The 72,089-nt window shown below is 47.8% G+C and overlaps 1 protein-coding gene across 1 annotated transcript; it reads left to right on the top strand.

Moving 5' to 3' along the window:
- Window positions 1-23,213: 23,213 nt before the first annotated feature.
- On the top strand, window positions 23,214-57,693 carry LOC147113331 (spondin-2-like). The gene is made up of 4 exons (XM_085994268.1): window positions 23,214-23,400; window positions 37,981-38,494; window positions 49,186-49,602; window positions 57,477-57,693. The coding sequence occupies exons 1-4, from the start codon at window positions 23,230-23,232 to the stop codon at window positions 57,653-57,655; spliced, it is 1,281 nt and encodes a 426-aa protein (XP_085850394.1). The 5' UTR covers window positions 23,214-23,229; the 3' UTR covers window positions 57,656-57,693.
- The last annotated feature ends 14,396 nt before the right edge of the window (window positions 57,694-72,089 follow it).

Below are 72,089 nucleotides of genomic sequence, written 5' to 3'. Positions count from 1 at the left end.
TGGAGATCTAGTTGTGTCCTTCACAAGTTCCTGTTAAAGAATGTCCCTGAGCAAGCTGGGCCCATGCCCGCATATTTATACTCTCCCTGGACAGCGCCACCAGCAGGCCGCCCAGTATTATTTCACAAGTCATTTCCACATGAATGACAAGATTCATGTCAGGGCGGTAATTGGCTGGATTGGATTTGTCCTGTTTAATGTGGACAGGACATACCTGGGCAATTTTTCACATTGTCGGGTAGATGCCAGTGTTGTAACTGTACTGGAACAGCTTGGCTAGAGGCGCGGCTAGTTCTGGAGCACAAGTCTTCAGCACTGCAGCCAGGATGTTGTCAGGGCCCACAGCCTTTGCTGTATCCAGTGCGCTCAGCCATTTCTTGATATCACGTGGAGTGAATCGAATTGGCTGAAGACTGGCTTCTGTGGTGGTGGTGGGGACCTCAGGAGTAGGCCGATATGAATCATCCACTCGGCACTTCTGGCTGAAGATGGTTGCAAACGCTTCACCTTTGTCTTTTGCACTCACATGCTGGGCTCCACTATCATTGAGGATGGGGATGTTCATGGAGCCTCCTCCTCCCGTTAGTTGTTTAATAGTCCACCACCATTCACCATTAGATCAGCGTGAAAACGTTACCAAACAACAGGAAGTACAGATCTACAAACCAATAGAGTGAATGGCGGGCAACCGCCCTGAATAGGGATAGAAAATGATTAAGGAAGAATCATTTTAGCTGTGGCCTCATCCGGAAGACCGGGTATTTAAAAAAAAAAGTGGTGCTTTAATGCAAGATCAGCATTAAACTCAAATTAATTCAGATAATATCGAACAAATTACTGGTATAAATGGTCATTGATAGAAGTAGTTCCCATTGGCCTGGTGCTCAACAAGCTCCCTGGTGTAGTAGCAAGTCATACAGACCAGAACATAAGAACATTAGGAACAGGAGGAGGCCATTCAGCCCCTCGAGCCTGCTCCGCCATTCAATTAGATCAGGGCTGATCTGTACCTCAACTCTGTGTTCCCGCCTTTACTCCATGTCCCTCGATACCCTTACTCAACAAAAATCTAGTGATCTCAGTCTTGAACGCTCCAATTGTCCCAGCATCCACAGCCTTTTGAGGAAGAGAGCTGCAGATTTCTACCACCCTTTGTGTGAAAAAGTGCTTCCCGATTTCACTCCTGAACGGCCTGGATCTAATTTTAAGTTTCTGTCCCCTACTTCTTGATCCCCCCCACCAGGGGAAATAGTTTCTCTCTATCTACCCTATTGAATCCTTTTAACATTTTAAACACCGCGATCAGATCACCCCATAAAAATCTATACAAGCCAAGTCTATACAACCTGTCCTCATACTTTATTCGGCTAAGCCCGGGTATCATTCTGGTGAATCTGTGCTGTATCCGCTCCAAGGCCAATATACCCTTCATAGAAACATAGAAGATAGGAGCAGGAGTAGGCCATTCGGCCCCTCGAGCCTGCTCCGCCATTCAATGAGATCATGGCTGATCATCCAATCTCAGTACCCTGTCCCTGCCTTCTCCCCATATCCCTTGATCCCTTTAGCCTCAAGAAATATATCCAACTCCTCCTTGAATATATTTAATGAATTGGCCTCAACTGCCTTGTGTGGTAGAGAATTCCACAGGTTCACCACTCTCTGGGTGAAGAAATTCCTCCTCATCTCAGTCCTAAATGGCTTACCCCTTATCCTTAGACTGTGACCCCTGGTTCTGGACTCCCCCGCCATCGGGAACATCCTTCCTGCATCTAATCTGTCTAGTCCTGTTAGAATTTTATTAGTTTCAATGAGATCCCCTCTCATTCTTCTAAACTCTAGCGAATATAAGCCTAATCGACCCAGAGGTATGGTGCCCAGAACTGAACGCAGTGCTCCAGGCGGGGTCTGATTTGGTCCCTGGTCCGTCCTGAGTCAGCAGAGCTCTAAAAGGGAGCATTCATTACACTGTAGAAGGCCTCAGGATTCCTACCACTTGGGAAAGGCAAAGAAACCAGGCACTTTACAGCCTTTCGGACTCGACACCGAGTTCAACAATTTCAGATCATAACCGCTGCTCCCATTTTTTTGGATAGCAGGTGCTGGTAATGATTCTACTGTTGCCATTTACACCCTCCTGCAGACCCATCTTTTGTTTTTTTACTTGTCCAATTACATAAGAACATAAGAATTAGGTGCAGGAATAGGCCATACAGCCCCTCGCGCCTGATCCGCCATTCAATAAAGTCCTCAATAAAAACCTCAACTCCACTTTCCCGCCCAATCCCCATATCCCTTAATTCCATTCCCTTTTGCTCAGTCCACCACTCCTTTTGTTCTTTCCTCCCCTCCCCCCTTTCCCTGCCTCTGTATTTGTTTAATGCTAACTTTTTCCAGTTCTGACGAAAGGTCATCGACCTGAAACGTTAACTCTGTTTCTCTCTCCACAGATGCTGCCTGATCTGCTGAGTATTTCCAGCATTTTTTGTTTTGAAATCAGGCAGGGTTCTCACTCTTGACCTCTTCTTCTTCTTCTTAGGCAGCCCCTCGGAACCGAGGATGACTTGCTTCCACATTAAAAATGAGTTCCCAGGTGACTGATGAGTCCAATGCGGGACCTACAGTCTCTGTCACAGGGGGGGCAGACGGTGGTTGAAGGGGCGGGTGGGTGGGGTGCTTGCGCTTGTCTTCTGCTTGCTCCCGGCGAAGAGGCTCGAGGTGTTCGGAGCCTTCCCGGATGCTTCTCCTCCACTTTGTGCGGTCTTGGGCCAGAGATTCCCAGGTGTCGGTGGGGATGTTGCACTTTTTCAAGGAGGGTTTGAGGGTGTCCTTGAAGCGTTTCCTCTGCCCACCTGGGGCTCTCTTGCCATGCCGGAGCTCCGAGTAGAGCACTTGTTTTGGGAGTCTCGTATCGGGCATGCAGACAATGTGACCCGTCCATCGGAGCTGATTGAGCTCTAGTGACACCTACTCAACTGTGTGCAGAGGTCAGATGAGGAGAGGATTGGCTCCCTCCTCAGCCTGCTAACCTTAAGCTTTCAGATAAAGAATGGCCGAACGGGCAAGATGCCAAAGGGCTGCTTAACACCTGTGGAATTCTACCTCACCAAGGGTAAGGTCGTTGATCCCATGCTCCCAATCGGGAGCTGCGCTCAAGGGGAGCTCGGGTCGGAATAATGGCATCCTGATATTATAACCCTATCTCGGACCTGCACTCCCATCAAACACAACTCCCCACTGGCAGCATGGGATTGGGTGAATTTAGCAGGGATAACTCCCCTGCTCTTCTTCAGAATAGTGCCGTGGGATCTTTTACGTCCACCTGAGAGAGCAGATGGGGCCTCGGTTCAACATCTCATCCAAAAGAAGGCACCTCCGACAGTGCGGCGCTCCCTCCGCGCTGCACTGGAGTGTCAGCCTAGCTTTATGTGCTCAAGTCCCTGGAGTGGGACTATGAACCCACAACCTTCTGACTCAGAGGTGAAGGTGCCACCCACTGAGCCACTGCCTGACATACAAATATAGAAGCATCTTTCTAAGAACCAAAGAAAGATTGCAGCTGTCTCTATATACAGTATTGTCAGTAAATATATTACATACATGGAAGGAATAGCCAAGAAGTCAGTCTCCGTTAGACTTGATGGGACATAAATTTGGCATGGGCGGTAGCACAAAAATGGGTGATAGCGAATTGGCAGCCCATTTTGCGCTCCACCTGATTTTGATTTCCATTCACTTCAATCCCCAAATCCCAGCATACTCCCAGATAATCCGGGAGGTTTGGCAACTTGGCAACCCTATTTCCCACCAACTCCCCACCTCGAACTGGGTGCAAAGTCGGCCGGAGGGAGTTAAAATACCCCAGGCCCAGTATTTGCTGCTGCGGGTGAGTTTTTTAATGAACTGAAATCTGGGTCGTTGCTAGTCTATGTAGGTCAGGGTTCACACAGCTGAATTGAACTGGAGTGGTAGTGGTGGGGTGGCGAGGGGGGATAATGCTGAAGTGGTTTTCTGGCTGTTATTAAATGTGTGTGGTCTCCTAGGAGATTGTGTGATAGTGGGGGCGGGGGGCGGAGGGGGCGGTGAGGTAGAAGAGGTAGCAAAAGCACTGGCTTGGCAATCCTCTCAGTGAGGCCTAGTCGGTCAGTGAGCCTGAGCGGGCTCAACTTGAGCAGGCAGCTGCTGAGCGACAAGGCTGCTTCCATTCTGCGGAGCAGCCAAAGTTGGTGACTCGGAGTGCAATATAATATAATGTTTGTAGCGCAAGTATGTATTTTATCTTGTTTGGTTTAACAAGGAGTGGGAAAGTGATAATTATATCCCACTCAGTTAGCGGAATCAGTCCTTTTAATGGTTCTGTTGTGGGATGTAACTTTAGAAAGATGTTTGCAAGCCCAAACACGGCCAGTGTTTTAATCCGCAAATATTGACACAAACGCACATTGTGGAGCTTTAGAGGATAGGAGGAGACATTTACTGTTTCAATACAGAAATGCAACAACCGGTAGTTTTTGAAATATGATAAAATGAAACACAAAGAAAACTGAAATATTTTCAAGGTCCAAGTAAAGGATTAGTGCTCACTTTTTGTAACCGTAGAGTAAATTTGTGTCGAGTTGCATGCTGACCTACTGCGGAATTTTTGTAACACTGTTGGACGCCCTCAGTCAGTGGGACCTAGAAGAACCTCCACCAGTGCCTGGAGCACCGCCCGCCGGAGGCTTGATAGAGATGTCTTGCTAAACGCCTGATTGCATGGGATGTCTGCGTGAACAAGAGGAAAGGAAGAAGTGCCAATCATTCTGTAATTTAGCTCTTCAAATGACATACTCCACTAACACCCACACTACTCAACATTTTTTTAAGTGCATACTGTAATTTAATATCATTTTGATTGTACCATTACACTGAGAGATTTAGATGAGGAAAGACGGGAGGAGGCTCGAGTGGAGCATAAACGCCGGCATGGACTGGTTGGGCCGAAGGGCCTGCTTCTGTGCCGTACATCCTCTGTAATCCTATGTACTCACGTATAAGGTGAGACATTTGTGGAAGGAAAGCAGGAAGAAGTTGCATCTTTCATGTCCTCAGGACGTCCCAAAGTGCTTGAAGCGCACGGCAAGATCCCACAAACAGCACGTGAGATAAACAACCAGTTAATCTGATTTTGGTAATATATTCAGGGATGAATGCTGGGCAGGACACCGGGAGGCTGCCCTGCTCTTTGAGCAGTGCCATGAGATCTTTTCTGTACAGACAGGCAGGATCTCAGTTTAATTTCTCATCCAAAAAGATGGCACCTTTGAAAATGCAGCACTCCCTCTGTACTGCAATGAAAAGACAGCACTGGAATGGGGCTTGAAGCTACAACCTTCTGACAGAGAGTCTAGAGTGCTGCCAACTGAGCCAAGCAGACACTATTTATGCCATTATTTGGGCAGTAGAATGGGAGGGAGTCATCGTACACGGGCATATAGAATGGCACAGATCAGCCACAGCATCGTAAGTGCAATTGGCAAACCCATACTCAACCTCCATTCACTGCAGTGCTCCACTTTATCCAGCACCATTTTTATTTGCTATGATGGTAGAGGGATTGTCTTATGTATGGGTCACCTTGATTAGATACTCATTAAGTATCTGTGATTAATTCATTGGGTCATTTAATGAACCATTTCATAATCTTTATTTTTCCACTATTCTTCCTCCCTCTCCTAAAGGGACTGATTCGTGTTGCGATATAGTTCCACTGGTGCTAGGAACCCTTCCCATAATTCACTCAAATGGCTAGTCTGCGCTATTCTACATATGCATGCCTAGGCGTGAGAGTCAAGAAGCTGCTTGACATTGTGATGGAGCATCACAGCCAAGCATGATTGTGTCTACAGATGCACATGCACTCACGCACACATACGGGCACAAATGCACAATCACGCGCACGCACACGCGCATGCACACAAACACACACACGCATACACACATGCATGTGCGCACACACGATGCACCCACATGCGCATGCACACACACGGACGCACACGGACGCACACGCGTACACACGACGCACACACAGAGTAGGAGAGCAGGAACATTGGCACGTTTTTCTCTTCCTTAACCAAGAGGTGCTGAAGCCAATTTAATGCCCTAACTGTGTAGCGCTAACACAGCATATAGCAGGGATCAAAACTGGGACCTCCCTGCTCTGTATGGCTCAGAAACCACACCAAGCATTGCGACTAATTTACATGCAGCACAGTCTCAGGTGAAGCAACTAATTCACATAGACCATAGTTTAAGTGGAACTTTTTCATTAAGCAATGTTACAATCTAAATGTTCACGTTTTTAGAGAGTCAGCTCATGTCTCTGGAGTGGAGCATGAACTCTCTAGATGTTGGCTCCCTTTTTTTAAACCCTTTCTTGTCCCCTGTGCCTCTCCGTCATCAAGAAGGTGGACTGCCCAAGCCTGGCTACGTACCACCAGTAAGCTGCACACGAGGAGGTCACGGGAGATGCCTAGTGACAACTCTTTCCCTTATTTCCTTGTTCCATGTGGGAAGATGCCAGGCTTCCACTCTGCACCTCACACAGACGCACAATGTCATTAAAAAAAAATCACTTATCTTTGCCCCTCTTGAAGGCTATTGCCTTTGCCTCAATTAAAAGTCGAACTTCCTAAGATGGGGTGCAAACAAAGTTCATTAGATTGATTCCCAGGATGAGAGGTTTGTCCTATGAGGAGAGATTGAGTGGAATGGAGTTTAGAAGAATGAGAGATGATCTCAGTGAAACGTATAAAATTCTTAGAGGGCTTGACAGGGTAGATGCCGAGAGGTTGTTTCCCCCTGGCTGGGGAGTCTAGAACTAGGGGGCATCGTCTCAGGATAAGGGATTGACGATTTAGGACTGAGATGAGGAGGAATTTCTTCACTCAGAGGGTTGTGATCTTTGGAATTCTCTACCCCAGAGGGCTGTGGATGCTCAGTCGTTGAGTATATTCAAGGCTGAGATCGCTAGATTTTTAGACACTAAGGTAATCAAGGGATATGGGGACAGGGCGCGAAAATAGAGTTGAGGTAGAAGATCAGCCATGACCTTATTGAATGGTGGAGCAGGCTCGAGGGGCCTTATGGCCTACTCCTGCTCCTATTTCTTTTGTTCTTACGCATATCCTGCTACTCTTTAGAGCTTCCTGGTCAATCGCCATTGGTTGATCAAGTGAACAGATGAACAGCCCTCAAGCCTTGCCCAAGGCTTCAGACTGAGGACTCAGCATTCCAAGGAATCACAGGCACAATTCATGTCCTACGCCTCAACAGTCCTGCGCCTTGCAGTGCCAGCTTGGCTTAGTTGGTAGCACTTTCATCGCTTAGTCAGAAGGTTGTGGGTTCAAGCTTCAGTCTGGACTTGAGAGCACATAACTGGGCTAATGCTTTAGTGCTAGATTGATGGCAGTGTTGCCCTTTGGGTAAGATGTTAAACTGAGGCCCCATCTAGCTGTTGCCAGTGTTTCAAATGCATGTAAACCATCTCATGGTATTGTTTGAAGAGCAGGAAGATCTCTTCACATCACAGAATCACAGAAACCCCACAGTGCAGATAGAGGCCATTTCGGCCCATCGAGTCTACACCAACACATATCCCACCCGATCCCCGTAACCCCTACACCAACACATATCCCACCCTATCCCCGTAACCCCACGTATTTAATCCCCCTAACACTAAGGGTCAATTTATCATAGCCAATCAACCTAACCCGCACATCTTTGGACTGTGGGAGGAAACCGGAGCACCCAGAGGAAACCCACGCAAACACGGGGAGAATGTGCAAACTCCACGCAGACAGTCACCCGAGGCCGGATTCGAACCTGGGTCCCTGGCGCTGTGAGGCAACAGTGCTAACCACTATGCCACCGTGCTGCTCTTGGTTAACATTGCTCGCTCAACCAAAAGCTGATCAAAATGAAGTCATCCCATTAGTATGGCTCTCTACCTCAGGGTATTATTATCAAAAGAAAGACTTATTTGTACAGCTCAAATCTCATGGCTCACAGAAAGGTCTCAAAGCATTTCACAGACAATGAGCTACTTTGAAATGCAGTGAGTGTTGTAATGTAAGCAAGTGTGGCAGCCATTTGCACACAGCAGGATCCCACAAACCAGCAGCCTCCCAGTACATTGTCCAAATAACTGTTCTTCATGTGCAATAAAAAGAACTTTCATCACGTCCAAAAACGCTTTACAGCCAATGAAGTACTTTTTGAAGTGTAGTCACTGTTGTAATGTAGGCAAACACGGCGGGCAATTTGCGCACAGCAAGCTCCCACCAATAGTAACTGTGACAGATGAGCAGATAATCTGCTTTTGGTGCTGTTGGTGGAGGGATAAATGTTGGGCAGGACTTGGGAGAACACCCTGTGATTTTTCAAATTAGCAGCACGGGACCTGATTCATCTAAGAGGGCAGATGGGGACCTCAGTTTAACATCTCATCTGGAAGAGCAAGCCTTCAGCGCTCCCTCGGTATTGCGCTGAAGGGAGAGCATAGTTTTCCAGTCACGTCTCTGGAGTGGGACTTGATCCCTGAACCTTCTGTCAGTGCTACCAATGAGCCAAAGGCTGACATCCAAGGTAGTTTTGGCGAGCTGTTTGACTACGGGAGGGCATCATCAACATCGCAACACCAGATTCTGATGTCCTCCAACTTCACTGGATCACTGGAAAACAATTAGGAACCTGAGCTAATTATTTCCTCTCCCAGGTCTGAGGATACTACTGTCCCAACTGAAGTCAGTTCACTCAGCACACACCATGGGATGAGAAATACTCTGGCCACTATCCTTAGCAACATCATCAGCGTGTTTGTGAAGATTACAACAACAACAGCTACTTGCATTTATATAGCGTCCCAAAGCGCATCATTGGAGCGATGATCAAACAAAATTTGACACCAAATCACAGAAGGAGATATTAGGGCATGTGACCAAACGCTTGGTCAAAGAGGTAGGTTTAATGGAGCATCTTAAAGTTGGAGAGAGAGGTAGAGAGGCAGAGAGGTTTAGGGAGGGAATTCCAGAGCTTAGGGCCTAGACAGCTGAAGGCACGGCCGCCAATGGTGGAGGGAAGAAAATCGGGGATGCGCAAGAGGCCAGAATTGGAAGAGTTTCTTGCTGGAACTACTGAACAGAATAAATCTTCACAAACAATGTTGCAACACATAGTGACCTGAGAAATTCTTGTCCCCAAGTGTTATAACTGGTCTGTATAGAACAGTTTATAAGAAAAGACTTGCATTTATATATTACCTTATCGCACCTCACAGAAACCTCTCAATACCCTTCACATACAATAAAATATGCAACAGCCATTTTGCACAATGCAAGATCCCACTAAAAGCAAACAAGATAAATGACTGGTTAATCTGCTTGAGCTGGTATTGTTTAAGAGAGGAATGGTGACGAAAATAATAGGAGAACTCCCTGCTCTCCTTCGAATAGCACCATAGGATCTGCAAGACCCACCTCTATCACTGGAACAGGTAGTTGGAGCTTTAGGTTAGCACCTCTGACAAGCATTGCCCTGGTGTCTGGTGTCTGTGCAGCTCCTTTTTGTTTCCTACATTATAATAGTAACTACACTTCAAAAGTACTTCACTGGCAGTAAAGCGCTTTTGGACATCCTGAGGTGGTGAAGGGTGTCAGCTGTGGCTCAGTGGGCAGCACCCTCGCCTCTGAGTCAGAAGGTTGTGGGTTCAAATCCCATTCCAGTGATGTGAACACAAACTCTAAGCTGACGCTCCCAGTGCAGTACCGAGGGAATGCTGCACTGTCGGAGTAGCCGTCTTTCAGATGAGATGTTAAACCGAGGCCCTATCTGCTCTCTCAGGTGGACGTAAATGATCCCATGGGCACTATTTTGAAGAAAAGCAGGTGGAGTTATCCCTGGTGTCCTGGACAATATTTATTCCTCAACCAACATCACTAAAACAGATTATCTGGTCATTATCACATTGCTGTTTGTGGGAGCTTGCTGTACGCAAATTGGCTGCCGTGTTTCCTACATTACAACAGTGACTGCTCTTCAAAAAAAAGTACTTCTTTGGCTGTAAAGAGCTTTGGGTCGTCCTGAGGTCGTGAAAGGTGCTACGTAAATGCAAGTCTTTCTGTATAAGATGGGATCACGTGGGCCATGGGCAGCCAATCGGAGCAGGGAAAAGCCCATTCATAAGTCTTGACAGGAAGACCTGTCAAGACTTATAAATACTACGGCCCCAAAATAGCAGTAAACCTTCAAATAATTTTTTTTTTAAATCACACTTTTTAAATAAACTATAAATTACATTAAATAACTATTTTAAACAATAATTTAAATTTTTGAAAAAAATAATTTTATATTCTAACGGGGCTAAAAATAAAGTTACCTTGCTTTAAAGTATTTAAAAACAATAAACCTGTGGAAAAAATGTTTTAATTTTAATTAATTGACCACTTACCTTGTAAAAAGCAGGCCTTACGCCTGCTTTTTACATTTCTAAATTCTAAAGACTTACCCTCGTGTGAAAACCTGTAAAAAAAACGTATGTTCAAAGCGCACACGCAGACTCCCCCGCGCACGCGTTCGACCTCTGAACCCCTGCTTTCAGAGGAACGGAAGTGCTGGTTTCCCGCGCATGCGCAGTGCATGCAGGAAACCGGCACTTCCATTGGGCCCACGGGTGAGTACCCCGTGTGTACTCACCCGTGGAGACCTGAATTTCTGGGCCAATCTGTTTTTGTTATGTTGATTGAAGGATAAATATTGGCCCAGGACACCGGGGAAAACTCGCCTGCTCTTCTTCGAAATAATGCCATGGGATCTTTTATGTTCACCTGAGAGAGCAGACAGGGCCTCGGTTTAACATCCCATCTGAGAGACGGCACCTGCGACAGGTGCAGCACTCCCTCAGTACTGCACCGGAGTGTCAGCCTAGATTTATGTGCTCTTGAACCCACAACCTTCATGACTCAGAGGCAAGTGTGCTACCAACTGAGCACAGCTGTCACTGGGGCTTAAACCCATAACTTTCTGGCATCAGAAGTGAGGTGGTCATTTTCTCACTGAGCAGCAGCCTGTTCAATTTTCATTGGATAAAAAACACAGCAAGGGAGTCATTCAATTTTTTTCTAATCAGGGGCAGACTTGCAATACCAGATATTCCACCGTTAACACGGCCCGTCGAAGTCACACAATGCCCCTTTCAAAACAAAACTACCCGTGCAGAATATTCACTGAGGTGATAATTTTGGGACTGACTGTTTTCCCTCTCTTTTTCATTTTCATTTTACTGTAGGCGCACATGCAGTCACACCGCCTTCAAAGAGTGAAATTGTAAACCTTTACTGTCTCTGCATCGATTATGACATTCTTGCACCGACCTGCCCAGTCAGGCTGCAATTATAACGTATTCACGCTGGTAAGCACCATTTAAGGAGCCAACTTGTTCTCCTGCCCTGCTGCATTAATCCCTGTAATCCCCTTTTGAAAAGCTTTTGAAGAGTTCTTGAAATTATATTTCTGTAATCTCTTCACGTGCTTTTTGTTAAAAAAAATCTATAACTATATACACACACACATATAATGATGTGTTAATTCACAGGAATCAGCTGTTGCTCACTGCTCGATGATGATCACATCAACTGCAGTGAGGTCAGAGTAGCTTCCTCTGGCCTAATCAAAAAGTTGAGATGCTGGTAGAGTTTAACTTTACTTTCAATTATCTCCCCATCTCCACTAAAGGTGCTGACTTTTGCAGGGGTCTAAAAGTCCCTTTTGGCATCTCACCCAAAGTTGCCATCCTCCATCTGTGAGCCTAGTCCAGTGAGTGCCGGCAGGCTATTTGACTGCAGGGGGCATCACAGTCATGCCTAATCCTGTCCTCACCTGACATCCAGCAGTCGATTGAGGTGTGAATTAACACAATCATGATCTGTATAAATTTGCCCATCCCTTTCACGAGATTGAATTGGTTTGTGGGAACCCCCGATTTTAACTCCAGGTGGATTCCCCGCTCAGGCCTGAGTTAAAATTTCATTCGGGTCTCAATGATGTCATCGGGCCGCAACATGCAAATGTAAAGAAGGGCCCCTGTTGGCTCCGGGCGTGTGTCCTTGCTGCCTGCTCAGGAGAGCAGGTTAAAGTTGCAGATCTTGCGATCATGGCGGCTTTCGGACAGGTAAGAGCCAGGGGCGATTTTAACTGCCCACCCGACAGGTTTCTGCTGAGCGAGTAGGGTTAAAATCATCCCCCATGTGACCACTAAATCTGAGCTTTCATGAATTGCAGGACCCTCTTCTGATTGGTTGCTGCTACCAATGTGGCAGCCTCACACACGTCCCAAGAACAAATTTTAAAAAAGGACAATTGTGTTGAGTTGGCTCTGGCAGAGAGGCTGAGGAGACGTTAAACTGAGGCCCCGTTTGCTCTCTCAGGTGGACGTAAAAGATTCCATGGCACTATTTCGAAGAAGATCAGGGGAGTTCGCTCTGGTGTCCTGGCCAATATTTATCCCTCAATCAACATCACTAAAACAGAAGGGATGGGAAAATGTTTTACATTTATACAGATCATGATTGTGTTAATTCACACCTCAATCGACTGCTGGATGTCAGGTGAGGACAGGATTAGGCATGACTGTGATGCCCCCTGCAGTCAAATAGCCTGCCGGCACTCCTAGGCTAGGCTCACAGATGAAGGATGGCAACTTGGGAGAGGTGCCAAAAGGGACTTTAAGACCCCTGCAAAGGTGCTGTTTGTGGGAGCTTGCTGTGCGCAAACTGGCTGCCGCGTTTCCTATATTACAACAGTGACTACACTTCAAAAGTACTTCATTGGCTGTAAAGTGCTTTTGGTCGTCCTGAGGTCGTGGAAGGCGCTGTATAAATGCAAGTTTGAAATAGTGCTATGGGATTATTTTACCCCCACCTGAGAGGGTAGATGGGGCCTCAGTTTAACATCTCCGATCCGAAGCTGACTGGAAAAAAATGTCAATCAGGGTTCCCGGCAACATTCCCTTTAAGGTGTGTGGCCCTGTGGCCGTGCAGCAATGAACCAATTGTACTGGTCCACTGCTTCCCCGGCTGAGATTCACAAACTCAATCCAGACCAGGACCTACTGGTCTAGATTTCTTAGCATCACATCACGTGATGCATTCACCTGCTAAGCCCGTTGAAGAGCTTTGAATCGCTCTTCTGAGTCCTGTTGGAAAGTGCGGATGTTGGGCAAAGACAAGGTAGAGGATTCCATGGTCAAATACCGCTTAGGTTCACACGTGAAGAGTGGACTTCTTTTTTAATTCTTTCATGGGATGTAGGTGCCGCTGGCAAGACCAGCATTTATTGCCCATCCCTAGTTACCCTTGAGAAGGTGGTGGTGAGCCGCCTTCTTGAACCGCTGTAGTCCGTGTGGTGAAGGTGCTCCCACAGTGCTGTTAGGGAGGGAGTTCCAGGATTTTGACCCAGCGACGATGAAGGATCGGCCGAGTCAGGATGGTGTGTGACTTGGAGGGGAACTTGGAGGTGGTGGTGTTCCCGTGCGCCTGCTGCCTTTGTCCTTCTAGGTGGAAGAGGTTGCGGGTTTGGGAGGTGCTGCCAAAGAAGCCTTGGTGAGTTGCTGCAGTGCATCTTGTAGATGGTACACACTGCAGCCACGGTGCGCCGGTGGTGGAGGGAGCGAATGTTTAAGGTGGTGGACGGGGTGCCAATCAAGCGGGCAGCTTTGTCCTGAATGGTGTCGAGTTTGGACAGGGTGCCAATCAGTCAGGCTGCTTTGTCCTGAATGGTGTCGAGTTTCTTGAATGTTGTTGGAGCTGCACTCATCCAGGCAAGTGGAGAGTATTCCATCACACTCCTTATTTGTGCCTTGTAGATGGTGGAGAGGCTTTGGGGAGTCAGGAGATGAGACAAAGTACAGGGAGAGGAGCTGCCAGGAGCTCTGGGAAAATACCTCAGGAACAGTATCTTCAACTGAGGAGAGAAGAGGAAAAAAGGACTGATTCACAGTGATGGTTTTACACGGCCCTTTTATTGGTGGAACAGATTCCATGTGCAACAGTTAGCTGTGGAGAACCCTCCATTTTCATGTCTATTATCCAGGAACTTGGCAATGCTTTTTGCAGCAATTCGCAAACAAACATTTAACACAGTGCTCTCCTTTGTTGGAGGATTATCTGGAAGCTCGATATAAAACTAATCTTTTGTTTGGAACTAAACCATGACCGATAGAGATACATCGTGCCAACTGTTACAATGTTGACTTTCAACGAGATGCAGTATTTAAGAGAATCTAGAATTAAGGGCTCTACGATGCATTTAATAATCACGTTTAGATTACACCAGCATTTGCACAAATATCGCAACTTGTTAAGAAACAAGATTGCCTGCACAGGCCCTGTTTCAAAACAAGAAGTCATTTAATAAGGTACTTTTATCAGGTATATCTTGTTGAAACTTGATAGAAAAGAAACAAAGGTTGAACAAGAATTACATAAGGTGTTGAGGTTGAAAGAAGCCTTGAGTCTAAGGCTCCAGTTGTATTGCAGACCCCGATGCTATCACCACACCGTGGTTGTACCCTCACCTCTGTTTTACACAATGGACCCTTTGCATCAACATCTTCCTTCAAAAGAAGTTACTTTTGATCCACTCCTGTAAAGGGACAAAGAAAGAACTTGCATTCACTTTGTGCCTTTCACAACCTCAGGGCGTCACAAAGCGCTTTACAGCCAATGAAGTACTTTTTGAAGTGTGGTCGCTGTTGTGATGTAGGAAATGCAACAGCCAATTTGTGCACAGCAAGCTCCCACAAACAGCAACGTGATAATGACCAGATCGTCTGTTTTTTTTAGTTATGTTGGTTGAGGGATAAATATTGTCCAAGACACGAGGGAGGAACCCCCCCCCTCCCACCTGCTTTTCTTCAAAATAGTGCCATGTGATCTTTTGCGCTCACCTGAGGGGGCAGATGGGGCCTCGGTTTAATGTCTCATCTGAAAAACGGCACCTCCGACAATGCAGCACTCCCTCAGTACTGCGCTGGACTGTCAGCCTAGATTTTGTGCTCAAGAAAGAAAAGAAAGACTTGCATTTATATAGCGCCTTTCACGACCACTGTCCCAAAGCGCTTTACAGCCAATTAAGTACTTTTGGAGTGCAGTCACTGTTGTAATGTGGGAAACGTGACAGCCAATTTGCGCACAGCAAGCTCCAACAAACAGCGATGTGATAATGACCAGATAATCTGTTTTTGTGATATTGGTTGAGGGATAAATATTGGCCCCAGGACACCAGGGAGAACTCCCCTGCTCTTCTTCGAAATAGTGCCATGGGATCGTTTACATCCACCTGAGAGAGCAGACGGGGCCTCGGTTTAATGTCTCATCCGAAAGATGGTACCTCCAACAATGAGGTACTCCCTCAGTACTGCACTGGAGTGTCAGCCTAGATTTATGTGCCCAAGTCTCTGGAGCGGGACTGGAACCGCACAAACCTTCTGACTCAGAGGGGAGAGTGCTACCAACTGAGCCATGGCTGACAGAGAGATACTTCATTTCACCCTTAGCAACACTGGTCACGAGGGACCCAGAGCAATCGGCTGCACTGCCAAAACTAACACAGCATTTAAAATATATTGATTGGCCTTCTAGACCCGTCTTCGAGCCCACTAACGCTGCGGTAAGGTGCCACGGCAAAATTCCTCCCTCCTGCCACTAGGAAAGGGGGTAGGGAGGAGGCCCTGCTTGTGTCGGAACGGCCCAAAGTATTTAACCAACCCTGATGCCATTACAGGTGGTGCAACGGTCGTAGGTAGAGTTGTCAACCCACCAGGATTCTGCTGGAGTCTCCTGGGATTAACAATCAGTTTCCAGGACATTGCTGCAAGCAACCTGGGAAAAAAATCATAGGGGCATTTAAAAAAAAAATTATGTGTGATTTTTTTCATTTTCTTTGAACATTTATTAGTTATAAAAATATAGGAGTCAGGATAAAAAGGCTGTTTGACTGACAGTCAAGTATCATCCAATCATATAAGGGAGAGTCTGTTTGCTATCCAATCGGCTGTGGGCAGGCGGTGGACATGTCGGGCGACCAATGGCGGGAGTGTGAGGGGGCGGGGCAGTTGGAGGTCATGTGATGAAGCCTCCAGGAATACGTCCAACCAGAGTTGGTGACCCTAGTCGTAGGCAAGGAGCGGACAGAGGTTCCTCTCTGTCTCAGAGCCGTTCCACGCCCACCCTCCCAGGGCCTTTCCAGGAACTCTGAAGTTTAAGGGAAACAATCGGAAAAGCACTGGCCCTGAAACCCAGTCAGGATAAAGAAAGTGGCATCAGTATCACAGCCTGAATAATGTCCCGAACAAAACACCAGCAGCTGAAATATTTTGCCCCATTACTCAGTGAGGAACTTTAGGTCTGTCCTACTCAACCATATAAGAGGTTTATATACAGGGGTCTTAATTCATAGAATCATACAGCACAGACGGAGGCCATTCGGCCCATCGTGTCTGTGCCGGCTCTTTGAAAGAGCTATCCAATTATTCCCACTCCCCTGTTCTTTCCCCATAGCCCTGAAAAGTTTTCCCCTTCAAGTATACATTCAAATCCCCCTTTGAAAGTTACTATTGAACCTGCTTCCACTGCCCTTTCAGGCAGGGAATTCCAGATCGTAACAACTCGCTGTGTTAAAAAAATTCTCTTCATCCTCCCCCTGGATTTTTTGACAATTATCTTAAATCTGTGTCCTCTGGTTACTGACCCTGGACCCTGGAAACAGTTTCTCCTTATTTACTCTATCAAAACCCTTCATGATTTTGAACACCTCTGTCAAATCACCTCTTAACCTTCTCCATCCTAAGGAGAACAATCCCAGCTTCTCCAGTCTCTCCACATAACTGAATTCCCTCATCCCTGGTAGCATTCTAGTAAATCTCCCTTGCACCCTCTCCAAGGCCTTGACATCCTTCATAAAGTGTGGCGCCCAGAATTGGATACAATACTCCAGCCAAGGCCTAACTGAAGTCCCTCATTCCAGAGATAATTTCTGACTTGCATCTTCCAAAGTGCAGACGATTGGCGGTAGGGGAGGATTTATTTTGCAAGAGATCGATTTAAATATTAACCGGAGCAGAGATTTCCACGTCCTCCCCAGGAGGTCGAAGTGTTTGTTTACTCAGAGATCTGCAGGTTCCAGGCTTCATCCCGCTATGTGGAATTCACTCTGCACCGATCTCCTTTAACTTCCAAAACTCGAGCAATTTATTATTATGAATCCTCTTCTTCTCGTCTGGCCCTTCCTCGTCTCCCAGGTCGTCGCCGGCAACGGGACCCTCTGCCAAGCCAGGAAACCGGCAGGCTATTCCCTCAGCTTCCTGGCAGAGTGGAACAGCCTTTCCTTTCCGAAGCAATACCCGACACACAGACCTCCGGCCCAGTGGTCTATGCTTTTTGGTAAGTCTCATGGCGTTTGGTTGTATTCGTGATCTAGATGGCTCACAATCTGCGTGGATAAAGCTTATTGCAAAAACAAGCAGGTTGAGTCAATCCAGTAAATGATAAATGAACAGAAATTCAAAGATAGAGCCAGTTTCTCTCTGAATCCATTGGCCTAGACATTCGATGGCACCGTGCCCGTTTCTCAGGCGCAAAACAGGTGCTGAAGCCTCCACTATAGCGGGCGGGGCGTGCATTCTCATTACATGGCGTAAGTGCGCTGCCTGCCATATTGGTAAAGGCCGATAAAGAGACGTCCAGGGCCCTGCCCCGAAACAGGCGTTAGGTTCATTGCCTACCTCCGACGCCGATCAGAGGCGCCTTTGCAAAATTGGGTTTCCCTGAATGCAGCCAGTGATGGCTGCATTCAGGAAAACATGGTCGGCATGCATCCTAACCAGCCATCCTTAAAGGGACCGCTGGAGGCTGTCACCAGAACGGTAAGTATTAAAACAAATTCTTACCTGAATATGGAGCTGGGAAGCTCCTCCCAGGTTCACTGCAGTGCCGAAGACTGTTGTTGACCTCCCGATCACTTCCCCCCTCTCCCCATCACCCGCCTACCTCCCAATCACTTCCCCCCCTCCCAATCACCCGCCTACCGCCCGATCACTTCCCCCCTCTCCCCATCACCCGCCTACCTCCCGATCACTTCCCCCCTCTCCCCATCACCCGCCTACCTCCCGATCACTTCCCTCCTCTCCCCATCACCCGCCTACCTCCCGATCGCTTCCCCCTCTCCCCATCACCCGCCTACCTCCCGATCACTTCCCCCTCTCCCCATCACCCGCCTACCTCCCGATCGCTTCCCCCTCTCCCCATCACCCCCCTCGTACCTCCTGATCACTTGCCCCCTCTCCCCATCACCCGCCTACCTCCCGATCACTTCCCCCCTCTCCCCATCACCCGCCTACCTCCCGATCACTTCCCCCCTCTCCCCATCATCCCCCTACCTCCCGATCACTTCCCCCCTCTCCCCATCACCCGCCTACCTCCCGATCGCTTCCCCCTCTCCCCATCACCCGCCTACCTCCCGATCACTTCCCCCCTCTCCCCATCACCCGCCTACCTCCCGATCGCTTCCCCCTCTCCCCATCACCCGCCTACCACCCGATCGCTTCCCCCTCTCCCCATCACCCGCCTACCTCCCGATCGCTTCCCCCTCTCCCCATCACCCGCCTACCTCCCGATCACTTCCCCCCTCTCCCCATCACCCGCCTACCTCCCGATCGCTTCCCCCTCTCCCCATCACCCCCCTCCTACCTCCTGATCACTTCCCCCCTCTCCCCATCACCCGCCTACCTCCCGATCACTTCCCCCCTCTCCCCATCACCCGCCTACCTCCCGATCACTTCCCCCCTCTCCCCATCACCCCCCTACCTCCCGATCACTTCCCCCCTCTCCCCATCACCCGCCTACCTCCCGATCACTTCCCCCCTCTCCCCATAAACCCCACACCTCCCGATCACTTCCCCCCTCTCCCCATCACCCGCCTACCTCCCGATCACTTCCCCCCTCTCCCCATCACCCCCCTACTTCTTGATCTCTTCCCAGAAGAACTTGGTGTCCCAGCAGGTGTCTGCAGCTCGCTAGCCTCACATAATCTAGGCCCGAGGTCCAATATCGGGTGTGCCTCTGGTCTACCTGTTTCGCTGCCGGATATCAGCAAATGTTAAAGAACTGCAGCGATACCAACAGAAAACGCTGGAAAAACTCAGCAGGCCAGGCAACATCCGTGCAGAGAGAAATAGAGTCAACGTTTCGGGTCGAAACCCTTCTACAGAACAGCGATACCAGCTTGTTTGCGCTGTTTCACCTCATGACGAGACAGTATAAATACAGAGTCAGGTCCAGATCTGATGTTGGAGTGGAGCAATGTTCAGGGAGGGCAGCTCACACTGCTTTGGTTTGACTCTGCATGGGGCTGAACTCTCAACCAACCTTCAAAGTGCTCAGGGGGGCCCCAGGAGCTTTTGGGCATCGTATAAACTGCAGCCAAGTTTCTGTTGTTGCTGCTGTGTTTAAAGAAAGCAGGTAGTCAATCCGTACTCTCAAAACATTTTTTTACCAGCGGGGTATGGATCTCTCCACATGCGTATTAGTACCCACACACTGAGCTGTCTCCGAGCTCTGAGAGTTCAATTCAGAGCCAGGCGGTGTAACTTGGGTCCTGACAGGCTGCGACCAATTCTTTAACTGCTCGTTTCAGGCTAGTAAATACGGTAGAAAGCCAGCACTGATAAAATGCCTTGCAAGTCAAGCCACGGGTACGATAGTGTTTTAAAAAAATCTGTACCTGGGATGTGGGCATCGCTGGCAAGGCCAGCATTTATTGCCCATCCCTATTTGCTCTTCAGAAGTTGGTGGTGAGCTGCCTTATTAATCTGCCGCAGTCCGTGTGGTGAAGGTGCTCCCACAGTGCTGTTAGGGAGGGAGTTCCAGGATTTTGACCCAGCGACGATGAAGGATCGGCCGATATATTTCCAAGTCAGGATGGCGTGTGACTTGGAGGGGAACTTGGAGGTGGTGGTGTTCCCATGCGCCTGCTGCCCTTGTCCTTCTAGGTGGAAGAGGTCGCAGGTTTGGGAGGTGCTGTCGAAGAAGCCTTGGTGAGTTGCTGCAGTGAATCTTGTAGATGGTACACACTGCAGCCACGGTACGCCGGTGGTGGAGGGAGTGAATGTTTAAGGTGGTGGATGGGGTGCCAATCAAGCAAGCTGCTTTGTCCTGGATGGTGTCGAGCTTCTTGAGTGTTGTTGGAGCTGCACTCATCCAGGCAAGTGGAGAGTATTCCATCACACTCCTGACTTGTGCCTTGTAGATGGTGGAAAGGCTTTGGGGAGTCAGGAGGTGAGACACTCGCCGCAGAATACCCAGCCTCTGACCTGCTCCTGTAGCCACAGTATTTATGTGGCTGGTCCAGTTAAGTTTCTGGTCAATGGTGACCCCCCAGGATGTTGATGGTGGAGGATTTGGCAATTGTGGTTCTGTGGAATGTCAAGGGGAGGTGGTTCGGCTCCCTCTTGTTGGAGATAGTCACTGCCTGGCACTTGTGTTGCGCGAATGTTACTTGCCACTTATCAGCCCAAACCTGGATGTCTTCCAGGTCTTGCTGCATGCGGGCACGGACTGCTTCATTGTAGTGTTTATGTAACTGGACTAGTAATCCAGAGGCCTGGATTAATAATCCTCAGTAGAACGTGAGTTCAAATCCCACCAAACCAGTTGGTGAATTTGAATTCAGTTAAAATAAATCTTGGGAATAAAAAGCTGATATCAATAAAAGTGGCCATGAAACTGTCAGATCGTCAACTGGTTCCCTTTGGGGAAGGAAATCCGCCGTCCTGACCTGGTCTGGCCTATCTGTGACTCCAGTCCCACAACAACGTAGTTGACTCTTAACTACTTTCTGAAATGGCCTAGTGAGCCCCTCAGCTATCAGTGGATCAAGAAGGAGGCCCACCACCACCACCTTCTCAGGGGCCACTAGGGCTGGGTAATAAAATATTGGCCTTGCCAGCAACGCCCACATTCTGAGTAGGAATATAGGGCTGGATTTTGCCAGCCCTGGGGAGGCGGGTTTGGGGGCAGGACTACCGGGAAAATGGCAGAATTTGGGGGCGGGTGCCCAACCCGCCTCCATGCCATCTTGCCAGGAGGCGGGTAGCCGTCCTGCGCCGGGTCCCATCTCCTTGGAGGCAGGAAGGGATTACAGCCACTTAACTGCCTGTTAACAGGTAGTTAAAAGGCAGAAAAAAGGATTATCCCCTTATTGCCCTCACAAGTGCAGGCTTCCCGAAGGCTCCGAAACCCGCCAGGGTCACCGAAGCGAGTAGTGGGTCTGCGGGGGTCGGAGGGGTCCAAAAGTGCCCTTGAAGGTAAGTGATGGGTGCAAGTGTGGAGAGGTGAGTATCTGAGGTAAGTGGAAAGTCTTAGAAAAAGTGTACTTACCTGTGTTTCTCCCTGCAGGCTTCAGACGGTGGGTATGCGGAGAGTCACGCACCTCCACGTTGGAGATGACAGATGGCAGTTTCATTCTCCAACGCAACAACCATCTCATTTCTGCAAAAGAAAGAGGTTTAATGAGGTCTTGAATTCAAGAACTCATCAAACTACAGAGAATGTCAGTGTTTGACAGCTTCACAGACCTGTCAAACGATGACAATTCATCTGTCAAAAATTTTTGACAGATGAAACATCATACGCTGATGTTCTCTGTAACCGGCTTTCCCTTAATTGGCCTGCTAAGCCCGCTGGGTGGGCGTAACAAGGTCAATCAAGGGAAAATAGTGGGTTGGCCAGAAGTTGTTGGAGGCGGGGCTGAAACCCGACAAGTGGGAGTCCCGCCTCCAAAAGCTCCCCACTGACAAAATCCAGCCCTTATATATTTTTAATTCGATTGTGTTTAAAAAGCACACATCACAATGATGTAAATTCCATTGAATTGTATCATGGCAAAACATTTCCTGATTCTTCAAGTTAATGTCACCTTTAATGTAATTAACTGGAAACATAAATTCTTCTTAGTTGGGACCATATTTCACCATCTTTTCATTACTGTTTGGAGTGTGTGTGTCTCGAGATGCTCCCAACCTACCACAGCTCAGAAAATTCAATAACTCAATCAATCAGTTTCTGTTTTTGGAAACTGTACCAGGACAACTTTTTTTTTAAATAGGAAATTGTGCTGCTGAAAATATTTTAGTCATCTTCTACACTGAATTGTTGCCAAATGGTCCCAATCAAACAAAGGAATTAGTTGTAAAAGCGGGATTCGGAAAACGTGACCTCTCCCTATGGGATGGAGACTGAGGCTGTGATACTGATCTCCGAATCAGATTATACCAAGCATTGCCGACAAATTGTTTTGGTGCGTCCGGTGTCAATGGGTCGTTCACACCGAATGACCGTGATGTGATTTTTCCTGAAAGTTCATCGAGAGGTCATTCGAACGTACGTAGCCATAATTAAAAAAAATTTTTTTTTATTCATTGATGGGATGTGTGCGTCGCTGGCTAGGCCTGCATTTAATGCCCATCCCTAATTGCCCTTGAGAAGATGGTGGTGAGCTGCCTTCTTGAACCGCTGCAGTCCATATGGTGTAGGTACACCCACAATGCTGTTAGGAAGGGAGTTCCAGGATTTTGGCCCAGCGACAGTGAAGGAACGGCGATACAGGTCCAAGTCAGGATGGTGTGTGGCTTGGAGGGGAACTTGTAGGTGGTGATGTTCCCATGCGTCTGCTGCCCTTGTCCTTCTAAGTGGTAGAGGTCGCGGGTTTGGAAGGTGCTGTTGAAGGAGCTTTGGCGAGTTGCTGCAGTGCATCTTGTAGATGGTACACACTGCAGCCACAGTGCGCCGGTGGTGGAGGGAGTGAATGTTGAAGGTGGTGGATGGAGTGCCAATCAAGCGGGCTGCTTTATCCTGAATGGTGTTGAGCTTCTTGAGTGTTGTTGGAGCTGCACTCATCCAGGCAAGTGGAGAGTATTCCATCACACTCCTGACTTGTGCCTTGTAGATGGTGGAAAGGCTTTGGGGAGTCAGGAGGTGAGACACTTGCCGCAGAATTCCCAGCCTCTGGCCTGCTCTTGTAGCCACAGTATTTATATGGCTTTATAACCCAAAAAATTGTACTGCCTCGCTTCATTCTCGGTCCTTTGCCCTCGCAGGTTGCGTCCACAACTACAACTTCACTCTGTAGGCTGAAGGGGCCATGGCCTCCTCTGGCGTTAGAATGTTTGTGGAGGATGGGAAGCACAAAGCCCTGTTGGAAGAGGTGAATGCTACAATGGGCGCCGTGCACAGCTGGTTTCACACTAACCCCATCGTGGCAGGAGAAGGGACTTCCAGCAGTGTATTCACCGTCACGCCCACACACCCTCTCGTAAGTAAAAAGAACCCAAAAACGTCTTTAACTCCACACGTGTTTTATAAGTCTTCAGGGTGATGATGTACGTTTTATCCCTGCTCCACGTTCAGCCTTCTCTCCTACGGTCCTTAAGGCAGTGACTCCTGCTGGTGTATGGCCTGTGGGTGCAGTACCATTACCAGTATCTAGTGGCCATTCCTCATTCATGAGGCTTGAATGTATTGGCAACTTAGCTCTGGTGTGCTCCATTGCCACCCAAGGCCAAAAGTGTCCTCCTTGCATGTTCACACACACACGCACGTACACGCACACACATGCAGAAACACATGTGCACACACACACACACACATACTTTCCAGCTAGGGTTCACTGGATGCCAATCTAATGACCACCTAAAACAGATTATCCGGTCATTGTCTCATTGCTGTTTGTGGGAGCTTGCTGTGTGTAAATTGGCTGTCGCATTTCCTACATCACAACAGTGACTACAACTTCAAAAGTACTTCATTGGCTGTAAAGCACTTTGGGACGTCCTGAGGTCATGAAAGTTGCTACATAAATGCAAGTCTTTCTTTTCTTTCTTTCAATCAGGAGCAGCCACACTTGCTGATATTTTTCCCCCCTTCCTTAGCTCAGGAACATTGAGACCAAGTGTTTTGTTGTGGTCAACCCAGTGTCTGACACACGCAGAAAGCCATCACCGTGTTTGAGGCTCCAAGCCAAGCTACCGAGAAGCCTAAATAAATATAGTTTCTGTTTGCTTGATATGGAGGTGCACCCGCTACCTGTGGGACACACCTCACTTACCTAAACCCAGAAAACTTGGGTGCAGGTTGGCAAGGGTTTAGGCTCACCCAAAACTCTGCTGCCCATATCCTAACTCGCATCAAGTCCCGTCCATCCATCACCCCTGTGCTCGATGAACTACATTGGCTCCCGGTCTAGCGACGCCTCGATTTTAAAATTATCATCCTTGTTTTCAAATCCCTCCATGGCTTTGCCCCTCCCTATCTCTGTAACCTCCTCCAGCCCCACAGCCCTCTGAGATATCTGCACATGTCCAGTTCTGTCCTCTTATGCACCCCCGATTTTCATTGTTCCACCATTGGCGGTGGCCGTGAGATAGAATAATCTCTTGTTGTTTTTCTGACCTTGATAACCTGGCCTCTCCCCAAGGCCAGGAACTGGAAATTTACAAGCAGCTGCCAATCTACAGAAACTTCCCCCTGCAATTAGACTCTAAATGACCTTAGGATATCCAAATTTAGACCACTTCCCCACAGGAATTACCCAAGCCAAGGCCATAATAGGACAGGCCAAATTAAACTAAGTTTGTATCTTAGTCACTAAACATCACAATTGTGCACCAGACTCCAAACCACCAACAAGTGATGACACAGGAGGTCAGTGAGGTTAATGAAGAGTGTTGGTATTAAACTTTCCCAGGTTAGTAATAGCTTAGGCTAAACGATGACTTGACTTTATACCCTTACAATAAAGATGCTTGTGTTTTAATTGATTGATAATCACAGAATCCAATTGTCTCAGACTGCCATCTTGAGCGAGGCAGGAGCTGTAATTTTAGTGTCTGTGGCATGTCTGTCAGCCATGTTGAGTGTGGCAGTGGCTGTTTTAGGCTTTCTACAAACAAGGAGATAAAATGGGAGAATGAACTAACAACGGTGATTTTTCTATTGTTGGCACGTTTGAAATGTGAGAAAAACGCGACAATTTAGCAAAAGCTGTAAGACAATGAACTCCATAGAAACACTGTGCCTGCATTTTCTCACGAACCTGCTGTGGAGTTAAGAAGGGTATTTATGGGATGAATGACCTGGTTCAAAGGTTATGGTTTTATCATATGATTGAGGTGAGGTCACATAACTTACAAGTACTTACCACAAACACCATCTGATAAGGAGCTTCAAGCCAACTGTGGCTTGGTTCTTTTCCTTGATATTTTTCTGCTCATCAAGGTGCGGCATGTCAGGGTCCTGAAGGGAAACACTTGCCGCATTTCGCAGCTAGGATCACGATCAAGCACCTTTCTTTTTTTTTTGCCGCATGTGATGATGTGGTCTGTTTCCCGACCAGCGCTGTTTCCGGGACCAACACGTAAAGGTAAATTTTGTCAGGCCTCACCTCACTGACAGGGCCCCATGTGCAGTCAGAGTGCATGCTGGGAAGTGTGTGAGGCCCGGATGCCGGCTTCGGGCCTTGCTAAATTTACCCGTTAATGCATTCATTCTAAATTTCTCAGTATCCATGGTTACTGCCTGCGATTAAAAAAAACCAGAGGAGCTCAGTAAAGTCCCCATGCCACCTATATCGGGCAAACTGCGCTAACCATTTACCATAACTATCAGCGCCACTTAAATCAGATTAAGTGTGCTGTCTATTTCGTGCAGTTCAGTACTTACTGACTATTTATTTATAAGCCGATTTTTTTTTATTACGGCTGCGTCCAATTAACATCTCACCTTACAACATAAACAGGCAGATGTTAGAAGCACAGATATATAAATAGAGCCAGGACGTTGTAGCAGAGGTTGACCTGATCTCACATTAAATACATGGGCCGATTGAAGCCAGCCAAAGTCTCCGTTGGCCGTTCGCACGATAACAGTCAGAAAGTGCAGACTTCGGGCAACGTCAATCAGCTGACCTGGTTAGCGTGCAATCAGGCCAACCTCTGCTACAACAACAACAACTTGCATTTATATATAGCCTTTACACAGGATTACAGAGGATGTACGACACAGAAACAGGCCCTTCGGCCCAACCAGTCCATGCTGGTGTTTATGCTCCACTCGAGCCTCCTCCCGTCTTTCCTCATCTGACTCTTTCAGAGTAACCCTCTATTCCCCTCTCCCTCATATGCTCATCTAACCGCCCCTTAAACGCATCTATACTATTCGCTTCAACCATTTCCTGTGGTAGCGAGTTCCACATTCTCACCACTCTCTGGGTAAAGAAGTTTCTCTTGAATTCTCTATTTGGTTTCTTGGTGACTATCTTATATTGGTGGCCTCTAGTTTTGCTCTTCCAAATAAATGTCCCAGGGCGCTTCACAGGAAAGTTATCAAATAAAACTTGACACCACGTGAGGAGATATTAGCACAGGTGACAGAGGCAGGTTTTAAGGAGCGTCTTAAAGGAGGAGAGAGAGGTAGGGAGATTTAGGGAGGGAATTCCAGAGCTGAGGGCCGAGGCAGCAATGTCTCGGTTCATTCGGGTGATTTTACCGTCCTCCGCGTATAGCGCGAACACACCTGCTATGTGTGGTGGGAACTGTACAGACATCTTAAATCCTCACACGGGAACTGCACCACTTGGAAAACGTATCACTCACAGTGATCTTTAATATCCACGCACACAATTGCTTTAGAGAAAACAACTATCAAAATAGGTTTCCAGCTCACAAAATGTCATTTTTTATTAAAAAAAAGATCCTGTTTCCATCTCAAAGTAGGTGGTGGGAGCAAGGCAGATGAAGAAATAGGGTAAAAATAAAAGTTAATTTTCTCACTGAAAAAAGGAGTTTGGAAAGATAGGATAGATTCAAATGCAAAACAAAAAATGTTAAAATAAACACAGGTTTTAAGGAGCAGCTTAAAAAAGGAGAGAGAGGTAGAAAGGTGTCTCGCCTCGCCACACTAGCACGCCACGAAACCCGCTGCTGTAAAATCAGCATTGTGGGTTGGGGGATGCGTTCCCTGATTCTTAGCCACCGCTCCCCACCCCCCCGCCCCCGACCCTCTCCGCCCATGGAGGAGGGGGTTCATATCGAGGCTATTGTCTCCAAAGCACGGCTAGAACATTTTCTTTCATTTTTCCAGTCAGCACACCTTCACATCTGAGCAGCTCTCAACGGCTAAAACATCACGCAACACGGACACAGTTCACTGAAAGAATTTAGCAGAAACTTTAAGGTAAAAAAACTCAGCCAGCAAACTTGAAATGCTGCTTCTCATCCGCCAGCCTTCTGTAGTGCAGTAGCCAAGTACAACTAGATGCTGACAAAACATGCCACTTAATGCTCGTCAAGGAATGTTCTACTTGCAACAACAACAACAACTTGCATTTATATAGCGCCCTTTAACACAGTGAAACGTCCCAAGGCGCTTCACAGGAGCGATTATCAAACAAAATTTGACACCGAGCCACAGAAGGAGATATTAGGGCAGATGGCCAAAAGCTTGGTCAAAGAGGTAGGTTTTAAGGAGCCTCTTCAAGGAGGAGGGAGAGGCAGAGCGGTTTAGGGAGGGAATTCCAGAGCCGAGGGCTTCGGCAGCTGAAGGCACGGCCGCCAATGGTGGAGCGATTAAAATCAGGGGCAGGCGCAAGAGCCCAGAATTAGAGGAGCGCAGAGGGTTTTCGGGCTGGAGGAGGTTACAGAGATAGACGGGGGACGAGGGGGTCATGGAGGGATTTGAATACTAGGATGAGAATTTTAAAATCGAGGTGTTGCCGGACCGGGAGCCAGTGTAGGTCAGCGAGCACAGGGGGTGATGGGTGAACTGGACTTGGTGCGAGTTGGGACACAGGGCAGCAGAGTTTTGTATGAGTTCAAGTTTCTAGTTAGTGAAGTCTTAAAGTTTTTCCGTGCATTTTCATCAGCAACGAAGTGGACGTTGAGTGATGTGTGTGTTTCCACCTCGCTCCTGTCCTGTCCTCTGCTCAGTGTAAAATTAGACATGGGGGTGGGGCAGCCCTGTTATGCCTGGCCGCAGTGTGTAGACGAGTGGTGAGGCAGGCAGCTGAAGGCACGGCCGCCAATGGTGGAGCCATTAAAATCAGGGATAACAAGGGACCAGAATTGGAGGAGCGCAGAGATCTCGGAGGGTTGTAGGGCTGGAGGAGGTTACAGAGATAGGGAGGGGGTGAGGCCATGGAGGGATTTGAAAACCACGATGATAATTTTAAAATCAAGGTGTTGCTCAACCGGGAGCCAATGTAGGTCAGGAGTGATAGTCAGACAGAATTTGTGTGGCATGGGAAATGATGGGGAAAAAGAAAAAGAACAAAAAAAGTAAATCTTGCATTTCTATAGGCCAATTCATTAAATATATTCAAGAAGGAGTTAGATATATTTCTTAAGGCTAAAGGGATCAAGGGATATGGGGAGAAAGCAGGGACAGGGTACTGAATTTGGATGATCAGCCGTGATCTCATTAAATGGCGGAACAGGCTCCAGGGGCCGAATGGCCTACTCCTGCTCCTATCTTCTATGTTTCTATGTTTCTATAGCACCTTTCACAACCTCAGGATGTCCCAAAGCTCTTTACAGCCAAAGTGTTATCACTGTTGTAAGGTAGGAAACACAGCAGCCAAATTTGCACACAGCAAGCTCCCACAAACATCTTGGTTGAGCAGTGAGGAGGTGAGCGTTCCAGTGAATTTTTCCAGCACACAGAATGCAACAGGGAAACATCAGGAATCAAATCTAGCATAAAACAGTAGGTGATTATGCTGGTATTCACTTATGATCCTGGTATTGCTAGAACATAGGAACAAAAATCTGTCTGGTCGGGACTCTCACCGCAATATTTGGTGCCTTAGTTTATATAGTAGTAGTAATGTAGGGCACAGTATCAATCAAGAAATTAGAAGTGCATGTAACAAGGGCAATACGGTCATCATGGGGGACTTTAATCTACATATTGACTGGGCTAATCAAATTACCACTAATGGTGTGGAGGACGAATTCTTGGAAAGCATGCGAGATGGTTTCCTGGATCAGTGTGTGGAGGAACCAACCAGGGAACAGGCTATTCTGGATCTGGTACTGTGTAATGAGAAAGGGCTAATCAATAATCTTGTGGTAAAGGGGCCTTTAGGGACAAGTGACCATAATATGATTGAATTTTACATTACGTTTGAGAGTGATGTAGTCCAATCTGAAACTAAGGTCTTCAATCTAAACAGAGGAAACTACAAGGGTATGAGGGACAAGTTGACCATGGTAGATTGGGAGATTACACTAAAAGGTATGAAGGTGGACATACAATGGCTAACATTCAAGGAAATTATGCATAATTTGCAACAAACATATATTCCTCTAGGGCATAAAAACCCAAAAGGAAAAGTGATCCAACCATGGCTAACAAAATAAATTAAAGCTAGTATTAAGTCAAAGGAGGAAGCTTATAAAGTTGCCAGAAAAAGCAGTCAGCCTGAGGATTGGGATCTTTTTAGAAATCAGCAAAGGGGGACCAAGAAATTGATAAAGAAAGGGAAAATGGAATATGAGCACAAACTAGCGAAAAATATAAAACCGGATTGTAAAAGCTTCTATAGGTATGTGAAAAGGAAAAGACTGTCGAAGGTAAATGTAGGTCCTTTACAGTCAGAGACGGGAGAATTTATAATGGGGAATGAGGAAATGGCAGTGAAATTAAATAAATACTTTGTTTCTGTCTTCACGGAGGAAGGCACAAGAAACTCCCAGAAATACGAGAAAACCAAGGGTGCAGCGAGAATGAGGAACTTAAAGAAATTATTATTAGTAAAAAAACAGTACTAGCAAAATTAATGGGACTAAAAGTCGATAAATCCCAAGGACTGGATGACCTACATCTTAGGGTTTTGAAAGAGGTGGCCATTGGGAAAGTGGACGCATTGGTTGTCATCTTCCAAAATTCTATAGATTCTGGAACGGTTCCTGTAGATTGGAGGCTGGCAAATGTAACCCCGCTATTTAAGAAAGGAGGGAGAGAGAAAACGGGGAACTACAGACCTGTTAGCCTCACATCAGTAGTTGGAAAAATGCTGGAATCTATTATAAAGGATGCAATAACTGGGCACTTAGAAACTAATAGTAAGATTGGGCAGAGTCAACATGGATTTATGAAAGGGAAATCCTGTTTGACAAACCTATTGGAGTTATTTGAGGATGTAACTAGTGGAGTAGACAAAGGGGAATTGGTAGACGTGGTGTATCTGGATTTTCAGAAGGTCTTCGATAAAGTCACACACAAGAGGTTGGTGAACAAAATTAGGGCACATGGAATTGGGGGTAATATACTAGCATGGACTGAGAATTGGTTAACAGACAGAAAACAAAGAGTAGGGATAAACGGGTCTTTTTCAAGATGGCAGGCTGTGACTAGTGGGGTACTGCAAGGATCGGTACTTGGTCCCCAGCTATTCATAATTCATATCAATAATTTGGATGAGGGGACTAAATATAACATTTCCAAATTTGCTGATGATACAAAGCTAGGTGGCAGTGTCAGTTGTGAAGAGGATGTGAAGAGGCTTCAGGGGGATCTCGACAGGCTCAGTGAGTGGGCGAGAACATGGCAGATGGAATATAATGTGGATAAATGTGAAGTTATCCACTTTGGTAGAAAAAACAGAAAGGCAGAGTATTTCCTAAATGGTGAAAGATTGGGGAATGCAGATGCTCAAAGGGACCTGGGTGTCCTTGTACATGAGTCACTGAAAGTGAATGTGCAGGTGCAGCAAGCCATTAGGAAGGCAAATGGTATGCTGGCCTTCATTACAAGAGGATTTGAGTACAGGAGTAAAGAAGTCTTACTCCAATTATATAGGGCCTTGGTGAGACCACACCTGGAGTACTGTGTACAATTTTGGTCTCCTTACCTAAGCAAAGATTTACTTGCCATAGAGGGAGTGCAACGAAGGTTCATGAGATTGATTCCTGGGATGGCAGGACTGTCGTATGAGAAGAGATTGAGTAAACTAGGCTTGTATTCTCTTGAATTCAGAAGAATGAGAGGGGATCTCATTGAAGCATACAAAATTATTACAGGGCTTGATAGGGTGGATGCTGGGAGAATGTTTCCCTTGGCTGGGGAGTCTAGAACCAGGGGCCACAGCCTCAGGTTAAAGCGTAGGCCATTCAGGACTGAGATGAGAAGAAATTTCTTCACACAGAGGGTGGTGAATCTTTGGAATTCTCAACCCCAGAGGGCTGTGGAGGCTCAGTCATTGGGTATATTCAAAACAGAAGTTGATAGATTTCTGACTAGTAAAGGCATCAAGGGATATGGCGATAGGGCCGGAGAATGGAGTTGAGGCAGAAGATCAGCCATGATCTCATTGAATGGCGGAGCAGGCTCGAAGGGCCAAATAGCCTACTCCTGCTCCTATTTCTTATGTTCTTATAGTCTTTCAGTATCGCTGTTTTTATTTTAATTTTTATTCATACTTGGGATGTGGACTTCGCTGGCAAGGCCAGCATTTATTGCCTATCCCTAATTGCTCTTGAGAAGGTAGTGGTGAGCCGCCTTCTTGAACCGCTGCAGTCCGTGTGGTGAAGGTACTCCCACAGTGCAGTTAGGGAGGGAGTTCCAGGATTTTGAGCCAGCGACGATATATTTCCAAGTCAGGATGGTGTGTGACTTGGAGGGGAACTTGGAGGTGGTGGTGTTCCCCTGCGCTTGCTGCCCTTATCCTTCTTGGTGGTAGAGGCCGTGGGTTTGGGATTGACATGTTCTTCCCTCAGGTATTTGACTGTTATGAACTTGCACATAAGGGTGTTATTGTTGCAATTTTGCTATCATCGCATGTTGTAGATATTGCTATATAATTCAAAAATTCTAAAAAAACAAAACATTTAAAAGGGAGACTATTGATCAATCTCGCTACATATTTTCGATCACTGCTCTTGCACTGAAACTCGACTATGAAGACTTCCAAGCTAACTTTATGCAACCAGTAACATTTAAACAGCATTCACATGCCGGGGAGTGGAATTGTTGCCTCTGTGTGAGCATATATGTCTAGATCTCCATTCTCCCTAGCCAGAGAGTGATGCAGAGCCCGTAGTATAACTTGCTTGCTTCAAAACAGGTACAGATCTCAATTGTATAGTGTCACTGCAACTTGAGTTCATTATCTCGTTTGACTCTTCAGTACAATACTAAGGGAGGTTCGCACTGTATGGGGTGTCAAATCAAAGCCCTGTCCGCCTGTTCCAGTGGTTCAGGTGGATGCTAAAGATCCCACGGCACAGTTTGAAGAGTACGAGTATGACCAGGTGTCCTCACCCAACCAGCACCATCAAAACAGATTGACTAGTTATCTACACTTTTGGTTTGCGCCTTTTCCTTTCCTCTCTCTCCCACACGGCAGCTGTCTCTCACTCTGCCAGCGCATTTCACACTTCATCTAGAGCCATCCTTTGTCTCTTTACCTGTCCTATTACCATCTCGTCTCGCCTTCAATATCTCTTAATGTCTCTTCACCCCCGACAGATCTTCCCTTTTGTTCTTTCATCCCCTCCCCCATTTCCCAGCCCCCAAACTTGCTTCTTAATCTGTTTCATTTCCTGCTTTTTTCTCAGTCCTGACGAAGGGTCTTCGACCTGAAACGTTAACTCTGTTTCTCTCTCCACGGATGTTGCCTGGCCTGCTGAGTTTTTCCAGCGTTTTCTGTTGTTATTTCGGACTTCCACCATCCGCAGTATTTTGCTATCGTGACTAGTTATTCATCTCACTGTTGTTTGTGGTACAGGTCAACTATCCCTTATCCGCAATTCCGAAAATCGAAAAGCTCTGAAAACCGAAAGTATTTTCGTGGAGCTTATCTTGGTATTTCCAGTGTAAAAGCTTGAGCAGCTTGCACGGGAGTTTGCAGATTACTGCGTGGCCATGTGCAACTTTGAGGAAACATTGCTGTTAACTATTTCTTTATAGTAATCTGGTTACCTAGCCAGGTTTGCATCCATCACTAGTGGTGTAGTTGTGGGGTAAACCCGACGGCTGCCTCTTGTCCATTTATAAGCATTATTATCCGTTCTGAAATCTGAAAAATTCTGAATTCCGAAAAACATCTGGCCCCAAGGATTTCGGATAAGGGATAGTGCACCTGTACCTTGATGTTGGCAAAATGACTGCCATGTTTGGCTACATAACAACAGTTGTATGGGAACATTGTTGAGAGATGTGATAAGACTATAAATAAATCCAAGTCTTTTCTTTAACCTTAAAAATGCAGTGACAGGATTAAAAAGAAAGACTTGCATTTCTATAGCGCCTGTCATGACCTCAGGATGTCCCAAGGCGCTTCACAGCCAATGAAGTGGAGTCACCGTTGTAATGTAGGAAACGCAGCAGCCAATTTGCACACAGCAAACTCCCACAAACAGCAATGCGATAATGACCAGGTAATCTATTTTTAGTGATGTTGATTGAGGGATAAATATTGGCCCAGGACACCGGGGAGAACTCCCCTGCTCTTCTTCGAAATAGTGCCCATGGGATCTATTTACATCCACCTGAGAGAGCAGACGGGGCCTCGGTTTAATGTCTCATCAGAAAGATGGCACCTTCCGACAGTGCAGCACTCCCTCAGAGTGTCAGCCTAGATTTTTGTGCTCAAGTCTCTGGAGTGGGATTTGAACCCACAACCTTCTGACTCAGGGGTGAGAGCGCTGCCCACTGAGCCACATGTCATTTAATGCTGTTCAGTTGATATAATGTTCTTTTTGTCTAGCAGACCTGTAGTGGCCTCAATCTGTTTAGATGTGTAACATTCCTACTAATTGAAAACCTTCAACATCAATCAAATATCAGAATATGTATGGATCAGAATTACCGAGATCTGGCATGGGTTTACCCAATTGCCATGTGCCAGTCCATTTCGATTGTCCCGCTTACAGGGTTATCCAGTCCTGGTTTTTCTATTGACTGTTCTCACTTGTCTAGAGGTGTCTTCAACAGTGTTTTAATTTACTGAAAAGAGGAAAGTTAGCCGGTTAATCTCCTCATCTCCTTTGAAATTCAGACATAAATACTGATGTCAGGACCAGTCAATCAGAACCATGCATTCCAAGTATCAGACATGAATCTTATTTTTACTTTCAGATTACATATTTTGACAGTAGTCATGCGTGCCCAACAGTGACATTCCATTAGGGGAAAGAGGGCATGATGGAACCTCTACTGACATCATGGCTCTTAAGAGCAAAAGAAAATAAGCTACCTTAAAAACACACGATGCTTGCATTTATATAACATCAACATTTCACACAGCGATTGCTTGTCGATTGCAAGCATGGCAGTCATTCTGCGCCAGTACCAGCCCATAAACAACATTAGGATCAATGGCCAATTAAGCTGTTTTTAGTGGTGTTGTTTGAGGGAGTAATGTTGGCCAAGACACCAGGGGGGAAAAATTCAGTTGTTTGCGCCTCCCGTCAGCGCCTTAAGGGGGTGCTAATGGGGCGCAAAGCAACTAGCGCCCGGGCACGGCGATATTTGCGGCGCTCGCGAAACTAACTAGACATTTTGCGGCGGCGCTAAATACTACCGCCACGATCTCCTGCGCCGTCAGATCGTGACATCAGTCGAGTGCGCAACGCCCCGGACCGGATATTAAGTGGCACCCCCTGCCTTACCGCCTGCCGCTAGCAACGACAGGTTGAGGGGAGCGTTTTGCAGTCAGAAAGGGACTGGGGGAGCGCTATTTAAAGGCGACCGCTTCCTGCCTTTTTTTGTTGGTGACATTTTTGCACCACGCATTCTGAGAGAGAGCGAGAGAGAGACTTCTGGAGAGATTCAATGCTGTTTGAAGGGGTTCATTTTGATTTGCCCTTCCTTGCTTCACCAGCGCTCTGAGGTAGCGCCTCACTCCTCAGCCTTTGCGCCTTAAGACAGGTGTGAAGCGCCCGATTTAGCGCTCCAATCACCTCCAGGGGCGATAAAAGCCAAGTTTGCCGTCGGAGGCGATAATTAGCGTCAGGCACTAAACTTTGCGCACGGCCGATAATGGCGCCCCAAATGGGGCGATCCTGAATTTTTCCCTCCAGGAGACCTCCCTTCCGTTAATACTGCCGTGGCGTCTTTAATGTCACCCGAATCACCTAAATAATCAAACAGGGCCCTTGGTTCAATTTCTCATCTGAAGAGTGGCACCTCTGTCCATGCAGCACTCCTTCAATATTGCACGGGAGTGTCAACCTAGATCATGCACTCAAACCCGGATATGGGACTCAAACTCATAACCAGAGGTTAGAATGTGATCAACGGGGCCAGGCTACCACCATCATTTGTAATTATTGTATGAATTTTAATAGTAAATTATATATTTAGCAATTTTAACTATAAAATCTGATTGAAAGAAAACTATTCTGAAACATTAGGAGTTGTTTGCAGTCCCTCTAAGGGAGAGACTGTTAGTTTGGGCGCCAAACAGGCATGATAATGATGATGTGCCAGTGGCGCCCGCCCAGTGTGGCAATTGGGCGAACCCAGCCGAACCACTTTCAGGTTTGGGCACCTTTAACACTTTCTTGGCAAGCTGCCAGGTGGGGTGAAAACGGATGCTGGGGGGGTGGGGGTGTTGCGGGGGAGTGGGAGGGTGAGAACAGGTCGGCAGCAGGCCGGGAGACTTTTGTGGGGCCCCCGAGGAGAATTCCTGCTCCTCCCGGCCCCACAGAAAATCTTAATAGAAACCCCCCCAAAAAATTTGGGAGAGGCCCCTGGCGGCCCCTTTAAGATCGCCGGTTCGACCTCCCAGTACCTGGAGGAATGAGACTGGTATGGGCCATTTGTGCTTCACCCATTTCTCCTTGACAGTTACAATCAGAGGTGCTGAACCTTGATGAGCGTATCTAAACAGCCTACCGCCTGTTTTGGACGGGAGTGTTGGGCGCCCATTTAAAAACCTGCCCGAACGTTGATTCAGACGGGCAAATGGGCACACAATGTCCCTACCCAGACTTTCAACTGCCGATTGCCCGGGTGCTCTGACAGAGGTGCCACCCTTCAGATAATCTCAGCCAGGGTGGCAGTATTGTGCTTCCATTGGGTTCGGCATTGCTGGGTTACTGAGGAGAAATATTACCCACGGCTGTCATTAGTGTGAGTGTGCGGATGTCGGGTGAGAACAGGACCGGGCTTGTTGGTTGCACACCCCTGTGTTTGAAAGCCTGCCCACACTCACTAATTTTCACTATTAGCGCAGGTGCGAAAGTGGCAGTAGCGGATAGACTGCCCGTTGTACACCCTGCCCAGTTTTCCCTTTTCATTGACTCCTAAGCCTAAGGGGAGACCTAATAGAGGTGTTCAAAATTATGAAGGGTTTTGATAGAGCGAGCAAGGAGAAACTGTTTCCTCTGGCAAGTGAGTCGGTAACCAGAGGTCATAGATTTAAAATAATTGGCAAAAGAGCTCATGGGGAAAATGAGGAAATATTTCTCCACACAGATCTGGAACGCACTACTTGAAAGGGCGGTGGAATCAGATTCCATAGAAACTTTCATAAGGTAATTGGACGTGTATTTGAAGAGAACTAACTTTCAGGGTTATGGGGAAATAGCTGGGGTGTGTGACTAAATTGGACAGCACTTTCAAAGAGCTGGCACAGACACGACTAACCCCAACCACCAAATCATGCGGTGTCAATAGCACCCCCACAGACCTGGTGTCAATAGTCATTGCGCCACCATCGATGGAGCAGGTCGGCCGCGTTGTGAATAGCCAACCCATCTTCTGATACGGCAGTCGAGTACTCAGGAAATGTTATCCTTATAACATCGTTCAAAGAGGAATTGACATGAATCAGTCATTCATGAAAGAAAGACTTATGAAATAATACTGAGCGGCCTACGGGTGGCGCTGTCCAGGGAGAGTATAAATACTCGGGCACGGGCCCAGCTTGCGCAGGACATTCTTAACAGGAACTAGTGAAGGACACAACTAGACCTCCATGTTGTAAAACAGTTGATTAAAGCTTTGTTTAACGCTTAGACCAAGTGCCTAGTAGTTTTCTTACATCAGGAATTAAGTGTGTATTTGTGAAAGGAGAGTATAAAAAGGAGATCACAGGGAAAGGGCAAGGAAGTGGGATCGGAGCAGATGGCTCCATTTGAAGAGCTGACATTGGCACAGGAACGATGGACCAAATGGCCTCCTGTGCTGTACGTTCCATGGGGGTAACTTCATCTGACCCCGCCGGGTGGGAAATGGGAAGGTTTGAGTCAGCCCCCGATCTCACTCACCGTTGAAGCCAATGAACGGCAAAACCGGGTGACATGAATCAACTGAGCGGCCTGCGGGTGGCGCTGTCCAGGGAGAGTATAAATACTCGGGCATGGGCCCAGCTTGCGCAGGACATTCTTAACAGGAACTAATGAAGGACACAACTAGACCTCCATGTTGTAAAACAGTTGATTAAAGCTTTGTTTAACGCTTAGACCAAGTGCCTAGTAGTTTTCTTACGTCACCGGGCGCGGAGTAAAACGGGCAGCTGACCCAATCTAATCCCGCCAGCCGGGGTTAGGTAAAAATGGCCTCCGATGGCTCAGTGCCTTCAGGGCAGGAGGGAAGAAAATAGAGGGGGCCGGGGTTGAAAAACCGTCTTGGGCAGCGGGGCAATATAGACGACTGCGACTCGGCAGCCCCTTTTAGGCTCCGGCCAATTTTGCTTTCCTCACTGCCGATTCGCTGCCACCTGTTCTGCGCTGCGGCCCAGGGTCGAATTTCACCCCCGGAACTTTTGTCATAAAGTTACAAAGGTTGGGATTCTCCAGCTCCTGACCCTTGTGAGTCAGACTTTTTTCTTTCTAGTTTTGAAGTTACACAACGACTGAGGAACTAACTGGGTTTTCACTTTGCTGTTCAGGTGTCATTCCTGGTGCGTATAATTCCCAGTCCAGATTGGTTTCTTGGTGCTAACAGGATAAACCTGTGCGAGAATAACAAGTGGAAGGAATCCTACACATTGGATCTATTCCCTTGGGACGCCGGGACAGATAGCGGATTTACATTTTCATCTCCAAACTTTGCCACCGACCCTCAGGAGGCAGTATTCCAAATAACTGCCAAGCATCCGTCCCACCCGGCCAATTCCTTCTTCTATCCGCGCCTGGAAGCGTTGCCCAGACTGGGCCGTTCAGAGTTCGAGCTGCTCTCCGCAGTCTCGCCCAGTGAGGCACCGGGCCAGGGGCCCCAGCAAACTCCACCAAGCCACGGAAGAAGGCAAAACCTGACAGAACTGCCACAGGTCAACCGGACGCTGGCCGAGAACGAGACGAAAACGGAATCCGAACTGCTCAAAGCCGACGACGTTTTCAACGACGTGCTTGAAAAGCCGCTGGAAAAGAAGCCTGGAAGTGGGTACAGCCTGAATCGGAAGAGTAAGTCATAACCTGAGCTGGACCACGCATTCACCGGGATAGGAGCAGGAGGAGGCCATTCAGCCCCTCGAGACTGCTCCGCCATTCAATTAGAGAATGGTTGATCTGCACCTCAACTTCATTTACCTGCTTTTGCTCCGTATCCCTTGATGTCCTTACCTAACTTAAATCTATTGATCTCAGTCTTGAAAGCTCCAATTGTCCCCCAGCATCCATAGCCTTTGGGGTGGGGGGCGGTGCGGCGGTAGTAGTAAAGTAGCAGCAAGAAATGTGCAAAAACACTCTTACAATGGGTATGAAACAGTGCCAAACACCAGCACGGATAATGCAGAAACAGATAGCCAAAAATGCAAACAATAGACATTATACATATGAATAGTATTTTGTTTTATAGGAACAGGAGGAGGCCATTCAGCCCCTCGAGCCTGTTTCACCATTCAATTAGATCGCGGCTGATCTGCATCTTAACTCCATTTACCCACCTTGGTTCCATAACCCTTAATAGCTGGTGGGGGCGAATTCCAGATTTCTACAACCCTTTGTGTGAAAAAGTGCTTCCTGATTTTGCTCCTGAACGGCCTGACTCTAATTTTAAGAATATGTCCCCTCGTTCTTGATTTCCCCACCAGGGGAAATAGTTTCTCTGTCTCTACCCTATCGAATCCCTTCATCATTCGAAACACCTCGATCAGATCCGCCCTCAATCTTCTATACTTAAGAGAGCACGAGGCACGTTTATGCAACCTGTCTTTATAATTTGACCCTCTAAGCCTCGGGTGGCCTCCAATTTCCTCGATTCGTGATAGTCGGCCAGGAAATTCCTCGGAGCTTCGCCGGCCATTACTTTGCCGGGTTTTCGCTGCGCTTCTGGTGAAGTAACGCCGGCGGAGCGGGAGCGGGAGCGGCTCCGCGGAATTTCCCGGTCATTGTGAGAGGAATGTGGCCAAAAACTAAAAGAATGTTTGGTTCCACGAATAGCCTCAGAAAACATTGCAATTATTTACCTTTTGAGAGGTAGCTTCAGGCACTCACACTCCTGGTGCAGGGCTTCATCTGCTGGGTTCATATATCGGGAATTCGGGCACAGGATCCCTACAATTTTACATCCAGTAAGCTTTGCACCGGGAGTGCCAATTCATAAGATTACCCATTTGAGCGTTGGAGGCCATAGGACCTAATTTGGTGACCCCATGCTCCCAACAGAGAGCCACTACAATGTTACAGCCCCATCTCCGACTCACGCTCCTTTCGAAAGTGACTTCTATGCTGGAAGCGTGAGATCGTGGAATTAATCCTTGTTTTTTCCCCCATTATCTCCCACTCCAGAGACTTGAGAACAAAGTCTAGGCTGACACTCCCACTGTAGTACTGAGGGAGCACTGCACTGTCGGAGGTGCCATCTTTCACATATATTTAAGAAGGAGGTAGATAGATTTCTAGACACAAAAGGCATCAGGGGTGTGGGGAGAGAGCGGGAATATGGTATTGAGATAGAGGATCAGCCATGATCATACTGAATGGCGGAGCAGGCTCGAAGGGCCGAATGGCCTACTCCTGCTCCTATTTTTCTATGTTTCTATGTTTCAGATGAGATGTTAAACTGAGGCCCTCTCAGGTGGATGTAAAAGATCCCATGGATCTTTCGAAAAAGAGCAGGGAAATTCTCCTGGCCAATATCTATCCCTCAACCAACATCACTGAAAACAGATTAACTAGTCATTAACACACTGCTGTTTGCTGTGCGCAAATTGGCTGCCATGTTTCCTACATTACAACAGTGACTCCACTTCAAAAGTACTTAATTGGTTGTAAAGCGCTTTGGGACATCCTGAGGTCATGAAAGGTGCTATGGAAATTCAAGTTCTCTCCTTTTGAATACCTCTTAATGTCTCTTCTCTTTTGTTCTCTCCCAGCCTGGCCTCTTAATCTATTTCATTCCCTGTGCCTCTTTAGTCTTGACAAAGAGTTCACCCGAAACGTTGACTCTATTTTCTCTCCACGGATGTTGCCTGGCCTGCTGAGTTTTTCCAGCATTTTCTGTTGTTATTTCGGATTTCCAGCATCTGCAGTATTTTGCTATCGCCTCTCCTTTTTTTGTTCTTTTACTGCTGATGCTCAGTACAGCCAGGAACTTTCCCCTCTTCTTGTTCCTCTTAAGATGTAAATGCACCATCCTTTTTTAAAATTCATTCACAGGATGTGGACGTCGCTGGCAAGGCCTAGCTGCCCTAACTACCTGAGAGAAGGTGCGCCACCTTCTTGAACTGCTGCAGTTCGTGTGGTGTGTTGTTGCAGTTTGGTAGGCCATTTAAGAGTCAACCACATTGCTGTGGGTCTGGAGTCACATATAGGCCAGACCGGGAAAGGACAGCAGATTTCCTTCCCTAAAAGACATTAGTGAACCAGATAGGTTTTTACAATAATCCAGTAGTTACACCATTACTGATACTAGCTTATTTTTATTCCAGATTTATTTAATTAACTGAATTTAGATTCCCCAGCTGCCGTGGTGGGATTTGAACTCATGGGGGCGATTGTCTGAGCCCCGAGGAGGCGGGTATGGCGGCGGGACTGAAACCCGACAAGTGGGAGTCCCGCCTCCAAAAGCTTCCCGTTGAGAAAATCACCGCCCCCCCCCCCCCCATGTCTCCGGATCATTAGTCCAGGCCTAACTGGATTACCAGTCCAGTAACAGAACCTCTATGCTACCGGACCCTACACACGTTGCCTCCTCAATGAATCCTCGCTCGTCAATTTTTCCCTGTGGCAAAACATAAACTTAGTCTGTGCACGCTTGTTACGCTCTGGCAGCAAACGTAGAATAAGGGGGAAATCTTCCACATCTCCCTTTCTTATCGAGTGACCAAAGTGAAGGGCAGAGGCCCATAGCGCAGGACTCCACTAGGGCTCCAAAGAGTAAAAGGGAAGACAAGGTAAATCGGCGAGCTGGTGATACCAAGCTTGGATTTTTAAAAGCTTGAAGATTGTAGAATGAAGGAAAGTGATGGGGGATCCAGACAGATAGACTGCACTGGGTTTTATTTTCCAGTCCTGTGCATTCCAACGTACATAGCGCTGACGTTGTACTGAATTCTAAACCTGCAGCTCTGAACACAGAAGATCGGCTGGTGCCAAAAGAAATTCCTCAGCAACTCCCACTGTTACTTTCTAGAGCTAAAAGAAACCAGAGATTTATTGACTTCCAGTGCTGGCGGTAACACGTGGTTTTTTTTTTCCCCCCCTCAGCCTGGATTGTCATCTTCGACATTCTTGGTGCAGAGCTCCAAGAGCCAAGGAGCTCGCATGGGAATCCGGGACTGCGTCTTCTGCTGAAGATCGAGGAAGACATGACCCGGGTTCCTGATGTGGACTCTCACCAAGTGAAGCTCTGCGGCAGGAGGACTATGGGTTTAAAAAGTCACTCCTTCATTTCTATCGGAAAACGGGGGTGACAGAAAGAGTCGTCCGTCTAGCACTTTGTCAAGAGACTCCGGGGTTGAATTTGGCTGCCTTCGCCTGGGGTTAACGGGTTCAATTTGGGGTCGGTAGCCTTACCGCCCCCATTAACACCAGTCTCCATTTTAAAAAGGGCCTAAGTCTGGGTGTCCAAAGCGCCAACCTGATTCAGGCGATAGGCTCCTTTTAATATGGAGCCCAGGGTCCTATGATGTAAATAGGACCCGATTGCCATGTTAGCTATGAACTGGCGGGAGCCTGCGCAGTCTGGGCTGCGACCAGTTTCAAAGGGGCTATGGAGGAGAAGCAGCCCCGCCAAAGGCAAGTGTCAAATTCTTTTTTTGGGCCCCGGTGGGGCAGGAGTGGTCCTCCGGGGCCCGCAAAAATAACCTGGGCCACCGCCTCCCTGGGACCCCCCACCCTTCGCGATCCCTCGCCACTTATCTTGCTGGTGCATCACATCACATGACCTCCCACCTCCAACCGTCCCATCCCACCCAACTATTGGCCATCTGACACGTCCCTCCTCGGAGCGCTCCGCCTCCCCATGCCGATTGGATAGCGAGCAGACTCTTCCTTACATGATTGGATGATTCTCGACGGTCAGTCAAACAGCCTGTTCTCCCCCCCATCTCCAATATTTTTTATAAATAATGGACAAAAGTGTTCAAACAAAGTGAAAATACTTTTCCTCCACATGGTTGCTGACAGCACTGTCTTGGAGATTAGTCTTCACAGAAGATTAATCTTCAATTCCTGGAAATTCCACAACGATCCTGGTGGGTTGGCCACCCTAATACCCGACCTGGGCCCATTTCACACCGAGTGCAAAATCCTGTAACCGTGATTCCAATCTCAGCATTTGAAAACTGATGAGTCCAAAAATTCACTCACAAAAAACAAGCTTTTTCTTTCTCTGACAACTGTTATCTCTTCATTGACGTTGGGCAGCTTTACATGCTTTCTGCTGTACGAGTATTTGTACTGCATCACTAATGGTGGGCTGTCTAAAGCCAGGGATTATCGGACAACCTGCATAAACCAATACATTAACACAAGGTTATCAGCGAACAACCTCAGCAGGCAATTAATCCACCTCCAGTAACAACCTCCAGGAGAACCGACTGACTTCTTTTCTCAGCCCTTATTGTTTGATTTATATTAGGCCCCCCCCCCACCCACCCCGAGCATCTTGCGAGAAAGGGCATGGGCAAGTGATTTGATTTCAGATCTTTGCCAATGCTACCCTGTACCAGTAAGTAAAAGGCATGCGGAAGCAGGGCAGAGTGCACGGCCCAGCCACACTCTCTAAGTAGAAATAACAACAGAAGACGCTGGAAAAACTCAGCAGGCCAGGCAACACCCATGGAGAGAGAAATAGAGTCAACGGGCCCGATTTTCTGGATCGTGCGGGAAATTTTCGGGTTCCCCGAATGTCGGGTTCCGACCCGAAAAAAAATGGGTCAGCCAGCTGCACGCAATTTTCCCTCAAGTGGCCAATTAAGTTCCAGCGTGTGGACAGCCTTGCTAATTGTCCATTTCCAGTCAGAAAGCCCCACAGTATGATGTCATCATTCCTGGTGCTTTCAAGGTCCACAGCAAGTATTGCTTCCTCTGTTGGCTTCCAAACGAACCATACAGGATGGCAGAGGAGCCTGCAGCAGCTGTGGCCAGTGCCAGACCCCGAGCTGCCTCCAAATTCGACGAGGCTTCACTGCAGGCATTATTGGATGGGGTTAGGGCCCACAGGGAGGTCCTCTTCCCTAGGTCAGGCAGGAAGAGGCCTCCCACTGAGGCCAAGGCTGCATGGATGCAGGTGTCAGCAGATGTCAACTCGCTGGGAGTCACCAGAAGAACCTGGATACAGTGTTGGAAATGATTCCATGACCTTCACCGTACAGGAAAAGTAAGAATGAAGTTTCCAACACCCTCAGCCTGATCCCCATTGCCTTTCCCCACCAGCACTCAGCTTTAGCACTCTCTTCCTCCACATCCCACTTCACAGTCACATCCATGCACCCTTACCCATTCCCTCTCTCTCTATGCTCACATTCACATAACTATTGCACCATGCAGCCCTCTCACTCCCTCTCACTCTGATGCTTTGAACACAGCTGACAACACACAGGGAGGGCCCTTGGTCTTGCAGCCTCACACCATCTTTGTCTCCCTCTAAGTATCTATGCTATGCAATCTCTACACTCACTCCTTCCTTCTCACTCAAACTTCACTTGTCTCTCTCATTGCAGGAAAAGAGAGCTCACAGGAAAAGAGAGCTCACAACAATAGAGAGCGAGCCAGGACTGGAGGAGGCCCACCCTCAGTAGCCCACCTGACCCCCTGGGAGGAAGGAGTGCTGGAAATTGTCGGGGCTGGTGTGGCTGCGGAAGTTGGGGAAGGAGAGACAGGGGCAGTCCCACAAGCTGGTGACAGAATAGTTTGCCATCTCTCTCACTGACATAGCATGAGTCGCTGTTATGAATCTGAAGCTACATCATTTGGACTTATGAACATCTGCCAACTCCAATGTGCATGTAACCTTGGCATCACATCTCTATCTCCTTCCTCTACTCCCCCACAGGACCATCCAGAGCCCCCATCCCCACTGTGGAGGAGGAAGAGGCTGTGCAGCTGGACTCCTCAGAGGAAGCTCCAACCTCTGCGGGCACAGCGTCAGCAGAAGTAAGCGCACCCAGCACCAGCGCAGACACTCACACCTCGGGGGGACCTTCGGGACATAGAGTAGTGTTGTCACCTGGTGTTTCACAGCTCACAAGTGAGCCTCAGCAGATTCTGGAGACAGGGACAGCAGTGGAGAGTCCTCGTCGGAGGGCGCAGGACTCTGCCAGCTCAGCTCAGCTGCATGTTGACCCTCTGCCTCTGGGTCCATCCGCAAGAGAAGAGGTGATGGATCTCCATGCACAGATGCAGGAGTCTCTGGCAGGTTTTGTCTCTCGGGTCGCTGCGAGTGTGGAGCGAATGGAGGAGTCCATAGCGACCATGAGCAGAGCCTTTGTGGAGTCATTGGCACATGAACGCATCACCATGGAAAGGTTGGCAACCTCCATGGAGGAGATAAGTCACCAGGGTACGGAAAACATGGTGAGTGCTCATAATAGAATGACATCTCTTGAGGAGCGATGGCCATCTATTGAACAGAGAAACCAGACCTTCATGGAAGTCCTTCTGAGTAGGACTGCCAGTGCAGATACGGGTCCCCATGGCCCCCTAATGCGCAGCAAGGTGCTCTCAAGCCACTTCCAAGCGCTGGCCCCTTTTGGCCTGTGCAGCTTCAGGTGAGTGAGCAGCAGCCTGGCGCTCCTGGTGCTCACCCTGCTGTTCCTGGTTCTGCTGTTGCCGCCTCTGCTGCTGGAGATCCTTTAATGGCAAGAAGGAAAGGAAAAAAAGGCCTCCCATGCTTCTCGTAGATGCCTCCGCTGAGGAAGCGCCGAGTGAGGGTGGCGAGAGGGGCTTCCCAGGAGATCACATTGGAGAAGTGTGTGAGGCTCCAACCTTCCACAGCTGTGCGTAAGCCTTGAACAAGTAGCCCCAAGCCTGCAACAACAAGGTCCTTCAACATACAAATGCTCTCCGATTAAATCTCAGCTTTCCCGAATGACCTGCAGCTGAGAGCAAGCAAGCCGGGATGCTTCACGCCAGGTTTCATCAGCGGGGTTCCCCGCAGGCGTGTTTAGCATGGGAAACCCTTGAAAATAGCAAGGGCCCCTTAAAATGGCATTAAACATGCCAATAATTGCTGATTAGGGTCCCGACGGCCAGTCCCACCTGCGGCGGGCGGGACTGATTCGGGTCGGAGAGAAACAGCGGTCTGAAAGTCGGGCGGGGCGGGGAATCGGGCGGGGGGGTCACGACCCCCTATTTCTGCGATTTTCAGCCCCCGCCCGCCTGAAAACCCGCCCAACGCCCGGCAGAAAATCGGGGCCAACGTTTCAGGTCGAAACATTTCTTCAGAACTGAGAAAAAAAAGCAGGAAATGAAACAGATTAAAAGGCAGTTTGGGGGCTGGGAAATGGGGGAGGGGATGAAAGAAGAGACATTAAGAGATATTCAAGGTGAGACGAGATGGTAATAGGACAGGTAAAGAAACAAACAATGGCTCTAGATGAAGTGTGAAATGCGCTGGCAGAGTGAGAGACAGCTGCCATGTGGGAGAGAGAGAAAGGGAAAAGGCACAAACCAAAAGTGTGGATAAAAAATATGAAAATATAATAGGGGCCGAGGTTATGATCTGAAATTGTTGAACTCGATATTGAGTCCGGAAGGCTGTAAAGTGCCTAATCGGAAGATGAGGTGCTGTTCCTCGAGCTTACGGTGAGCTTCCGTGGAACAATGCAAGAGGCCGCGGACGGTGAGGTCTGAGTGGGAATGGAGCGGTGAATTGAAATGACTCTCTATGTAGAAGTCGCTCGTCTCTATTTATCACCTCCCTTCGGCTCACCCCTCAGTCCCGACACAGGAAGAGGAGGAGGCCATTCAGCCCCTCCAGCCTGTTCCGCCATTCAATGAGATCATGGCTGATCTGTGACCCAACTCCATATACCCGCCTTTGCCCCGTAATCCCTTAATACCTTTGGTCAACAAAAATCTATCAATCTCAGATTTAGGAACATAGGACATTTACAACAGTTCCAAACTTCTACCACCCTTTGCGTGTAGAAGTGTTTCCTAACTTCACTCCTGAAAGGCCTGGCTCTATTTTTTAGGCGATGCCCCCTTGATATATCAGAGATTGTGCACTTGACCCTTTTGGGAAGTCGTAGCTGTGAACATATGCCCGCCTATCCCATGGCGCAATAAGTTGCTACGCCAACGTGCTTTGGCACTCCACTGCCCTGAGTCAACAACGATTCCAACAAGGATCAAATATGTATCTGTCTAATTAATATTGGTGTGGAGATGCCGGAGTTGGACTGGGGTGGACAAATGTAAGAAGTCACACAACACCAGGTTATAGTCCAATAGCTTTATTTGAAGTCACAAGCTTTCAGAGCACTGCTCCTTCATCAGGTGAAGTGGAGAGATGCATAAAGACACAGCTTATATAGTCAGAGAATAATGTCAGATGTTTACAGGTAATCTTTCTAACTGCCATTTATCACACCTCCAGCAAAAAAAATGTTTTTTGTCTGTTTTTTTGTTTTTCACACAGACCCCAGCATCTGCAACATTTGACCCCTTGTGACCCCACCTCATTGTTCTTTGATGTAATGTTTTCCTGACTGACCTGTTTGGACACCATTCACACCTTTGATTGCTGTGATTATCTCTCTGCCGAGGTATGATAAATGGCAGTTAGAAAGATTACCTGTAAACATCTGACATTATTCTCTGACTATATAAGTTGTGTCTTTATGCATCTCTCCACTTCACCTGATGAAGGAGCAGCGCTCCAAAAGCTTGTGACTTCAAATAAAGCTGTTGGACTATAACCTGGTGTTGTGTGACTTCTTACATTAATTAATATTGATATTCCCTCCCTAACCCTCGCTCCAGATCCCAAGCTCCCTGATCCCACCTTCTCACTTTTACTGCGGGGGGTGGGCGGGCGGAGGGAGGTTGTTGAAATGACACGGGGAGAAACCAAGCAGTTGCCACTCTAGAAAAACTTCCAACAACAACAAAAATGATTCACCTCCAATTGACCTCAAGCCCTAATTCAGACCACCTTCCCATGGCATTAAAGGAACAAGCCAATAGATAAAGACGACAAACATGCTCCACACCTCAGACTACCCACGAGCAACACCACGGGAGATCAGCTAGTATAATCCAATGTAAACTTCCAGTTATTGGGGTACAACATGATTGTATGTGTGTGTGTGTGTGTGTATCTATAAAAAATGTAATAGGCTATTTGATACAGAGCTGTGATCCTCATATATTCATTATATAATGATTCTACGTACGCTAAATAAATATAATAATTAATTGCATTATTCTAGTACCGCACACATGTGTACAATAATACACCTACTGATATTAGGATACAACACTTCTACAGCAGCAGAAACCAGGGTCCATAACAGCACTGCCAATGTTCAGTTTCTTCTACAGAGTAAATTTTATATATTAGCAGTAAACCAAGGTGCAACCTGTGTGTCCAATAGAAAACACAGGTGTGGCGGCGGCAACACTGTTTTAGCTTCGTGCAGTAAATGCACAAAAAGGTTAATGTTCACATGCACACACCATACAAATGAGTATTGAGATCAAATGCCCAACAGTAACGGCGTCTATTACTGATTTTTTATTTACTAATCGGAAATCCAATTAGCCACATCTGGATTCCCAATTAGCCACACGTGGCGAGTGGCTAATGTATTGGACAACACCATGCCATGTGGATTAGGAACTAGGGCCTAGAAATTCAGTGGTGCCAGTCTCGCCAGGGCTCCAGAAGTACCGCCCTGGAAGGAGTCGCAAACGCCCGCCGGAAATTCAGTTTCAGCGCCCCAGACGGAAGCGCAGCGCTACTCAAGGCGCCCCGCATCCCTCTCGGGGTGCTGCAACTGAAAATCGCAGCGTGCTGCGGTACTGCAGGCCTTCCCTTCTTAAAGGGGAGGGGCCTGCTGCAGCGCGATTGGCGATTACGAGTGCCGGCAAAAGAGCCCGGCACCGAGGAGAAGTGCCGGGCTCTTGGGACACAGCCGGCACAACGCGGGGGGTGGGGCGGCGGGGGCTCAGAAGGCCGGGGACAGCGGCGCGAAGAGGTGCTGGCAAGCGGCCAGCAAAAAGAAATGGCCACCCCACACCTCCGCGCCTCTACCGCCGCAGGTAGGCCCCCCTGAACCGGTCGCAAATTGCAACCGGCGTTAAAGCAGGGGGCGCTACCAAATTTCATGAGCGGGGCGGTAGCAGGGCGCTGCGCACACCGATGACGTCATCGGTAGCGGCACAGCGTTAACGGCTAGCGCCGCCATCAGCGTCCTGCTAAATTTAGCGGGAGGCGTGGCCAGTGGCGTTAAACCCACTAAGTGCCCTCTTTGGGCGCTAACGGGTGGCGCAGCCCACTGAATTTCTAGGCCTTGGTCTTTCTTTCTTTTAAGTGGTAATTTGTGGTGTCAAAGTAACATTTTAGCATTCACTGGCAATGAATTAGTACCTCATTGGGAAGTGAAGTCGAAATGCACAGCCATGCACTGAGCAGTAACGATTGAATGCAATGACATTGTAACGTAGCAGTAACGCGTTTTTTTTTGTTTGCTATCCTTCAGAGTCACAGGGAAAGGATTTCACCAGCACACCCCTGGACTGCGAAGTCTCCGACTGGTCTTCCTGGGGTCTCTGCAGCCACAGCTGTGGGGTTGGCACCCGAGAGAGGACACGGTTTGTCGTGCAGCATCCAGCCAACGATGGGGAGACCTGCCCAACCCTGCTCATCCAGGAAGAGTGCGAGGAATCGCCTTGTCCGACTCCAGTGGCAGACAGCAACGTCACCATTTCAGACCCGGCAGAAGTAACTGCAATGATGCACTTTGAGGCAAACCTGAATGAAAGCATGGACTCTGATTCATTGGAAGAGCCCCAGTCACTTCACAACGAAACAGGAGAGGAACCTGAGAATATCACAGCACTAGGTTATCATGACGCAACAAGAGTTCAAGAAAGCAACGAGCTTCTGATATTAACAAGTAGGTTACTTCCGCCCTTCCTTTCTGGAGTGATGGATCTTCTTGTTCCTGTTAAATCACTAGAGCACAGTGAATATGGAAACAGTGCGGGCCATAAGGTCACTGATTCAATCCCTAGCCTGTGAGGAGTTAGCCAACCTCACTGTTATAATGTAGGAAACATAGCAGCCAATTTGCACACAGCAAGGTCCCAGAAACAGCAATGTGATAATAACCAGATCATCTGTTTTATTGATGTCAGTTGAGGGGATCAATATTGGCCAGGACTCCGGGGGAAAAACCCCCCTGCCATTTACGTCCATCTGAGAGGACAGACGGGGCCTCAGTTTAATGTCTTATCTGAAAGCCAGCACCTCTGACAGTGCAGCACTCCCTCAGTACTGCACTAGAGTGTCAGTCTAGTTTTCGAACTCAAGTCTCTGGAGCGGGACTTGAACCCACAACCTTCTGACAGGGTTACCACTGAGCCACAGCTGACATATAGAGACTTACCATTCTCCCATCACAGTACCTAACTGCCTCTTACATGACTCCAGAGTTTTGCTTCCACTACCTTACCCAATTGCAGATGTCGTCAACCTTTCCCGAGTAGCCATTCTTCATGCACGAGCCTTGCCAGTGAGTGAAATCAAGCTCGAGTACGATAGCAAAATACTGCAGATGCTGGAAATCCGAAATAACAACAGAAAATGCTGGAAAAACTCAGCAGGCCAAGCAACATCCGTGGAGAGAAAATAGAGTCGACGTTTCGGGTCTAACCCTTTTTCAAAAGGGTTAGACCCGAAACGTCGACTCTATTTTCTCTCCACGGATGTTGCCTGGCCTGCTGAGTTTTTCCAGCATTTTCTGTTGTTATTTAGTGAAATCAAGCTACTTGACTTGAGGCGTCAGCCAAGCCTGATTTGTCCTCACCCGATACAGGAAACTCTTTTTTATCCGGCACCGACGGGACCGGCGTGGTGCCGGTTTATCAAAAAGTCCGGATTACAGAGAGATATAGTAAAAGGTACGAGAGCCCCGTACACGGCCACAGATCCAGGCTTCCCTGTTGCATAGCAACAGGTGCAGGAACCCCGGCCACAAGATCCAGGCATCCCTGTTGCATAGCAACAGGTGCAGGAACCCCAAGCCACAAGATCCAGGCGTCCCTGTTGCTTAGCAACAGGTGCAGGAACCCCGATTACACAGCCACAGATCCAGGAACAGCCACTAATATGAAGTAAAACTTACCTGAATCTACTCCTGAATTTTGCCGGTTAACAGAGATTTCCGGTTATTTAGGTGCCGGTAAATCGAGAGTTTCCTGTATATACAATTGCACTTCCAACAGGGGTCACTTAATAACAATGGGGAGTGGGAACCATGGGAGTCTGAAGCCAATCGTTAGCGCACCCTAGCAGGGGTTGTCTCCCTCATCTCGGACTGAGATTGAAGCAGGAAGACTCTGGTCTTCAGGGCTGGGTTCCATACTGGACAATGTATTCTACTATTAAGCTATCAGGGGAAACATAGTAGGGTTTTCAATAAATATTCCCCTTTTTACTACAGTAACCGCTGATGTAGACGATTGTTGACTTTAGGACCTGGGAACTGAATAGTAATATTTTAGCTTGATAAGCAAAGACAATCAAAAAATAAAAATATTAAAAATGAAAAGAAAAAACTGTAAATCTTAATTAAGACACTAAAATTTGTGGAAATACACAGTGGATCTATCAGCATCTGAAAAGAGCTGAAATATTTTTTGTACACTGGTGAAATACAGTTCTTAATGGTTCCGAACTCTCACAAATCTCGTCGCAATGGCCGGGGCCGAATTTTGTCAACAGGTCTATGTCCATTTTAAGTGTGTGGTGTATGTAACCTGTACCATCTTAAGAGACTACCTTAAGAGATGGACTACTTTCTCTTGGCTACTGTATATTGTAGTACCGGTGGTGACCACACCGGTATATAAACTCTGTGTAGTAATTTGCTAAGCAGTTCAGCCCTGACCTTCGATTAGTAAAGACCTGTTTAAGTTATTCTTGTTGTCTGTGTCCAGTGATTTAGAATAAGTATATCTGGGACACTCAGACTCAACAGTGGCGACGAGTCCAATCTTACACTGCGGCAGTTTTGCATCCAAGGCAGCTTCGTCCTCAGAACGGGCATCGAGAAGAGGCATTCACCCTCATCATCCTGCTGAGCACCGCATCGCACGGGAGGCATTGAGAACCCGGGTTGAAATTACTGACCACGAAGTCCTCCATCAGCGACAGGCAGTGATCATCCTTCTACCACGGTGGTGGGTAAGCCGATCTAGCGACACGGGCAGAAAGTCGGCCGCGTTGTCAGTGGAGAAGGGGAGGGAAACCGGAGAAAAAAGGGCGGAGAACTCGACCGCAGCCGGTGAAAAGGGCCGGGCTGCAATCGGGGCTGAGGGGCGCAGCGACAAGGGCAGCGTTAATGCCACGAGAACCGCGGAGAACTCGACCGCAGCCAGTGTAAAGGGCCGGGCTGCAATCGGGGCTGAGAGGCGCAGCAACAAGGGAAGCGTTAATGCCCACGAGAACCACGGGGGAACAAAAGCAGCGTCGGGGAAATTAAGAACCGCTGGGAGGCGAGAACGGCAACAGCGCGGTCATCGCCATTGTAGCCAGCGGGGGAAGAAGACCAGCGCGGGAAGCCGCCATTGTAGTCGGCGGGGGAAGAAGACAAGCACGGGAAAAGCCGCCAAGCGCGGGAAGCCGCCATTTTAGTAGGCGGGGGAAGAAGACAAGCGCGGGAAGCCGCCATTTTGGGAAAATAAAATATTTAAAGAAACTCTCAAGGATGCCTAAACATGGTAACATCACTGCTTTTGATAGCGATGTTGAAGATTGGGCCACGTATGTAGAACGCATTGGAGTTTATTGTACAGCAAATGAGGTACCAGATGATAAGAAAGCAATAACCTTATTAAACTCAATGGGTGCGAAGACGTACGGGTTATTGAGGCACCTTGTAACACCAGATAAACCGGCGGATCAGACTTTCGCGAATATTGTTACTATCCTATAAGAACATTTAAACCCCACGCCGCTGCTGATAGCGGAATGATTTAAATTTTACAGAAGAACGCAGCTGAAAGAGGAAAGCAACGCTGAATTCTTAATTGAACTGCGCAAGCTATCAAAGTATTGTCAGTTTGGTACAGGACTAGCAGACGCTCTGAGAGATAAATTCGTGTGTGGATTACTAAAAGAAGGAACTCAAAAGCGACTGCTAGAGGAAAAGGACCTTACGCTTGATAAAGCTGTCACCATTGCAGCATCGCACGAGGCCGCAGCAAGAGGCACCGCGGAAATGCAGCTAAGGTCATCGGAACTCAGCACCAATCGAATGGCATTGGGTGCAGTAAAGTGTTATCGTTGCGGAAGGACAACACACAATCAGAACCAGTGCTGGTTCAAAAATCAGGAATGCAGAAAATGTGGCAGGCTAGGTCACATAGCTAAAGTATGCCGGTCAGGAAAGAAGATCAGCAACAAAAAGTCACCGCAGGAAAAGTGCAAAAAGGTACACAAGGTGACAGAGAACAGTTCGGATGAACAGAAGACGGATTCAGACTCCAGCAGTAAGGAACTGGGTTGTCTAAGAATACATAATGTGGGTAACACAGCAGACCACCAAACTATCTGGGTCACACTTCAGATAGCAGGAGTCCAAGTGAAGATGGAATTGGACACTGGATCGGCATTGACGGTCATGAATAAGCAAGATTACAAAAGGTTATTTCCACACATTCCCCTAAGGGATACGGAGATTGTATTGAAAACATACACGGGGCAAAGAGTATACCCCATTGGAAAGATAAAGGTAAAGGTGGTCCACAAGGGTAAAGAAAGCTGAGGAATGGACTTATATGTGTTACCTGAGGGAGGTCCACCACTACTGGGACGGGAATGGATCAGGAGAATAAATATGGACTGGCATTCCTTAAAAGCACTAACTGTAGATTCCGGTAAAAAGGACGATGTCAAACCTAAACGACTGTCCAGAATATTGGACGATGCTAAAGAGGTGTTCCAGCAGGGACTGGGAACACTGAAAGGAATTACGGCAAACATCAAGGTTGAAGAACATGCAAACCCGAAATTTTTCAAAGCTAGACCAGTACCTTATGCGATACGACCTGCTGTGGAAGCTGAGCTGGAAGGACTAGAACGTTCCGGAGTACTGTCAAAGGTGGACTGGAGTGAATGGGCCACGCCCATTGTTCCTGTCATGAAGCGTTCATCGAGTAACAAGCCGGGGGAACCGGGGAAGGTTCGCATCTGTGACGATTTCAAGATCACTGTTAATCCGGTGCTTCACACGGTGCAATATCCGCTTCCACGGATTGAGGATATCTTCGCTTCGTTGTCTGGCGGGAAACACTTCACCAAGATAGACCTGGCGCAGGCGTACTTACAGATGGAAGTTGATGAAGCGTCACGCCAGTATCTCACGATCAACACGCATAAGGGCTTATATCGGTATAATAGACTGGTTTTTGGAGTGGCATCGGCTCCAGCGATTTGGCAAAGGGCCATGGAGCAGGTATTACAAGGAATTCCAGGCACACAATGCTACCTGGACGACATTCTGATTACAGGAGATGATGATGAGGAACACCTTGCAAATTTGGAACAGGTGCTCACCAGATTGAAAGAATATGGACTTCGAGTTAATCACCAGAAATGTGAGTTCTTTCAGAAGCAAATCTCATACTGTGGTCACGTCATTGACCAGGAGGGGCTTCACAAGTCACCTGACAAGATCAAAGCTGTTGTGAAGGCTCCCGCTCCGGAAAATGTATCCCAGTTGAGGTCGTTCCTAGGGTTGATTAACTATTACCATAAGTTTCTGCCAAATTTATCCACGGTGCTACACCCGCTGAACGCTCTTTTGCAGAAGGGAGTGCCATGGAAGTGGAGCGAGGACTGTAAGCGGGCCTTTCACAAAGGCAAGGCATTGATCACCTCTAAGGAAGTGTTGGCTCACTTTAACCCAACACTGCCTATTCGTTTAGCTTGTGATGCTTCTCCATATGGTATTGGGGCAGTGCTCTCACATAAGTTGCCAAATGGCTTGGAAAGACCAGTCGCGTTCGCATCCAGATCATTGACCTCCGCTGAGCGCAACTATGCTCAGATAGATAGGGAGGCTCTCAGCCTTGTGTGGGGAGTAAAAAAATTTAATCATTACCTGCAAGGGCAAAAGTTTACGCTGCTGACAGACCACCAGCCGTTGGTTTCCATTTTTAACCCTAAGAAGGGTGTTTCGGTGATGACAGCGCAGAGGCTCCAGAGATGGTCCCTTTTCCTAGGGGCACATCAATATCAGATCGAATTCAAAGGTACAAAGCAACATGGTAATGCTGATGGGCTGTCGCGCCTGCCACTACCTACAGCGGAAGAAGCACCGACAGTTGACCCTGTTGAGTTATTTCACTCGACCATCATCGAATGTTTACCAGTCACCAATGCAAGTATTGAGAGAGAAACCAGGACCCAACACTGTCTCGGGTCTACGAATTGACAGTGAAGGGATGGCCAGCTCATGGTGAACCACTGTTACCGGCATTCTCAGCCAGACGAGAACAGCTGTCCGTCTGTCAAGGAACATTGATGTATGGAACAAGGGTGATTATTCCTCCTAAATTAAGGGAGAGAGTTCTAAAGGAACTGCATGAAGGTCATCTGGGGGGAGTCAAGATGAAAAGCCTTGCTAGGGCTCATGTGTGGTGGTCAGGTATCGACCAACAAATAGAGGATCTGACTAAAAGCTGCTCAGGGTGCCAAAAAGTTCAAAATGCACCTCCAATTGCACCGCTGCATCCATGGGAATGGCCTTCAACCCCATGGCAACGTGTACATATTGACTTCGCAGGTCCATTCATGGACTCCATGTTTTTAATTGCGGTAGACGCACATTCTAAATGGCCAGAAGTGATTAAGATGGCGACCACTACCTCGGAAAAGATGATCGCAGTTCTAAGAACGATATTCGCAAGAAATGGATTGCCAGAACAAATATGTTCAGACAACGGACCGCAGTTCGTGTCAGAAGAATTCCAGAAATTCATGAAGAAGAATGGGGTGAAACATTATACCTCTGCCCCATATCATCCGGCTACAAATGGGTTGGCCGAGAGATTTGTACAAACGTTCAAAAAGGCGATAAAGGCCATGAGCGAAGACCAGATTCCACTACAACACAAGGTGGGCAATTTCCTAATGGCATATCGAAACGCCACTCATGCAGTGACAAATCAAAGCCCTGCCATGATGTTCTATAACAGGAGGTTGCGGTCCAGGTTGGACTTGTTAAAACCAAATGTGCGGAGGGAAGTCGAAAACAAACAGTTCCAGCATATAAATAACAAGACCACTCGGCGTTTCAAAATAGGACAACCAGTGTTAGCCTGGGACTATAAGAATGAGAAATGGCAATCTGGAACAATTCGTGCCAGACAAGGACCCCTGATGTACACGGTGGATATTGGTGAAAACGTAATACGACGTCATGCTGACCAACTTGTAGAATCGAGAACAAGGGTCGAACCCATGACTGCGACAGAGACACCAGTGGAAGAAGTTAGTGAACCTGAAGCATCTACCTCAGACGCCAATGTACCTGATGATGTCCAATCCATAAGAGATCAACTAGATGAGTCACCCCAGCAACGAGAATCAGAGACCCCTGAAAGGCGTTATCCAACTCGGATCAGGAGGCCTCCTCAGAGACTGAATCTTTGAACAGTTTTGCATAAAGTTGTATATATGTTATCCATGTTATGTTTAAATTGGGATGTACACTGTTAAGCTAAAAAGGGAGGAATTGTGGTGTATGTAACCTGTACCACCTTAAGAGACTACCTTAAGAGATGGACTACTTTCTCTTGGCTACTGTATATTGTAGTACCGGTGGTGACCACACCGGTATATAAACTCTGTGTAGTAATTTGCTAAGCAGTTCAGCCCTGACCTTCGATTAGTAAAGACCTGTTTAAGTTATTCTTGTTGTCTGTGTCCAGTGATTTAGAATAAGCATATCTGGGACACTCAGACTCAACAAAGTGGTTACAAAATGGCGCAAATCCTGCATGACAGGCCAAATGCTAACAACATTCGATTCTCTGGTCATTTCTATAATTATTCACAACGCCTGGTGCAGACTGAGGTGGACCTAGGGAGCACACTAGGGGGGTAACTTTGACTGTGGGCGATATCGATTCAACCGCCCATTAGACATCTCATTGAAAGCAGCCACCTGAAAGTGATCTTTTCCCTCATTACAGCTGTATGGGCCACTTCCACATTAGACAGTAGTTTTGCCATGGAAACCATCAGAGGAACAGGCAATAATAGAAAAGAGAAGGCTGAGGAATGACCTGATAGAGGTCTTTAAAATTATGAAAGGTTTTGATGGAGTAGACACAGAGAGAATGTTTCCATTTGTAGTGAAGAGCAAAACTAGAGGCCATCAATATAAGATAGTCAAGATGAAATAAAGTAGGGAATTCAGAAGAAACTTCTTTACCCAGAGAGTGGTGAGAATGTGGAACTCGTTACCACAGGGAGTGGTTGAAGCGAATAATATAGGTGTATTTAAGGGGAAGCTAGATGAGCATATGAGGGAGAAGGGAATAGCGGATTATGCTGATAGAGTTAGATGAGGAAAGACAGGAGGAGGCTCGAGTGGAGCATAAACGCCGGCATGGACTGGTTGGGCTGAATGGCCTGTTTCTGTGTCGTATATCCTATGTAAGCCTTATAAACCAGCACCTGAGTGCCGCTTATTTATTTAAGGTTATCCCAGCTCACTTGATAATCGATTCTATTTAACTTTCTCTCACTCACCTGCAGATGGAAGCCAGGGGGACTCAGAGGCTGGAAACCAACCCATTGAGAGCCCACCAGCACTTCGAAATGCTTCCACTGACCACTTCTCCATTAACCTGACCTCAAACACCGCGTCTGAAAGGGACGGACAGGAAGCATCCCAATCTGCAGAAGCCACCAGAACCCCTACTGGTTACGATTAACTACAAAAGTTAAAAAGAATAAAATGGTTTATAAAGCACTTGTGTGTACAGTGTGATGTCGGTTAACTGGGAAGTGTGGAGCTGGGGTACACATGGAAAGGATAATATCAGAGAGACAGGCAGTGGACACATTGGAGAGATAGTTTACGAGTTTGTACTCTCATGGCATAGCTTTGCTCAGCAAGAGCGGATTGAGAACTGCGCCCAGTTCTGGTCACCGATACGGAGCAGACAAGAGCCACTAGGCTGATCCCTCATCTGAGAGGTCTCAGTTATGAGGAGAGACTGGAGAAACCTGGTCTCTACAGCTTTGAAAGGGGGCTCCTGAGCAGTATATGGAGGTATGCAAACGGTAAACGGTATGGAAAAGATAAATCCAGAACATTCCTTTAAATTAAATTGCAAGCGTCGGACAAGGGGCCACAGGGTTAAACTGGCAAACGGCAAATGTAGGAAGCTATTCAAACAAAGAAGTAGGCATGAACTCCCAGATAGAGTAGTTAAGGCAAAAACCCTGGAATCACTTAGCAGTTGGGCCTTCAGGTCATTCTGGAAGAATGGGTCATTTCTCGTCTGTAATTCGCTTTGGGCATCAGTGGGCCTGCTCCAACTAGAGTTAGTAGTCTACTAGTTCCTCTGATAACTACTTATTATAATTTGATAGCAAAAACAGCCTGTTTAAAGTTTAAAAGAACCCAAAAGGATTACTCAAGTAATGGGAAGAATATCGTGCAAATGTCTGTACATTGGCTCTCGGTTAAGCAGCACCTCGATTTCAAAATTCTCATCCTTGTTTTCAAATCCCTCCATGGCCTCGCCCCTCCCTATCTCTGTAATCTCCTTCAGCCCCACAACCCCCCGAGATATCTGCGCTCCTCTAATTCTGGCCTCTTGAGCATCCCTGATTATAATCGCTGAACCATTGCCGGCTGTGCCTTCTGTTGCCTAGGCCCTAAGCTCTGGAATTCCCTCCCTAAACCTCTCTACCTTTCTTTCCTCCTTTAAGGCGCTCCTTAAAACCTACCTCTTTGACCAAGCTTTTGGTCACCTGCCCTAACTTCTCCTTATGTGGCTTGGTGTCAAATTTTTTGTCTTAAAATACTCCTGTGAAGAGCCTTGGGATGTTTTACTATGTTAAAGGCGCTATAGAAATACAAGTTGTTGTTGTTGTTGTACAACAAAAGGTTACACTAGAACTAAGATACTGATCGAACTTCACTGAAAGACTTTGAATACATGTCAGAATTAAGCACTGTTAGCCTATCCCTCTGTCCTCCTGCAATCAACCAGCTGCTTCAGACAAACAGCCTCTCCTGCAAGTTCAGTTCCAGAATACCAGGCTCCTGAGATTTCCCCTTTTAACAAAGAATGGAAGAACGCCTCCATGATTATCGACCTCCGAATGAAATCGCACTCGCATAAAGTGTGTGTTTCCAAGCTATGGGTTTCCCTGATTTTGTTAGCGGGCCAGCCAGTTATGGGGAAAATTGAACTTTCTCCCATGTTAATGGAGGAATTTCACTCCAGGGGAGAAGGATGGATGTTAAGAGAAAACTCCAGGAATACTCAAGTGCTCATTTGAATCTTATCTGTGGCTACTTTAGAAAGATTGAGTGAAGACGTAGAGCTAGGGGACGTTGCAGAGGTAGGGTGGGGTGAGGCCATTGTTGAGGTAAGGCAGGGTGAGACCATTGTAGTGGTGGGGTGGGGTGAGGCCATTGTAGAGGTAGGGTGGGGTGAGACCATTGTAGAGGTAGGGTGGGGTGAGGCCATTGCAGAGATAGGGTGCAGTGAGTCCATTGTAGAGGTAAGGCAGGGTGAGACCATTGTAGTGGTGGGGTGGGGTGAGGCCATTGCAGAGGTAGGGTGGGGTGAGGCCATTGTAGAGGTAGGGTGGGTGAGGCCATTGTTGAGGTAGGGTGGGGTGAGACCATTGTAGAGGTAGGGTGGGGTGAGGTCATTGTAGAGGTAGGGTGGGGTGAGGCCATTGTTGAGGTAAGGCAGGGTGAGGCCATTGTAGTGGTGGGGTGGGGTGAGGCCATTGTAGAGGTAGGGTGGGGTGAGGCCATTGTTGAGGTAGGGTGGGGTGAGACCATTGTAGAGGTAGGGTGGGGTGAGGTCATTGTAGAGGTAGGGTGGGGTGAGGCCATTGTTGAGGTAAGGCAGGGTGAGACCATTGTAGTGGTGGGGTGGGGTGAGGCCATTGTAGAGGTAGGGTGGGGTGAGGCCATTGCAGAGATAGGGTGGGGTGAGACCATTGTAGAGGTAGGGTGGGGTGAGGTCATTGTAGAGGTAGGGTGGGGTGAGACCATTGCAGAGATACTGTGGGGTGAGACCATTGTAGAGGTAGGGTGGGGTGAGGCCATTGCAGAGATAGGGTGCAGTGAGTCCATTGTAGAGGTAGGGTGGGGTGAGGCCATTGTAGAGGTAGGGTGGGGTGAGGCCATTGTAGAGGTAGGGTGGGGTGAGGCCATTGTAGAGGTAGGGTGGGGTGAGACCACTGTCGAGGTAGGATGGGGTGAGGTCATTGTAGAGATAGTGCGTGGTGAGACCATTGTTGAGGTGGGGTGAGACCATTGTAGAGGTAGTGTGGGGTGAGGCCATTGTTGAGGTAGGATGGGGTGAGACCATTGTAGAGGTAGTGTGGGGTGAGGCCATTGTTGAGGTAGGATGGGATGAGACCATTGTAGAGGTAGTGTGGGGTGGGGCCATTGTTGAGGTAGGATGGGGTGAGACCATTGTAGAGGTAGGATGGGATGAGGTCATTGTAGAGGTAGGATGGGGTGAGGCCATTGTTGAGGTAGGATGGGGTGAGGCCATTGTAGAGGTAGGATGGGGTGAGGTCATTGTTGAGGTAGGATGGGGTGAGGCCATTGTAGAGGTAGGATGGGGTGAGGCCATTGTAGAGGTAGGATGGGTGAGGCCATTGTAGAGGTAGGATGGGGTGAGGCCATTGTTGAGGTAGGGTGGGGCGAGACCATTGTAGAGGTAGGATGGGGTGAGGCCATTGTAGAGGTAGGATGGGGTGAGGCCATTGTAGAGGTAGGATGGGGTGAGGTCATTGTTGAGGTAGGGTGGGCTGAGATCATTGTTGATGTAGGGTGGGGTGAGACCATTGTTGAGGTAAGGCGGGGTGAGATCATTGTTGAGGTAGGGTGGGGTGGGACCATTGTAGAGGTAAGGCAGGGTGAGATCATTGTTGAGGTAGGGTGGGGTCGGACCATTGTAGAGGTAAGGCAGGGTGAGACCATTGTAGAGGTAGGGTGGGGTGAGATCATTTTTGAGGTAGGGTGGGGTGGGACCATTGCAGATGTAGGGTGGGGTGAGATCATTGTAGAGGCAACGCGGGGTGTGAGCATTTTGCACCAGCAGATCTAGCAACGTGCAGTACGACTGGACTATAAGGAATCCTCTGCTGTAGATCTGGTTGTCGAGTGTGCATTATATTACCGGGAGCTACGGTTCCACAGTTTCATTTTGGTGCCTATTTACACACGAGGGCCGTGTAAAAATAATTAGACTATTAAATTGTAGCAACTGCGATTGAGAATAAAACCTTCTTTGTTCTTTGCAGTGTGAGGAAACTTGAACTTCTCCTGTGTTCTGGGAGCAGAGTGACGAGCGGAGTTAATTTGCCTCTGATATTCCGACATGTAATTGCTGCTAATCATGTTACAGATTCCAGGGTGCGGACCTGCGACCCATTGCTTCTGAGTGCAGCCACCAGCTGGGCGCAGTGCACTGTTTTGATATTGGAGCTGAGCCTCCATAAATCATGTCACCGAATTAATATTAATCATTAAGATTCTGCACATACCAAGCAAATCAGCTCGTAATGTAATGGCTGGTTCACATGAGGTTTTGAGTGATCCTGTGGGCTGTCCTTTCACCTTTGGGACCTGGGCCGAAATCCATCTTAAAGCTCATGGAACGATCCAACTGGTCTGTCAGGCAAATAACGATTTGAGTTTGGGCAGTCTCGGCCCGGTTTCCAGTGGGCCCGGGGGTCTGCGGTGCAAAGGGTAGAGAGAGGCCTTTTTTCAATTTTTCATTTGATCCTTTCCTTATCTGGTGATTGGTTAAGCTGCCGTGATCAAAGGTCAAATGTCAGCATGGCTCGGTCGGTAACACGCTGGCCTCTGAGCAGATCAAACCCTAAGTAAGTTCAAGCCCTACTCCAGGACTTGAGCACATGAATAAGGCTGCACTAAAGTGTCAGCATCAGGGTGCTGCCCTTTGGTTCAGATATTGTGCCCTGGATTCCAGCCTAACCATCCCCAAAAAAGGGGCGGCCTCAGGTCGGAGGCTCGATTGACATCCCGCCCGAATTTACACTCCATTGGCTTCTACTTGTACTAAATGTTTCCACATGTACGCTGACCTCTCCACGGTCTCTAAATTGTCAGGCTGCTTGTCCAACATCCAGATCTGGATGAGCAGAAATTTTCTCCAATTAAATATTGGGACGACCGAAGCCATTGTTTTCGGTCCCCGCCACAAACTCCGTTCCCCAGCCACTGACTCCATCCCTCTCCCTAACATCTGTCTGAGGCTGAACCACACTGTTCTCAACCTTGGTGTCATATTTGACCTTGAAATGAGCTTCTGACCACATATCCGCGGCATAACCAAGACCGCCTATTTCCACCTCGGTAACATTGCCCATCTCCGCCCTTGTCTCAGTTCATCTGCTGCTGAAACCCTCATCCATGCCTTTGTTACCTCTAGACTTGACTATTCCAACACACTCTTGGCTGGCCTCCCACATTCCACCCTACGTAAACTTGAGGTAATTCAAAACTCGACTGCCCGTGTCCTAACTCACACCAAGTCCCGTTCGCCCATCACCTCTGTGCTCGCTGACCTACATTGGCTCCCGGTTAAGCAGCGCCTCGATTTCAAAATTCTCATCCTTGTTTTCAAATCCCTCCATGGCCTCGCCCCTCCCTATCTCTGTAATCTCCTTCAGCCCCACAACCTCCCTGAGATATCTGCGCTCCTCTAATTCTGTCCTCTTGAGCATCCCTGATTATAATCACTCAACCATTGGTGGCCGTGCCTTCAGCGGCCAAGGCCCTAAGTTCTGGAATTACCTGCCTAAACCTGTCCGCCTCTCTACCTCTCTTTCCTCCTTGAGACACTCCTTAAAACCTACCTCTTTGACTAAGCTTTTAGTCAACTGCCCTAATTTCTCCTTATATGGCTTGGTGTCAAATATTTTGTCTTATAAATACTCCTGTGAAGCGCCTTGGGCTTTTGTTCACCATGTTAAAGGCACTATATAAATACAATTTGTTGTTGTTGTTGTTGCAATGGAGCGAGTATATGGGTGGTGGGAACATTTGGAATTCTGACTGTATTTTAAATGCAAGAGGCTTCATTCTTCACGGGTTAGCAGTTTGCCCTCAGCCGTGGAGTAAATTACATATTTCTGTGATAGTCTCAGCAGCCCCTGCTTATATTCCAACCACATCAGTGGGCACAGACAAAGAACTGGGCGGGTACAAGCTCACACGCACACGGCGAGGAGAGGAAAGGACTTGCAGTTGTTTGAAAGGCACAGATCTCCAGTTTCACTGCTTCCGGCCCAGATCGTTCCTGCAGTCAGAGCCAGCAAGGGGAAACCTCACGGACACACAAAAATGGCAACCACCAGGCCAAAAGAAAGAACCTGCATTTCTATTGCGCCTTTCACAAAATCAGGACGTCCCAAAGTGCTTTACAGCCAATGAAGTACTACCGAAGTGTCGTCACTGTTGCAATGTCGGAAATGCAGCAGCCAAGTGGCGCACAGCAAGCTCCCATAAACAGTAACCAGATCATCTGTTTTTTAGTGATGTTGGTTGAGGGATAAATATTGGGCCAGGACATCAGGTAGAACTTCCCTGCTCTTCTTTGGGAAATTTTATATCCATCTGAGAGGGCAGACAGGGCCTCAGTTAATGTCCCATCGGCACCTCTGACAGTGCAGCACTCCCTCAATATAGCAATCTAGTCAGCCTAGATTTGGTCCTCAGGTCTCTGTGAGTGGGGCTTGAACCCATGACCTTCTGACTCAGAGACAAGAGTGTTACCACTGAGCCACAGCTGACTGCATTATATTGTAGTACAGGAAACTTTCTGGTATCCGGCACTGACAGGACCGAGCTGGTGCCGGCCCATCAAAGCTGCCGGAGAAACGAGCGCTATAGTTAAAAGATAGGGAGCTTCTGAGCTCCATCTGAAGCAACAAACCCTGTTGCTTAGCAACAGCTTCAAAACAGTCGGCGCAGCTTGCAAGCGTCTCTGTAGCTAAGCAACAGCTTCAGCTACACGCTTGCACAGCCGCAAATGGAGAAAAAAAGCAACTAAAAGTAAAAAAAAGTTATCTGAACCGACTCCTGAATTTTGCCAGTGGATAGAGCGTTCCAGATATTTAACCTCCGTTTAAACGAAAGTTTCCTGTACCAGGTTCCAGGCTCCTTTGGAGGCAATTTGCTGCCTCACTTGTATATGCAGTTCTGTTATTGAAGTGACATCTGCCCATTACCAGCCCAGGAAATGCAGGATGAAATATTCTGCTACGCCCCATGATGGATATTGTGCAAAGAGGGTTATGGCTCTACAGTGCACGACGGATTATTAAGCACTGAGCGGGCAGGTTTTTCCCTTTAGTTAACTCGTGGTGAGTGATTTTAATTAGGACTATTGTTCACCTTTCATTCTGACCCTACAGTGAGGCAAGGGCGGAATAATCGCAGCTTTGAAATGGAAAATCCTCCCCAATCAATATCAGTCAGATAAGCAAACACCTTGGCATCCAGAGCTGAACAGGAAAGTGTGTGTTGTCACGGGTAATAGCCCTCAAATAGAGAGGAGCTTGCAGCAGCTTGCGAATGAAATGCCTGAATTCAGATCTGTCTGGAAAACGTTTTGGATTGTGATTTGTTTATCTTACAGGCCAGCATTTAATGAGTTGCTTGTAATACGATGAATGAAAAATATATACATATGAGTTTGTGTACAAGATTAGGTATTTAGGTGACCGAGGGGCACTGAGAGTTATTGTGGTTCACTCTACTCATGTACTCCTGCCCCGATCCCATTCTTCCTCTCTACTCTCAACCCTCCAGCACTGCTCACGTCTCCAGAACCAGGGGTCACAGTCTAAGGATAAGGGGTAAGCCATTTAGGACTGAGATGAGGAGGAATTTCTTCACCCAGAGAGTGGTGAACCTGTGGAATTCTCTACCACAGAAGGCAGTGGAGGCCAATTCATTAAGTATATTCAAGAAGGAGTTAGATATATTTCTTAAGGCTAAAGGGATCAAGGGATATGGGGAGAAGGCAGGGACAGGGTACTGAATTTGGATGATCAGCCATGATCTCATTGAATGGCGGAGCAGGCTCAAGGGGCCGAATGGCCTACTCCTGTTCTTATCTTCTATGTTTCTATGTTTAACTTCCTGATCTAAGGGAATCAAGGGATAGGGCAGGTAAGTGGAGTTGAGGTAGAAGAGGTAGAAGATCAGCCATGATCTGATTAAATAGCCGTATAGAGGGGACGTATGGCCTCCTCCTCCTCCTATTCCTTATGTTCTTATGTCTGCTGTTCCCTCGGTCTCCCACTCCCCCCCTCTCAGGTTCCTAGGGGGTAATTGTAACTTTGTAGAATGGGCGATATTGAAATGGCCACCCATCATACACCTGGCCTGATGTTCCCTTCCACTGAAGTCAATGGAAGGGAAAATCGAGTGAGGTGTATGTTGCCCGGTGAATTCGATACCAGTCATTTTACACCATCGCCCAGTTAAAATTACCCCTTACCCTCACCCCAAATATCCAGTTCCTCTCGCTCAGGCTCCAGTTCTCCCACTCCCTCCTCTCAGAGTCAGAGGGGGAAAAATTTGTCGCTGGGACGCTAATGTTAGCACCCCGAAAAAGTTAGCACTCCTGCGCCGTAAATTCATTAGTAGCGCCCCAAGCAGGAAGCGGGCCGCTACTGGAAGGGCTCCCCCTCCTTCCTGGGGCGCTGCCAGTGATTTTGCGGTGCTACGTGCAACAGCGCCACGCACGTCGGAATGTAGCGCCGCGTATTGCAGGCCTCCCACCCCTGATTAAAGGGGAGGGGCCTATGCTGTGCACGTCGCAGCCCTGCTGGACCACCGGGGAGCGGGGTGCCGGGAAAACAGCGATCGCGGCCGGCACCCCACAGAAAAAAGGGGAAGGGGGCAGGTGCTGGCAGTTGGCCAGAAAAAAATGGCCCCCGACACCTGCCCTTTTAACTAGTGTCGCCGCCGCAGCTGCAAATACGCCACCCTGACCCTGTCGGACATATCGTCCGGCGATAGGTCAGGAGGCGCAACCCAATTTCACAGGAGGCGTTAGCAGCACCGCCCCCGGGCGCTAGGGGCCACAAAGTAACCCAATTTCCCCCCCCTAATCTTTAGTTCCCCTCTCTCAAGGTCCTGATCGGCAGCTCACCTCTCTCAGGCTCTGGATCTCCAGCTCCTCTGCCTCAAGCTTCTGATCTCCTCTTCCCCTCTCTCAGATTCCTAGTCTCCTGCTCCCCTCTCTCTGTCTCCCAGTCCCTTCTCCCCGCTCCCCCAATCCCATCCCTCTGGATTCTGCTCTCCCACACCCTGCCTGTGTGCAGTCAGGGTGCATTGAATACAACTGTCCTGCTCTCAGGGAAGCCTGCAGTAGCTGATAGGGCATGGATTTGGTCCAGGGGTTGTTGGGTCATCTTATAGGTGGGTTGCTTATGCTGGATAGTAAAAATATAAAACCTGTGGGGGCATCCTGTCAGCACATTGACTACAGGAGGGCAAACTAATGAGGGGTCCATGGATCAGAGCTGCAGGGATGGTAAATCCTACCAGGGACCCAATCCCTAGGGAGGCAGTGGAAGCAGTTAGTATCGATTCATGCAAAATAGATTTATTTCGGAAAATAACATTTTGGGATGCAGTCTATGAGTAATTTGAGACATGACGTGTGGTGAGTGTAGCAATGCTTGGGAGGAACAGGTGACCTATGGTTCCCAAAGCTCTCCACCACTGTCTGGGTCTGTTGTAGACTAATTGATAGAGATTGATTGCTACAATTGGTCAACAACTTCATTGTCATTGTATCATGTGACCAGCAGGATGGTAGAAGGAAATCTAGATGGACCTTGGTCTTTCATTGTCTAGCAATGCCTATGTTCCTATGATCGGGGATCAGTTACTAATCCTGCTGGAACAAAAGCCCAGCTTCTGTGAAAAGTCAATTAAAAAGCCTCAACGCAAAGCCTTTCCACCATCTACAAGGCACAAGTCAGGAGTGTGATGGAATACTCTCCGCTTGCCTGGATGAGTGCAGCTCCAACAACGCTCAAGAAGCTCGACACCATCCAGGACAAAGCAGCCTGCTTGATTGGCACCCCATCCACTACCTTAAACATTCACTCCCTCCACCACCGGCGTACCGTGGCTGCAGTGTGGACCATCTACAAGGTGCACTGATAAGATATTAAACCGAGGGTCCATCTGGTCTCTCAGCTGGACGTAAAAGATCCCACGGCACTGTTTTGAAGAAGAGCAGGGGAGTTCTCCCCGGTGTTCTGGCCAACATTAATCCCTCAGCCAGCATCACTAAAAAAGTTAATCCGGTCGTTATCGCATTGCTGTTTGTGGGAGCTTGCTGTGCACAAATTGGCTGCCACGTTTCCTACATCACAACAGTGACTACACTTCAAAAGTACTTCATTGGTTGTAAAGCGCTTTCGGACGTCCCGAGGTCATGGCAGGGTGCTATATAAGTGCAAGTCTTCCTTTCTTTCCGTGACGTATTTCCCATCTAGTTGTTTCTCTGTTCTTGTCCCAAAGCTGCTAACCCCTTGCTGGGCTATAGCTTCACGGGCACCAGCAGCCCAGCCATCCTTCACCCAGTAATGAGCCCCTTTTACTGCCTTTGGCAAAGTGTCCATCTGTAGTAATCTGTAGCGCTGCGTACACTCTGCTTGGCATCGTCCAAACAGATCCTGCAGCTAGCTAGTGGTGCAGCTGCAACAACATCTAGGTGTAAAGCCTCTAGGATTCCTTGGCCAAAACATCAGGGCTGCTCCTGACATCTAATTACAGTTTGTCAGAGGATTAAACTGGGAACTTCAGCCAAAAGCATTAACTTCGCTGACACTATACCTTGATTTTTCCACCCCTATAATTCATCTTTCTTGGTTAAAGCCTTCTAATAAACAGAAGTGAGAATGATTAATGATACAATGCTGTCAAACTGTTGCTACTACTAATTTACTACTGTATCTAATTTTATTAAAATCTAAAAGATACAAATTGTAAACGGTTACTCCACCACAACAAAACAATTTGCATTTATATAGCGTCTTTAATGTAATAAAACGTCCCAAGGGACGCCACAGGGGCAGAATTAGACAAAAATGGATACTGAGACAAAGGAGATATTAGGAGGGCTTACTAAAAACTGGTCCAAAAGTGGTGGGTTTGATGGAGGGCCTTAAAAGGAGGAGAGGGGTTTAGGAAGAGAATTCTAGGCATGGCACCTAGGCAGCTTTTTTTATTCATTCATGGGATGTGGGCGTCGCTGGGAAGCCCAGCATTTATTGCCCATCCCTAGTCTGTGGGACAGCTCTCCCAATTTTGGCACAAGTCCCCAGATGTTGGTGAGGAGGAGTTTGTTGAGTTGACTGGGCTGGGTGTGCTGTTGTCGTGTCCGTAGCTGGTGCCGAGTGGCCTGTCCAGTTTTATTCTTATTATTATTGTTTCTTGTAGCTGTTTTGTTGCAACTCGAATGGCTTGCTAGGACAGTTAAGAGTGGGTCTGGAGTCATATATATAGGGCAGACCAGGTAAGGATGGCAGATTTCCTTCACCTAAAGGGAACTCTGGGGAGGAGAGAAGTGGGTTTTTATGACAATCTGATACTAGCTTTTTATTCCACTGAATTAACTGAATTTAAATTCCCCAGCTGCCATGGTGGGATTTGAACTAACGGGCCAGAACTTCGGGTCCCCATGGGTGAGTACGCGTTGGGTACTCACACGTAGGGCCAACGAAAGTGCCAGTTTCGTGCATGCGTGGGAAACCGGAACTTCCGTTCCCTTGAAAGAAGGGGTTCACAGCGCGCACGCCTGGAACTTCCGTTTTTTTGCAGGTTTCTCTGGGAGGGTAAGTCTCCAGCAGCTACGCTTTTAAAAAGCAGTCGCAAGGCCTGCTTTTAACAAGGTAGGTGGTGAATTAAGTAAAATTAAAAACATTTTTTCCACAGGTTTATTATTTTTAAATACTTTAAAGAAAGGTAAGTTTATATTTAGCCCCGTTAAAAACTGTAATTAATTTCTTCAAAAATGTAAATTATTGTTTAAAATAGTTATTTTATGTAATTTATAGTTATTTTAAAAATGTGATGTTTTTTAAAAAATGTATTTGAAGTTTTAGTTATGTTTTGGGTTGATCTCTATTTCATAGCTTTGACAGGTCTTCCTGTCAAATCTATGAATAGAGATTCCCTGCTACGATTGGCTCTCCATGGCCCACGTGATCCATGGGGACGCTTTGAACTAACTGCGCCCCTGGGATACGCAAGCACTGCGCGCTGGCAGTTGGAGGAGGCCCAGGATCGGAATCCCACGCGGGCCCACAGCACAACGGCCGGCGCGCTAGGTAAGTGCAGGTCAGGGGCTTGCACCCGTGGGAAGCCTCTCCTGGATGCATAAAAGGCCAGAGTCAAAGGAACGCACAGTTTGGAGTGGGTTAAAAATCACTGAATAGAATCATAGAATGATACAGAACAAAAGGAGGCCATTCGGCCCATTGTGCCTACATAAGAACATAAGAAACAGGAGCAGGAGGAGGCCAATCGGCCCCTCGAGCCTGCTCCGCCATTCAATAACATCATGGCTGATCCAATCTTGGCCTCAACACCACTTTCCCGCTCTCTCCACATACATTTGTGTGTACATTTCGTTGTACTGCACTTGTGCACTAACAATGACAATAAAAGTTGATTTGATTTGATTTGATTTGATACCCCTCGACTCCCCTGTAGCTCAAATGTCTGTCAATCTCCGCCTTGAATATATTCAATGACTCCGCCTCCACAGCTCTCTGGGGTAGAGAATTCCAAAGATTCACGACCCTCTGAGAGAAGAAATTCCTCCTCATCTCTGTCTTAAATGGGCGACCCCTTATTCTGAAACTGTGCCCCCTAGTTCTAGATTCCCCCACTAGGGGAAACATCCTCCCTCCATCCACCCTGTCAATCCCCCTCAGAATCTTATATGTTTCAATAAGATCACCTCTCATTCTTCTAAACTCCAATGAGTATAGGCCCAACCTGCTCAACCTTTCGTCATACGTCAACCCCTTCATCCCAGGAATCAACCTTCTCTGCACTGCCTCCAATGCAAGTATATCCTTCCTTAAATATGGAGACCACAACTGTACGCAATATTCCAGGTGCGGTCTCACCAGCGCCTTGCGCTTTCGGATGTGCCTGCGCCGGCTTTTTGAAAGAGCTATCCAATTAGTCCCGCTCCCCCTGTTATTATTGATCTGCTTCCACCACCCTTTCAGGCAATGCATTCCAGATCACAGCAAGTATCTGCGGAAAAAAAATTCTCCTCATATTGCCTCTGGTTCTTTCGCCAAAAGGTTGCAGGGCTGGAGGAGGTTACGGTGATAGGGAGGGGCGAGGCCGTGAAGAATTTTAAACACGGGGATGAGAATTTTAAGGTTGAGGCATGAGGCGACTGGGTTGGTGTTGTAACACGTGTGGTGGGCCCGATTTGCTGAACAGGTGCTCTTGACATGGAGCCTTGCCCATTGGGAGCACCTATTAGGAAATCATGGGTGCCCGCCGCACGATTCTTTTTCAGACGGAAAATTTCTGGGACACCATATTCGAAGGTAAGCTCCTGGCAGGCGGAGCTCTGCAGTGGGTTCGCACATTCAGGACATCAGCCCTAGTGTTTACCGCACTGGGGACTTCTGGGTGAGATGTTGCTGGCTGCAGCACGGGCAAGGGTTTAAACCACACTGTGCGGTGATAGCCATGAGCATTAACAAGTTAGTATGACGTTCCACTATTTTAACAAAGACGTAACATTTTAAGCGGTACAGTATCAGAGAGGAATATTGTACCTTGATACCAATAGAAAAGCCAACAACTTGTATTAATGTAGCAACTTTAATGTAGAAGTGATTCATGGGGGTTTGAGGGAAATGAACACTGAGCCAAAGAGGGAGAGATCGTAAGGTGGGGGGGCGGGGGGGGGCGGTGGGGGGTGGGGGCATAAAGCTCAATCAAAGAGGTACGCTGTAAGATGGGATGTCAGCTGTGGCTCAGTGGGTAGCACCCTCACCTCTAAGTCAGAAGGTCGTGGGTTCACAGTCCCACTCCAGAAACATGAGCACAAAAAGCTAGGCTGACACTCCAGCGCAGTGCTGAGGGAGTGCTGCACTGTCGGAGGTGCCGTCTTTCGGATGAGGCGTTCAACCAAGGCCCCGTCTGCCCTCGCAGGTGGATGTAAAAGATCCCACGGCACTATTTCAAAGAAGAGCAGGGGAGTTCTCCCCGGTGTCCTGGCCAATATTTATCTCTCAATTAACATTGCAGGAAACTCTCGTTTAACCGGCACCTAAATATCCGGAATTCTCTTTTAACCGGCAAAATTCTCACTCCGAAAACAACACCTCAATAACCGGCAATGTTGCCGAGTCTGAGTCCGAGTCTCCCGTGGTGGCCGAGTTAGTCAGTGGGGGTAGTTCTCCAAACTGCCACTACTCGGCTTCTTGGCACTGTCGGATGTCCGAACACCTCAATACCCCTGTAACAGGAGTCTGGCTCTCCCGCGCTGCCGGTAGTCTCTTCCGATCCGCCATTTTACAGGGGTACTGTGCGTCTCCCATGCTGCTGGTAGTCATTGCATTGCATTACCCTCAACTGGCAGTACTGTATTTAATCAAGCACCTTCCACCATCCATTTAACACAACATTCTGTAGGTGAGGACCCAATTACTGTATACTGCACATTTCTTGATTTTTTAATGTTTCTTTGTTAAAAATAGCCTCGGTAGATAACCCTCTCCGTCATCCGGAATTTTTGATCAACCGGCACCATCCCGGTCCCGTCGGTGCCGGATACCAAAGAGTTTCCTGTACTATAAATAGATTATTTGGTCATTATCACATTGCTGTTTGTGGGAGCTTGCTGTGCCCAATTTGGCTGCCACATTTCCTACATTACAACAGTGACTACACTTCAAAAATGTACTTCATTGGCTGTAAAGGGCTTTGGGACATCCGGTGGTTGTGAAAAGCGGTATATAAAGGCAAGTCTGTCTTTCTTTAAGGATGGTCTTAAAAGAGGAGAGGGAGGTGGAGAGGCAGAGTGGTTCAGAGAGGCAATTCCAAAGCATGGGACCGAGGCAGCTGAA

Source organism: Somniosus microcephalus, chromosome 8, assembly GCF_052327205.1.
Source record: "Somniosus microcephalus isolate GS21.2 chromosome 8, FLI_Smic_1.0, whole genome shotgun sequence".
NCBI classification, from domain to species: Eukaryota; Metazoa; Chordata; class Chondrichthyes; order Squaliformes; family Somniosidae; genus Somniosus; species Somniosus microcephalus.
The sequence above is the reverse complement of the archived record's forward strand: the minus strand, read 5'-3'. Positions and strand labels throughout refer to the sequence as shown.

What these genes read in the sequence shown, in the direction of transcription:
- LOC147113331 (XM_085994268.1), top strand. Translation starts at nt 23,230, where the DNA reads ATGGCCTCCTCTGGCGTTAGAATGTTTGTGGAGGATGGGAAGCACAAA. An exon ending in TCACGCCCACACACCCTCTC is followed by an intron (nt 23,401 to 37,980) that starts GTAAGTAAAAAG and finishes TTTGCTGTTCAG; the next exon opens with GTGTCATTCCTGGTGCGTAT. An exon ending in CGAGCTTCTGATATTAACAA is followed by an intron (nt 49,603 to 57,476) that starts GTAGGTTACTTC and finishes ACTCACCTGCAG; the next exon opens with ATGGAAGCCAGGGGGACTCA.